Genomic DNA, 63,691 nt, shown 5'->3' with positions numbered 1-63,691 from the left:
GAACGAGACTGACCGCAGCGGTGGTGCTGGCGTCTACTACCACTTCGATTATGTCGGTGACCCGCGCGATTACAAGTGGATCAACACAATCCAGCTAGAGAAGACGGCGGAGCAAATGTCTTTGGCGTATGCCCGGAATGCACGCAGGATCTGGATTGTCAACGTCGGTGATCTGAAGCCGCTTGAGATTCCCATCAGCCACTTCTTCGACCTCGCCTACGACACCGAGAAGTGGGGTGTTGACGGTACTGGCGAGTGGCTCGAGGCTTGGGCAACCAGAGAGTTTGGCAGCAACCACGCAGAAAACATTACGGATATCTTGATGCGGTATGGCATGTATGCAGCTCGTAGAAAATATGAGCTGGTCGAGCCCAACACCTACTCAGTCATCAACTACAACGAAGCAGACGCTGTTTTGGGGCAGTGGGCTACTCTCCGCGAAGACGCCCAGGCTGTGTACGATGCCCTCTCGGAGGAGCACCAGGCGGCTTTCTTCGAGATGATCCTGCATCCCATTTCAGCTGGCGAGATCCTTCACAAAATCCAGATCAACGGTGCAAAGAACCAGCTGTTTGCAGGACAGAAGCGCAACCTGGCCAACGATATCATCGATGAGTCCAGAACATTGCTCGATGCGGACGCTGAGTTGACTATTCGATGGGATGAATTGCTCGACGGAAAATGGCAGCATATGCTTGATCGTAAGTACAGAAAACCAAGGCTCCATCTAACAGGCACTGACATGACGCGTAACAGAAACACATCTCGGATATGATGGTTATTGGCAGCAGCCCATGCGCAATACCCTTCCAGATATGCGCTATGTACAGACAGCTTTCCCATCACTGGGTGGTCAGATCGGTGTCGGCGTCGAGGGGTCCAATGCCAGTGTTCAGGGTGACGACAAGTGGCACACCAACTCTGCCAACGACCTCGCCGTGCCCCCGCTGGACCCCTACGGGGCTATCTCGCGCTACTTTGAGGTCTTCACGCGTGGCAACACTGCATGCCCTTGGACGGCCAGTCCTTGGCAGCCTTGGGTCAAGCTCTCCCAGTACAACGGCACGGTTGGCGGCAACAACGGTACAGACAGCCGTGTCTGGATCTCCATCGACTGGGAGAATGCGCCAGCAGCTCCCAACACCACCCAAGTCTACATCAACGTCACTACGCCGTGTCGGGGCAAAGAAAAGTACGCCGGACAAGGACAGAGAGTCATCGTACCGGTTGTCAGCCGTGCCGTGCCATCCAACTTCACCAAGGGTTTCGTAGAATCCGATGGCCATGTGTCTATCGAGGGACCGCACTACCAGAGCATCGTTGAGCCCAGCAACTCTACCAGGTCAAGCAACAGCAGCAGCAAACTCGAATATCATTTGTTTGAGAATTACGGCCGCACACTAGGTGGCGTTGGATTGTATCCGTCAGAGTCGGAGAAGGTCAAGCTCGGCGAGGGCCCGGCGCTGGAGTATCAGATGTACCTCTTCACCAACACCAGCAAAGCCAACGTCACGCTGTACATCTCGCCTACTTCCAACTACCTCGGCGATGGAAACCCCCTCGAGTACGGGATATCGCTGTACCCGACTGGCGGAAGTGCGCCGCAGCCCAAGACAGTGCAGCCTGTTGGCAAGACGCAAGGGCAGAACATGCCCGATGGATGGGGATATGCCGTGGGGGACGCCGTCTGGGGACTCACTGGCAACTACACGACTACAGCTTTCAACGTGACTCAGGAGGGCGCGTATACGCTTCGTGTGTGGGCGCTTCTGCCAAATATTATTGTGCAAAAGGTTGTGGTAGATCTGGGCGGTGTGAGAAAGTCGTACTTGGGACCTCCCGAGAGTTTCTTGCTTGGACGTGATGAGCAGGGCACCGTAAAGCGTACTGCGTTTACGGAGACGCCTGGTATTGTTGGAGGGAGCATGAACTAAATCACATGCTTGAGATGTTGGAATAGTGGAAAGTGAGAATCAAAGTTAGCATTAATACATAATGAAACCAAAAAAAACAACAACAATGGTCTAGTCTCTAAAGAATTTCTCTAGTATAAAGAGGGTAAATGTGTCTTTTCCTATCTTCGTCAAGTGCTCACTCCTGATTCGTTTCAGTGTGTACCCGTAGTTTTGGTTCTTAGAGTGTTTCTTTGCCTTTCTTTGTCCTCCCACAACGTTGATGTTTTTCTCCTTGTTTGTGGCTGGTGAGGTGTTACCAGCCTCACCCCACTTAAGCCACTCAAGTCCCGCTATAATCAGATGTGGCTCAGCAGGCGGCATCCTTCCTCATTCGTTTGTGCACTGATGATGATGGGTCTCTACGGAGAATTAGGATTAGCGGCTCCACTACTGCCTCGCTAAAAAGGCTCCCGGTCGTCGGGGGCAACGCGGCACCTGGGCGGGTGGGAAAACAACAAACGTCAGTCACACAGCAAACGGCACCCGCACATCAGCCCAAAGTGCACACCACCGTCCATCAGCTCCAAGCTCAGACAAGACAGGCAGACAGACAGACAGAAACGGGGACTCTTCGAACCAAGACCTTTCACGCCCATCCACCGTCACTCCTCATCTCCTAATCTCTTATCCAACTGCAGCTGCTGCTTGCTTCACTTCCTTACTCTCCTTCCTCCCATTCCATCACCACCTTTACCTTCACCACCACTCTCACTAACCCCCTCCCCCCTCCCCCACAGCAGCTCGTGCTTCATCTCTTTTCCTGTTCCATACTCTTCCTTGCTGCACATGCTCGGTCCGCGCTGCAAAGCGGCTTTGTTTATTTCTTGATTTACACCCCCGTTTGCTGCACCACTTGTTTTGGACTTGAACTCGAAGAGCTCTCGACTTAGCTCGCTAAACTGTTCCCCTTCGGAGTCAGCAAACGGGACGAATCCGAGTCGCTATTTTCCTTCTCATAATACCCACACGACACAGATAGCATCACGATAGCTAGCAATCATGGTCGCCGATCCGAACGCCGCCTCCATCACGGTCGCAGGTTCGCATCCCCTCTGTCTCTCTCTTCACCTACTCGTCAAGCGCAAGCACTAACCCGGGCGGTTCAACAGTTCGAGTGCGACCATTCACGATCCGAGAAGCAGCGCAACTGTACGTCTAGACACTATACACAGGAGAGCAGAAGAGCGGAGGCTAGGAGCAATAATACTGACTGGAGTGCGTGCAGAACTCGCAATGAAGAAGGCACCGTCTTTCTGGGCGACGGCTCACTTGCTGCCGCACCACCCAAGCTCCAAAGGGGTGGTATCAGGCCAGTCATCAAAGTTGTCGACGACAGATGCTTGTGAGTATCAGTATCCTACCTCCCACTGCTGTCTTGTCTTATCCTAATACCCTCCATAGAGTCTTCGACCCTCCCGAGGACAACCCCGTTCACAGGTTTGGAAGATCTGTGGTTCCCAACGGCAAGAAGGTCAAGGATCAGACCTTCATGTTCGACAGAATCTTCGACGACAATGCCACACAGAACGACGTCTACGAAGGCACAACGAAGCAGCTCATCGATAGCGTCCTCGACGGCTACAATGCCACCGTCTTCGCCTACGGCGCAACCGGCTGCGGCAAAACACACACCATTACCGGAACATCACAACACCCCGGAATCATCTTTATGACGATGCAAGAACTCTTCGAAAAGATTACCGAGCGAAGCCAAGAGAAGACCACCGAGATCACCCTCTCATACCTCGAGATTTACAACGAGACCATTCGCGACCTGTTGATCCCCGGAGGCAGCAAGCAGGGATTGATGCTCCGCGAGGATTCGAATCAGGCCGTGTCGGTTGCTGGTCTGACAAGCCATCACCCCAAGAACGTGCAAGAGGTCATGGACATGATTGTGCAGGGTAATGCTTGGCGTACAGTCTCCCCAACGGAAGCCAACGCCACCTCGTCTCGATCTCACGCTGTTTTGCAAATCAACGTCTCGCAGAAGGACCGCAATGCGTCTGTCAACGAACCCCACACCATGGCAACTCTCAGCATCATTGATCTTGCTGGCAGCGAGCGTGCCAGCGCCACCAAGAATCGCGGCGAGCGTCTGCTTGAAGGCGCAAACATCAACAAGTCTCTTTTGGCCCTAGGAAGCTGCATCAATGCCTTGTGTGACCCTCGCAAGCGCAACCACGTACCATATCGCAACAGCAAACTTACACGACTTCTAAAATTCTCCCTCGGCGGCAACTGCAAGACAGTCATGATTGTCTGCGTCAGTCCTTCAAGTGTCCACTTCGACGAGACACAAAACACCCTTCGATACGCAAATCGAGCCAAGAATATCCAGACAAAGGTGACTCGTAATGTCTTCAATGTCAACAGACACGTCAAGGACTTTTTGGTAAAGATTGATGAGCAAATTGCTCTCATCAACGAGCTCAAGGCCCAGCAGAAGGATGCAGAGAAGACGTTTTACGCAAAATTCCGCAAACAGCTGGAGAAGCGCGACTCTATTGCTCGTGAGGGCGTGCAGCGTCTCCGTGTCGCGTACGAGAACTCGGCCAACGAGAGACGGGATAGAATCAACAACATGAAGAAGCTGAAGGCTTTCGAGCGACGCATCAGCCTGCTCTCTGCCTGGATAGCTTCTTTTGACACTATCTGTGACCAAAGAGGTGACGAGGATGCGATGCCCGCGACACTTGTCGCCATTCGCAAAACTGCGCAAGGAATCATGGTAGAGCTGGAGCACAGTCGTCATCACATCCATCAAAAGCTGGAGAATACCAACTGGGAGCGTGCTATTGACACGGCTCTTCACCACAGCATCAAGCAATTGCCCGGAGGCGAATCCGATGCCGCTGAGATTGATACTTTGACCCGAGAGGCTGAGCTTCTGAAGGCCAACTTTGGCAGAGAAGCCAGCCATGAGGTTCTCGAGATGGACAAGGTTGGCGATGCTGCCATGATGCAAGTTCTTCTGACGGCGCAATTCGATATCCTGGCATCCCTCGAGGATACGCTAACGATGAATGAAGAGGATGCCGTCGCTCACGCCAAGCAAATCATCAACCGACTACTAGAAGCCGGCTTCTCGGCCGCATCTCATGTTGTCAAGCCTGATGGTGCCATGATCCCCGTCGAGAAGTTCTCACCCAGAAAACAGGGCACGCCTAAGCGTAAGAAGGCAGTCGTCAACAACACATCTCCCATACGCCAGCCGGCCTTTGTTCCTCCGTCTGAGCCTGCACCTCAGCCTCATGCGTCTCCCATAAAGTTGTCTCCCCGCCGTAGGAAGGCGGCGGCCCCAAGAAGTCCCCGCAAGGGAGTCTCATTTACGCCAGTAAAGAGAAAGTCGGAAGCTAAGCGAGGTGTTCGCTGGAGGGACGACGAGACAGAGTCGGGACTGGCAGACTTTGAGAAGACGCCCAAGAAATTCGAGGGAACGCCAGATCACATGTCACCAGAAAAGGGACTGCGAATGCCTGCTCTTCCTTCGTACCTGAGAACAGCATCGTCCAACTCGGCCAACTTGGGCTCAGACGACAGCCCGACTCTGGAACTCCCCGAGTCTTCATCCATCCCTCCCGCGAAGCCCAACAGATTCCAGGCTGGCTTCCTGACCAAGGGTCGCATCTCGTCGATTGGCTCCGGATCACCAACTGTACCAATTCCGACAATGACGTTGCCCCTCGGCTCTTCTCCGTCCTCAGACAACGGAGATCGAGTGGCTCCCCTGCGCGCACTGGACGTGCATCGTTCCTCAAACTTGTCGCCTCCGGCTTTCCGCTCTAGAATCGCGAGAGCCAGCCCTCCTCCGAGAACATTCTCCGGCAATCTGTCTGCCGATGAGAACAACCCCCCCTCACCGCAGGGCCCGTCCGGATCAGAGTCAGAGTCGCCTAGCATTGATCCTAGAAAGATTCGATCGGCCCTGCACTCGATGAAGAAGGTCCGCGGCGAGCACCGACGCGTGTCATCCATAGGAGGGACGGCGGCATCCAATGCCAGACGCATCTCGTCAGTGAACTCTATCGGCTCTAACCACCGCGCGTCGGCAAGCTTTTCCGGCCCTATGGCGAGCAGCACAAACGGAATCTCTCGATCACGACGTGCCAGTGCGGAGCGAAGGCTCTCACCGCCCATGGTCTGCTCACCTCCCGACTTTAGGAATGACCGAGCATTCACGGCGGGACAAGCAAGGCGCATGCACTTGGGAGGCAGCTTGAGGCTGGAGGGAGGTAGCCCACAAGCGCCTCAGCACAGAATGGCTAGCGCCGACTTCAAGAACCGTCGCATCACAATCGGAAGCCTGGCAGCGACCGGTAAGATCGAAAAGGCACATGCACCTAGGCCCAGCGTGGCAGGTTGGCGTTGATTTTCGTTCTTTGGTTCCAATCATACCCACTTAGCTTAGTAGTTGTCGCATAGAGGCGATGGGGGAGTTATTGGTTCACCTTCCCTGTTAGATCCTTGAGGTTTTTTTTTCTTTTTCTCTCTCATTGACGGGCGTTGGGCACACTTCGGATCTTAATCCCACAAAGTTCTTTTGGTTTGTTTCCAGCCGAATGGCAGGCCTCGTCGAAGGCCCTTGTATGGTTGTTGTATCAATAGGTCGGGGTAGGGCATAATTCACAGTTCATCTGATAAGAATTCTTCAGCTCAGCAACCCACCCCGCGCTGTACGAGTGAGTGATGGTGACAGGTGCTGAGAAACAAATCGCCGGGCTCACAGTATCATTTTGCCAAGCAGCCAAGACACGCCGCTCCGAAGATTCCAGGGCATGCCAGGAAATCGGGGATGTATACATGCAGTGAGGACCGAGGTCACGCCCACCCCCGGATCTGTGCCAAGACTGACGCACGTCGGTATGCAATTACAGTCCAATAATGCGAACATGTCGTGTGAGGCTCGAGTGAGTTGCGAGAGTTGAGACTGTGAGACTTTGGAGTCTGTGAGATCTGTGAGATGAATTGTCGCTTTGGACCTTTCGTCGGTGCGATGTCATGCTGCTAAAAACAGCACACTTTGTACCAGCAGAACCTCAGAGTTTGGAGCCTCATGATGAGACAGAACTCAACGGCCGAGGTCTGCCGAATGATCCGCCCACCTGTGGTCCATGAGGCAAGGCATGGTCAGTTTATGGGCAGCGCGCCATGAGAATGAAAGGGCCCTCATTCGAAACAAAAACGCTCGCTGTTTCAAATAGTTTTCGGTAATTGATGAGGGGATTTTTTCTTCCCATCGCCGATGAGCCATGAGCCGGAAGCCGGGGGGAAGGGATTTGAATGGGAAATGTGAGGAAAGGCAAACGAGATTTGAATGCAGACTTGCAGGAGTTCTTCTCTCGGGATGAGGGGGTACCGGCCAAGGTTCGCCGACGGGCTCGCGATCAGCTTTGGAAACCCCGAAGGGCTAGAACCTTCAGCTATATGCGCGCGCCGAGGCTCTCTCATTCAGCAGGTCAGGACAGATCAGATGGCAGATGCATGCGGCCAACAATTGAGAGAGAATACTAGGGTTCACGATATCATTAGCAGCACCATCTCTCTGTCTCTCGCTCTCTCCCTCTCTCAAACACGCACATACATACATAATACAACAGACACCATGAAGGGCAATGAGACGTTGAACTAAGCACCATCTCCGTTGAAGGGGTGGAATGACGGAGTGGGCCAGCGATAAAGGCAAAATAAGTGATGGCATTACCTAAGTTCCCCTGGCATGGCCCTGGCGGTAACGTAATGAGATTTCCCCTTTACCTAACAGGACCGTTGGGCCATAGGATGGCCCCCTTCGCCAGTCTGCCACTCGTGCCACTCAAAGCCACTCCAGGGGAGACCCAGGTCGGGGTAGCTGAGAGTTCTGCGACGGCGCAATCTTATTCCAATCATGCTTATTCGGCTGATTTTCACCAACCGATGCTTATCGCGTCGTCGGCAGAAGGGGCGGGTAGATTTGCGATATGTGATGAGCACGAGGTGAGTGGCTGGCCGTTGTCGAGCACTCGAGAGCTTGTTCACAATGCCTGAAATTTGAATCACTGATTGATGATCTCTCTTCTCTCATTTGCCTTCTTTTTCTATTCTTTTTCTGCGGTGGCGTGTACCCTATTTCTGCTACCTCACAAATCTTTCATTCCTTATCTCTCATAGCAAGGAGACCGGCTCAGACGGCATCGCTTTTGGACCGTAGTTGAAGCGACTCTCGGGGCTATCTTCAGCTCATTGCACCCCTCTCTCGCCTCATCGATGGCTATGGCGACAAAGTGCTCGGTATCTTGATCGAATGAGGAATGTGAGAAGAGGTACTGTCGAAAGTTTCACGCGCGCAATTAAGAATCAAGCTGGAGAATGGATAGTTCAGTCGACCAGAAAAGAATACGCGCGAACTTTTGCAAAGGCAACCCCAGTCGCCTGCTGAGTCGCCAAATCCGCGAGCTTTCAGTCTCTATCGAGAAGTTGAATGCAACGGGAACAGGGTCCAGGCCGGAATAGCCGCAGCACGTCATGACAGGTCAGCACCTCTCAGTCTCACTCACTCGCGGAGTCGCGAGTCGGGTCACCTCACTCACAAGTCACAAAACTCACTTTCATTCACTCACACATGCATCACTCATCGTTTGGTCGGCAACGTAGCAGGGGGCCGCAGGGCAGCATCGCCAAAAACATCGCCAAGATGGCAGCAAACAGCCGAAACCCGCTCAGCTGGATCCCGCGTTGACACAGAGACTATGCAAAGACAATGAGTTACGGCGGCATGCGGCGTGATCCCCCCTCTAACCCCTGTCCTGCCTGTCCCCTTCGCTTCAGCCTTCATGTCCACCTCCCCCCTTGGGATTCTTCCCCCCAGAAACCTAGAAAACTCTCTTGTCTTCCTTCCCGTCTTGGCCTCGATCTCGTACCTGCTGCGGCCCCAGACTGGGCATTTTCTGGGCAGACATGGAACGAAGCAATGCCCCAGGGGATCAGAGCATCGAGGGTCGCAAGGTCGCAATCGCCAACCTCTGGGCTCGCATGCGGGATTGCGGGTGGAGACTTGGCGGTAAAGCTTGTTTCCATGTGCCGAGGCGCATCAAGAGCCAAGAAGACCAATGGAAGAGATGGGATGGTTGCAAGTTCGCCGTCAGAACACCACCACAACGGGTGACCACTTTGCGAAGCAGCATGGGTTCGCCTGCTTAGCTGTCTCGACGTATGGTCTAATCCTCGACTTTCTCGGAGCCCCAGCGGACTTGGACCGTAATGTGGCCTGGCTGAGTCCCGGAGCCATGTCCCGGAAAGGTAGGTGCTTTCAACGTCGATTCGAGAACGAGGGCCACTGTACCACACGGCACCACTCAAGACCGGCACCGGGGCTATCGCGAGGGGTGATGGGTCATGGAGTGACGGACCAGAATCAGATCGCTTCAGAGGAGCATGCCTCGTTTCGCCTCTGGATTGGTTGGTCCCGCCCTCCGCCGGTGCTCCTCTCCCCGCCGCGGACCCCCCTCCATCAGCCCGGCTCCATTCATATCATCTGCTTTTGGTGCCTTGCTGCTTGCTTTTGGCCCTGTTCCCCCTTTCACTCATCTCAACTTCCGGCCTTGGATCCAAGAGCGGAGGACGGGCGGTGCGTGTCAACACTTGACAAACAAGTGTCGACTCGTTCGACCCTTTTCGACCTGCTCCTTTCCATCTAGTCTACCGCTGCTGGGAACTTTGTGCCAGTGACAAGCTTTGGTCAAAAGTTCCCATAACCCTTCCACCCTGGCCGGGAATACGCTGGTCATTGGGATGGGTTCCATCTTCCACCATTTCATGAGCTCCATGGCGGAGAGACAGATGGAGCTACGACCTTAGTTGAGGTGCTTTAGAGACTAGAGTCTATCAGTCCCCTGTTCGAGACTAGCCTGCCCGTTGATGGCTGCCGCAAGTAGTCAACTGCTTGTTGTTCCTCCTTGTTGATCTACACACTACCGATTAACGTCCCTTCTCATCAAATCTAGCCCCTCTGTTCTCTCGAATCATGATGCGCAGTACCATCGTCCTCGTCGGCGCGATATGGAGTCGCGACAGGCAGCCTTGCTATTGCACGATGCTCCCTCTTGGAAGGTGGTATTCCCCCACGGCTAGCTTGTGCCGCACACCATGATGGCCCTCCTTCACGAACCTCCCCCCTGGATGTTATTGTTGGCCGTGACATATCCAAAGCCCGTGATGTTGGCAAGGACTGCGAGTAATGTCGCCATGATCCATCCTATCGCCCCGACTTGCCGTCCCCCGGTTCCAGAGTCCAAGAGTCCAGACACCATCTTCATAGACTGGACGATGACGATATAAACCATCCCATCTCCCCGTTGATCATCCCATCTCTCTTCCTCATCCTCATCGGTCATCTCCCAGTCCTCTCTCGTCCTCATATCCTCTTCTCTTGCTCCCTTCCAGGCTTCACTAGCTTTCAGTCATCTCACAATGACTGGCTCTTCTTTCGTCTCGGCCCTCACGGCCGGCCTCGCCCTGGCCTCCTCCGTTGCCGCCCTCCCCGCCGGTGCCCAGCAGGAGAGAGGCTTCACCGTCGAGCAGATCAAGAACCCCCGCTACGTCCGCTCCGGTCCCCTCGCCCTCGCCAAGGCCTACCGCAAGTACAAGGCTGCTCTCCCCGCCGACCTCGCTGCCGTTGTCGCCAACATCAGCTCTGCCGGCCTTGTCGAGCGTGCCACTGGCAGTGTCGCCGCCAACCCCCAGGAGTACGACGTTGAGTACCTGAGCCCCGTTCAGATCGGCACCCCAGCCCAGACCCTCAACCTCGACTTCGATACCGGCTCCTCCGACTTGTGGGTCTTCTCGACCTCCACCCCGACCAGCCAGCGCAACGGCCAGACCGTCTACGACCCCTCCAAGTCCACCACCGCCTCCCGCCTCTCCGGCGCCACCTGGTCCATCTCCTACGGTGATGGCTCCAGCTCCAGCGGTATTGTCTACAAGGACACCGTCACCGTCGGTGGTCTGACCGTCACCGGCCAGGCGGTCGAGGCTGCCTCCACCGTCTCGGACTCCTTCACCTCCGAGAGCGACCTGGACGGTCTCCTTGGTCTTGGCTTCAGCAACATCAACACCGTTGAGCCCACCCAGCAGACCACCTTCTTCGACACTGCCAAGTCTAAGTTGGACTCTTTCCTCTTCACTGCTGACCTGAAGCACGGCAAGGGTAAGCATAAGCACTCACTCATTCTCACATCACTAGACATGATGTAATAAGAACAGGAAAGTTTGATACTAACACATTGAACTTATAGCCGGCAAGTACAACTTCGGTTACATTGACAGCACCGCCTACACCGGTGCCATCACCTACACCTCCGTCAACTCCGCCAACGGATGGTGGCAGTTCACCTCCTCCGGCTACCAGGTCGGCTCCGCCAGCTTCGTCTCCAGCTCCGTCACCGGTATTGCTGACACCGGCACCACCCTTCTCCTCCTTCCCCAGGCCATCGTCACCGCCTACTACGCCAAGATCACCGGTGCCAAGTACGACTCTTCCCAGGGTGGCTACACCTTCCCCTGCTCCGCTACCGTCCCTGCCTTCACCTTCGGCGTCGGCACCGCTCGCATCACCATCCCCGCCACCTACATGAACTACGCTCCCATCAGCACCAGCACCTGCTTCGGTGGCCTTCAGAGCAACGCCGGCATTGGCATCTCCATCTACGGTGACATTGCCCTCAAGGCTGCCTTCGTTGTCTTCAACGGCAGCACCAAGCAGCTCGGCTGGGCTGCCAAGACCCTCTAAATGCTTAGAGAGCGCAGCTTAGAGCAGAAATAGAAGAGAGAGATGGACGATTCAACAAACATGAAGCCCCGGGTAATCTGGATTTGAGGACAGGACAAGGGAAAGAGAACTGAGGGTTGTTTGGAAAATCGTCCATCGGGACAACTCATGTGGCGATTTGGTCACTACTTCTTATACATAATTCTTATCCGTAGCATATTGGTGGACATTTATGAGCGATGATGACGAGAATATAGTTGCATTGTCTATATTGAATAACAAGACTCAGAGTTTAAAAGGAGATTAAATCAGCTCCTTGGTTTTTTCCGCGTGTGTGTTTGACAGTGGTCTTTTCCGTGTAAGTGCTTTCTTTATGGGTTAGCATCGCTTCTTATTGAGCCTTTTTCCGAAGTGCCAAGAGTTGAATCTTCCCCTGGACGCGTCGTGTTTGGACCGCTAAAATGCATTTGGAGTCGCCCTCCACATTTCCAGCTCAACTCATCGCTCACTCGCACCCATTACCGCCCGCCTTCTCCTCCCATCTCAAATTTTCATTCCTCCAATACAAACCATGTTTACATATGAAGGGTTCCTTGGCATGCGGCACAAGCCATCTGGTGTATGCCAAGGTCCTCGCATCTCTCCCGCCCAGGCCCTAGAATCTGCCCAGAGCGGCGCGGCCGTCCGGCGCGCTTCGTGGCTCTGGGCACTGGGCAGAAGACCAAGGAATGTGGGAGTGAAGGAACAAAATGAGAGCGTCTCTCCTCGGGCTCAAGTTACCGAGGTGCAGAGGGTGGCTGATGAGAAGGAGGTGAGATGGCCGGCATCGTTGGGTCGTTTGGGAGCAAGACTGCTATGCCAAGAGAAACAAACAAGGGTAGATCTGTAGGGGAGCTTGGTGAGGAGGAGTGAGTCCGCAGCGGCATGATTCTGCGGAGGACCATTTCTCCTTCATTCCCTTGCTCATTACAATGGATCAACTTCACCACAACGGTGGGCAATCTATGGCGGCACTTGCTACGAAGTACATGGTGGTGATGACGGATACCTGAGAGGAAAGACTTTCACGAAGCCATGTGTCTCATCTTTCTGAGGATCAAAGTCCTCTAATGAGATGGGAGATTTGGGGGCGAAATACGACACAGTGAGTTTTTGTGGTGGCTCTTGGCGCAACCTTGGAATGAGGGTCGAATATCCACTGTATGATGATTGCTGGAGAGCTCTATCTCATCTACAGTGTCCGTATCTAACGTTATTTTGGACGCCGGAAATGGGACTTCGGCACTTTGAAATTGAATTCGCTGAGACCATGGGCCCTTACAGTCCCCCGCTGTCTACACCGTACATAGAACCTTTCAATGCCAGGGACTAGGGGCACCATCTCGCCACTTCATCGATGGGGTGGTGTCCGTCGCGGACTTATCGGGGAGATGATGGGCGGTAACGTGTCGCTCACCAACTACAACCCGCCAATCACATTTCTTTGATGCGCATCTCTTGTCATCCCCTCGATGGAACTGGTTCATCTGACTCCCTCCCCGCGCATTTGCGCCATGTACGGAAGTCGAGGACGACAACTTGGCGGTCTTCGGATGAGGTCGCCGACTTGGCGATGGCAAAGATGGACATGATATCTTCCTCCTCAAGCCTTTTGATGTCCACAAGCGGCTCTCCTATGAAGCCAACGCCACTCCAGATCTCTACTGCGTCAGCGTAGGCTTTTGCTTTTGATGATTTGAGGATACGGATGGATGAGTCGGTCGGGTCGGGAAGGATCAGAAAGAGATCACCAGTTTTGCCGATGGCTAGACGGCCGCGTCGAGGACTAGGTACCGGCCCGATGATATGCTGCGTCCATGTTCCTCCTCAAAACGCATCATCAGCTGAGGTATCTTGGTTTCTATGGGAAATTACAAGCAAGGCTGACTGTCGTAATCTCACCATGGGGAAATCAATAGTAATACTTCCATAGGCTCTCTCCGTTCATCGTGTTGCGGTTGAGAACATGCACCCCGCCCTCCTGATCGACTGCCTGTGCCTCTTGGTTTGTCAAACCTCGCCCCTTGGGGATCTCAAAAGCAACAAGGCCGGGGCAATAAGGTGTAATTGAGCCTCCCTCGTTCAACGGAGCGATCGTTTCGTCTTGCCCGTTCTTCCATGTGTACCCTCTATCATTGCTATAAGCGTAGCATATGTTATGGTTGTTTTCGGCGCCATTGGGTCCAGCTTGTTGCTTGTTTTTCGTATCCAGAGGATCATCCCAACTGTCGTAGTGAACGAAGCCGCGATATGCCCATTTGATATGTAGCTTACCATCATGGTAGTCCATGCCATGAACGTATGGGTTGTTCTAGATGCCTTTCAGGTGCTTTCCAGCATACTCGTGCAAACCTGTTGCGGCATGATATATGTACAACAGGTCGTCCTCGAGGCCAGCTTTGCCATTTCTGATGGAGAAGAACATATCGTCTCCCAAGGTACCAAAAAGTGGGTAGGTAACGTAGCCGAAGTTCTCGTGAGGTTCGTCAATTCCGGGAACATGGTTGAGAGTCGAAGTGAACACGTCTTTGCTCCATCGGAATCGTTCTGGATCACTGGCAATGCCTTCTATGGAATATCGGTATCTCAAGCTTAAGAGTCTGTTAGTGACGGTGGGGCTTCTCAAGATTGAAACAACTTGAAGCTACAATAACGAGATGAACAAAAGTAATCTTACACGTCACAGTGATGGTCGTAAGATGGATGAATGATACCATCACCCGGACAGATGCCCATCTGTACGGTATTGTGGCCATCGTCAGTAGTTTGGCGATAATCGTCGAAAACTATCGTTTGCCACTCAGTGTCAGGCAATCTACGCCGAGCCAAGCAGACGAAGAGAGGTTCAAGCTGAGTATCGTTCTCCGTACCTGGGAGAGAACAGCTACTGTAGAACACGGCATATTGCCAACCCTTGAAGGAGATGATGGCGTCTTGCTGGAACGCGTTCCCATTGAGAGTGAAGTTGCGGTGAGCCGGGTCCTGACCCAACAGAGTGACCACGAGGGTATGAAGACGATGCACCTCGTTGAGTGGCATCTCGGCTCGTCAGCGCAGGCAGGTCAGGGACAAGCAAAAGCGGGGGGCTGGTTCTAGCTGGGTATCTTGGCATTGGCTGTTAGAGGTGGCACTGGAATGCGCGGGCTTGGTGTGGCACGATCGAGGGCACGGGAGTGAGAGGGGAAACATAGAGGCTCTTGAAGTGGCCTGCATGTATTTTCAACGTCGAGCCTTGGAGGACGAAATCTTCCGTCCTGTCTCTATACGAGAATAATTCGCGATGACAATATAGCGACGCGCTGACTTTGTGTCGAGATCGTAAGACTAGACTAAAAGCCTCCCAATAGTCCAAGAACTAACATAACTTGACGTTATAATTGGGTAACTCTATTCAAGTCTGAAGACCACGAGACAACCGTGGCGGGTGTGCATCCGAGTTCCATAGTCCTGGGCTGCGAGTGTACGGCACATGCCGGACTATTGGTTCGTGGATGGCTACAGATGCAAATGAGACGCCAGTGCAAGCAGTGAGTGCAGGGCGTGACAGGTCTGGCAGGCCCAAGGACTCGGATCCGGAACCAAACAGACATGACGGGGATGGAGTGGTATGTGGTATCGCATGATATTGGTCGAAGTCGACCGGAGTGGTTCATTTAGCGCCTGGTGTCTCGAACATATTTGGACTATCTACATGCAGACTTGTTGACGAATAAGTTGAACCAACCGCCACAATACGAGTGTGAATCAACGTACGTACCAGAAGAAGATTGGAAAGCTTCGAAAATAGAGTATTGGCAGAATCAGACTAGATAGATCCGGCCGTTCAGGTCAGAAACGCGGATTAATTTTTCCGTCAAATGAACGAGCTTCAAGTCTTGGTGCCAAGCCTTAGGATCCAGCGCCACAGACTCGAGGTGGTGTCGCGATAGATGGGAATGGCCGTTGGAACCCCAGACTCGAACCGTGTTTGACGGGGGTTGGTCGAATCACGATCTATCTTACCCTACCTAGAATAGTCATCAAGGTCATCAAAGATATGCTAGATCGAGTTTCAAATGGGACGACAAACGAGACAAAAGTCCAACAAGAGCTTAGACTGTGGTTTCGGTGGTTGAAGACATTTACGAACGAGCCTTGTCTAGCTATGGTCAAGCGTCAACTGAGAGGCGCGGTCTACTCTGGAAGAATCGGTCTTCGTCCATTGACAAAGTCAGTAGACTGACCGTCAACTTGCTCACGGTCTATTCGCCCATAGTTCGTGTCTCTCTGTGCCACTTCACCCACCTCCTCTCCGATGACCCCCGCGATCTCCAACACATCTCCACCTCTCCATCCCCATTTCTCCCACCCGCACCCTTACTCCGCGGAATCCACCCGTACGGGGATGGTTCGACAAATGGGCTACCGGTTGGAGCAGAAACCAGTCCGGGACGTGGGACGAAAGGTGTGGGAGGCGCCGGAACCACGTTGGTTCGATTCACCGAAAGACTACGGGGTGCCACTCTCGTCTGTATCACTGACTGGTTGTCAGAGACTCTTTGGCTCTTTGGCTCTTTGGTGTTTGTGTGTTCTTGTAACCCTGTACGGATACCTACATCGTCCCATGCGCGGACTTCCCTGTCAGCGCATACGCAGTGCAGAATGGACTAAACCAAGTCCAGCGCACTAAACATCTGCTCCCTTGTCTACACTCTATTCGTAGCTTCGTACAGCCAGTCATTGCAGTCAAACTCTACGGCCCACGCAGAGTACATCCCCACGCTCTTATTCTCTTTGCCTTTTTGCCTCGTCCCTCTTTCTCCACCTTCGCAAGTAGCCTAAATTCTGTGATGGGGGAGACAACCATAGACGCATCTCCCAGCAAATCATACGCCATGTTCGTTGCAAGGAGCGGTCCACATTTCGGCGATGGAAACCGCAACGAGGATAGCCACAGCTCGGAGAGCCGTTCGTCCTAGCAAGCATACGGATACTTTATTCTTGCTCCACTCTGCTTTCCCTGGGGCACCTGGGGAACAACGGGAGTCTTCTCTGGGGCCCCAGAGAGCCACGTCTATCGCTATTAAGGTTGAACTGCTAGCACATGTACCGGCGGGCGTCGTGTTTCTGTTGTTGCCATCATGAAGAATCCAATACATCTTGGAGGCAACCCCGGCGGACAGGGCCATCTATCCCTCGATTTTATTATCTTCGCACCAAAATGAAGCCCGACCCCTTGTCAAGTTGATGGTCTGTATGGATGAACAGTCCGTGAGAGCCAGACTAGCAAGCCAGGCGAGGTTGAGGCCACTGAGATACAGGCTGCGCACGTGTATGCTTCGATCTCCCACCAAAGTCCTTCCATGGCCGCGATGTTGATTTGCCCTTGGCTCGCACACTCGTACCCGAGCATCGTTCCTGTCGTCTGTCGTCCATCTGACTACTACGTAGAGTGCCATCCGTTCTGCCTTTAGCCTGCCAAGCCTAGTCTCTGAGACTAGCCCAGCCATGCCATGCTTGTTGCTGCATCCCATCCGGCCACCTCGACACCACCACAGCTACCACACACCCCCAATATGCTTGCCGTATCCCACACTTTGCCGGAAGCCTCCAATTGCACGACCTGGTCGGCTGATCGCAAAACCGAATAGATTCCCCCTCCCCCCAGGCCAAGCCGTTCCTCTGCCGCCCCCGTCGGTCCAGCACCGTCGGGCTGCCCTCTCCGTCCCCTCTGAATGGCGGAAAAATCTCATGGACAATTCACCGTCCGTCTTGGTACTCGTTGAGGCTCGATTTTCCTGGGGTTCAGAGGCACAGATGAGCGGACGAACGAGCTACGGATTGCAGCAGGGGTTCTTTCGTTCTGAACGGGCTGGAAGACGCACAGGAGCGCATTGCGACCATGGCTCCGGCCAGTTACTCCTCATCAGCACTCCAATCCCCTTTTCCCCAGGTTACTTTTCGCTACGGATACATGTGAGATGGCAAATTGCTGACTATTCTGGCAGTGAGGGGTCCCTGGGTTTCCATCCATCTGGGGAAAGACGAGGGTCCTGATCAGCAAAGAAGGGGAAAACACCATTAGAGATTTTCGATATATCAGGGCCGCCATCCCGCACCCTCTAGTCCATATTTTCTTTCTCTTCGTCGCTCCGTCTCCTCATCCAGTCTCCAGCCCATCACCACCCCCTCACCACCCCCTCACCTCTTGAGCTGACTTACCTTGGCTTGAGACTCAACCATCACAGGGTGTCGTGTTACGTCACATCGGCTACCACTATTCAACTGCGATAGCAACACCAAACCCGCCAAAGCCTGGCCGTATCGTAGAGAAGTCAACCGCCCAACATGACGACCATGCAAAAGGTCCTCAAGAAGATCGTCCACAATGAGTCTATGGAAACGGACCCCCCAGAGATCTACGGATGGAGAGTCTTCGCACTCGCCGCCTCCGCCTGCTTTGGTGCCATGTCATTCGGTTGGGATAGTTCCGTCATTGGCGGTGTCGTTGTGATGGAGCCCTTTAAGAAGTAAGTGACCCTCAATGCCGTACCCGCTCAAAGAGTAAGATCCTAGCCATAGAGTACGATGAGACTGACTTGTCCACCAACAGCAACTATGGACTCAAGGATGCCAAGCCCGTCGAAACCGCCAACTTGACCGGTAACATTGTGTCTACTCTCCAAGCCGGATGCTTGGTCGGTGCTCTTATCGCCTCCCCCATGACGGACAGATTTGGCCGCAAGTGGTGTCTCGTTACTGTCGCTGCCATTATCCTCATCGGTGTCATCCTTCAAGCTGTCTCTTCCGGTAGAATCGCTGCCATCTTCGTCGGTCGCTTTATCGCTGGTCTCGGTGTCGGTGGTGCCTCTTCTATCAACCCTCTCTACGTCTCTGAAAACGCGCCTCGTGCCATTCGCGGTCTCCTCACTGGCATGTACCAGCTCTTCATCGTCACAGGAGGTATGATTGCCTTCTGGATCAACTACGGCGCCGAGGTCAACTTGACGGGCAAGACAATGTATATCTTCCCTCTCGCCATCCAGGGCCTGCCCAGTCTTATGCTTCTCATCTGCATGCTTTTCTGCAACGAGTCTCCCAGATGGCTGGCCCGTCAGGACAAGTGGGAAGAGGCCAAGAAGATTCTCTCCACCCTTCGCAACCTGCCCGAGAACCACCCCTACCTCGAGGACGAATTCCAGGAGATTGTTGACCAGCTCAACCACGAGAGACAGCTCATCGGCAACGCCACCTTCAAGAACCTGCAAAAGGAGATGTGGACCATCAAGGGCAACCGCAACCGTGCTCTCATCTCCATCTTCCTCATGATCTGCCAGCAAATGACGGGAACCAACGCTATCAACACCTACGCCCCTACCATTTTCAAGAACCTCGGTGTTACCGGTCGCTCCACGCCTCTTCTGTCTACTGGTGTCTACGGAATCGTCAAGGTGCTTGCCTGCATCTGCTTCTTGCTTTTCATGGCTGACTCTCTTGGCCGTCGTCGCTCGCTTCTCTGGACTTCCATCGCTCAGGGCTGCTGCATGTTCTACATCGGTCTCTACGTCCGCATCTCCCCGCCTATCCAGGGAGAGCCTGTCCCGGGTGCTGGCTATATGGCTCTGGTTGCCATCTTCTTGTTTGCCGCATTCTTCCAATTTGGCTGGGGCCCGGCATGCTGGATTTACGCCTCTGAAATCCCGGCAGCTCGTCTTCGTTCCCAGAATGTCGCCCTCGCTGCTGCCACCCAGTGGCTCTTCAACCTCATCGTTGCCCGTACTGTCCCTAACATGCTGGCCACCGTCGGTGCTCACGGCTACGGGTAAGTGACTCGCTCGTAATATCTCAGACCACATGGACTTTTAGCTAATATTGCGATAGAACCTACCTCATCTTTGGAAGCTTCTGTTTCTCCATGTTCTTCTTCGTCTGGTTCTTCGTCCCCGAGACCAAGGGTATCTCACTCGAGCACATGGATGCCCTCTTCGGTGTCACCGACTACGACTCGGACAAGAACTTGGCCCACGACAACGCCAGCGAGACCAAGGCCTCCCCCGAGATTCAGGTCGAGTCTACCAACCCCGCCCACGCCCACGTCCGCAAGGAGTCGGCCTAAAAGGCTCTTTTTGGGGACATGATGGGAGTGATTGTAAGGTGATGCCATAATGTCAAATGACGGGAAGTTGCAAGCGGTTTTGATCTTAGATGAGATTTAGAAAGGGGTTGAAATGCGTAGTGTGAGATGGTCACTACGCACCCAGTTGCGCCATTTGATACCAATCTTTTGAGTCCAAAGCCATGCACGGCAGAGGCCTATGATCATTAATTCAATCGAAATTTGAATTCACCATGACGCTTACTTGACAAGTGAGACCAACTGCGTCATAGCTTTTTGCGACCGAATGTCCTCGGAGTCTATGAGATGGGAACGCAATTGTCATTTTCTGCCTTACTTCCCCTTTATCGCATATGGCCTTCATGTCATATGGAGGCGATTAGGCATGGAATCAGGTAGATTTCTTCGCCGTAAAGAAGCTCTGAGCAGCAACGCTTACAAAGGACTCTATGGTTTGTAGGACGGCACTGTATCACAGAGCAGTTTTGAAAGATATATGAGAGAGATATGAGAGAAATAGCACCATTGGGATTACGCCTATAAAACGCTGCACATTGCCTGCTTGCAGCCGGGTATTGCTGGGGCGACATCATGCCACGATCGCTGACGATCGCTGACAGAGTTGCCCATGAAACGCCAAAACCTATGGGATCATTTGGAGTACACCCGAAATACCAAGTCGAACCATCCGACTTGTGTCCATAGCCCCGTATCCTTTTGCCCCTGTTGCTGTGCCGCAGCATGTTTTCCAGAAGGAGACCCTAAGCAGACGCCTCAAGTAGCTCCATGACCACATATGAATTGAGAGAAATAGATCAAAACACGCTTGCAAGTATAAAAATGCACACGGAAACAAGACTTGTGTCTACTGTCCTCCAGGAGCTCCCGCACCATCGAAGATGATGAGCGGCCATTGACCGACGGGAGCTGTGACAGAAGCCATATCGGCCACGGTCGCGGCCTCAGTCACAGCATTGGGATCCCTTGACGCACCACCCAGGGTCAACAGGGCATTGGCGCTGTACCTATCTTGACTGTCTGCCATTGCCGCTGTCCAGTCGTGCCAGGTATTTCCTTGCGAGGCTGATTGTCTCCAGAGGAGCTCTGCCGCAGCCGCAGAGCCAGCCGGATCTGCGACGTGCTGAGTGGCTTGGGATGCGAAGGCAATTAGTGGGTTGGTCTCAGCCGTATTTTCATCCCCGTTTGTGGGCTGCGTCGTCGCAGGCGTATACGAGTATCCGTTATTTACCTCGAAATTAGTTGTCGATGCCATAGCGTTAGCATTTGATGGCTGCTCTGTGTAAGCTAGCGAAGGATATGGGGTTGTCCCATTCTGATTCTCTCCGCCCGGAAGCCCGTCGGGGTAAAACGCCTTGGTAGCCGCATCGTCGGCACTGGCAGCGATGGCTTGCGCTGCTTGAGGCTGAGACGTGAGCTGAAAGGGGGACGCCTCTGCCGTCGACGGTTCGGGCTTGATCGTCGGGGGAAGTGATGAATCTTTCTGTTTTTGATCGTGTTCAATCCAACTGATTGTCCTCTCAATGATGACACTGATTTCGTTGCTGATACGAGCGCCAGTTCCTAGATGTGAGAGTTTAGTGCCAGAGTCAGCAAGGCGATATTTGGGATCTTGCTCACCTAGTAGCGAGACAGTCGCATTGATGATCTCCATCCAATCCTTCATCTCCTCTCGAAGGGTTGCAATCTGGTTAGGCGTTGCCTCAAACCTTCGTTCCCAATGAGCGACCAATGTGGTGAAAATCGCGGCACCGTATACTGCCATTTGATACCACGTCGTATCGAGAGACTTCAACTTCACGAGGCTCTTGACGGCATTGAGCATGTGCGCAGCAGTCTCTTCGCATATGCGAGCATTTTCGAGGAGGAATTTACGATCGCTGGTCATGGCCACGGATGGATGGCGTAGACACAGTCGAAGCTCAAGGGCGTACATCTGGATGTATAAGGCATACATACGGCCTTCATGTTCAGTTTGCCCGGGGTTGATCTGAAGCGGCTCGGGGAGATTTTCCTTCCATAGACGAAGCTGCTCTTCGAGAGAGTTGACAACATCAACGTAGTTCTTGGGGTCGCGCTTGACACTGTAGATGTTGGAGTACATCTCCATGAACAAGGGCAAAATCTTGAAGCCTGCCAGCCCAACGTGATACGTGCAGGGCGTCGTCACTGACGGGTCTACGCCGTCGGGTGTCAACGCCTCATCGGCGATCGGCTCGGGAAATTCGACGTCGTACTCTTCAACCGTGATAGGCATAGGCCGTCCAAGACGGCCATTTAGGGTGACATAGACGAGGAGGATAGTCCACCAAGTGCGCTTCCGGATCTCGTTTTCGAGATTGGTTGTCTCACCGGGCGCCTTCATGGCGCGGTGCATATTGAGGTCGATGGCACGGTGGAAGGCAAAATTGGTGACCATAGAGCCGCAGCCTGGCTTGGGGAAGCTACGGCTATGAGCGCAAATCATTGCCATAGCCTGAACGGCCTCGACAGATTGCGAGGATGCCAAGTCAAACATCTTACTCAAAGCATAGTGATAGTGCTTGTTAGACAGCTCGTTGAGTTGAGATCGTGTCTCCTGCTGCTCCCAATTTCGCACGCCGTACTGGAAGTAAATGGTCGCAAAAACCATGTGCACCATGACCTGATCAGGCACACTTGCTTCGAAGCCAGGTTCGTCGTACATACGAGTGAGCTGTATATGGTTAGAGCTGACAGAACTGTGCCGAGATCGGTCAACTTACGATATTCATGAAGCTAGGCTTGTGTAGGACTGGCAGGAAAGGCCATATCATGAGAAAGTACCATTCAGAGTATGTAAAGGCGTCGCTCCTCGAAGGGAGCTCGATGTTGACCGTAGGGTTGATGTTCATGCTGGATTGGAGGAAAGATTGTAGAGACTTGTTGTACAGGGGCTGTGCTTCCTTGGCGTCTGGTATCGGCTCGTCGATATCGGGAGCATCGAAAGAGGTGACGTCTATCGTCGTTCCTAGAATGGACAGCTGAGTGCCTTTGATGGAGCTGAGAGGCGCGCTATCGGAACCAACGCCCAAGTGATTATGGACAGGACGGGATTCGAGCGTCGATCGAGGGAATGAGCGACCGACAGAGGGCTTGTAGTTGTAGTTCTTAACCCAGACAGAACCGACCTTGGTCCAAGCATCCTTCTCGTTGGGGTCTTCGATGGCGTTGCCCATGTGGTCATAGGTTGCACCAGGAGTCGGATAGTTGATGGCATAAGGGGACCACTGGTATGGTTTGACCTCGGTGCCATTGTTCTCGAGCAACTTCTCAAGCTCGCGGATGTGGCTCATCATGTCTGTCTTTTCCCTTTCGAGCTCCTGGAGGTAGCCTCTCCTTTCGGTTCGGCCGGTGACGCGATCGGTGACGAAGCAGTCGAGATTTTGGCTGATACAGTGGGAGCATCCTTCGGGGAGGGCATCGCATCGGATCTTCCTGACCTACGATTATTATCACGAGGGTTAGTACGGGGAGGCAAGCTTCAAGAGGTAATGGGACGATCCAGCGTCGTGACAGGGCCAGGATAGCGTCAAGGAGAGTAGCAAAGACGTACCTTGCATCTATCGCAGGCCTGGCCGGTCCTTGTGTAGGACGACAGGCGATTCTTGACAACAGACGAGAAGTCCTCCTGGCCGCCCTTGTCGAGTCTCGGTAGCTTCACCTTAGCCGCAGGTATCGAAGCAACATCGTCGGAGGGCGTAGCAGCATCGCCAGCTTCTGCCGGTCGCTTGGGTGGGCGACCCGGCATGGTCTGTCGTTTTCTCTCCCTCTTCTTCCTCCTCTCTTGGTGAGAAAACGTAATTCGTGAACGGCGCAAAAGTGTAGCGAAGAATAAAGTGTCCCTAGCGACGCGCGGGACGGGAAGAGAGTCGCGACGGGGATTGCCGTGGATGATGGAGGTTGCCGTGGATGATGGAGGTTGCCGCGTTTTTAGGTGAGCTGTGCGCTGCGCTGCTGAGGTACCGGAAGGACAGCCGGGGGGGGAAGCGTCGACTCCAGTGGCTCCCTCCAGGCTTCAGGGGGTAGAGAGACTGGGGGCGCGGGAGCTGGTCGCAAACGCACTGGGGGTGGGCTCCCAACCTGTCGGGATGCGGGAGGGCGGCAGGGCGGATTCCAGGCCAAACTATCCGTAAATTGAACCTGTAAGGAACCTTGCCTCACTGAGCTTTGAATTTTTGAAGACAACTAAACTCACTCACTGTATGTACTGTATCCGCACGCTACGTGCCAATTCGAAGGACGCTTGCCACTTAGTTTGACGCTTGACACGCGGGGCCAGTCTAGAATCAATGCTCTAGACCTACTGATGAGACCTGATTCCCAAAGTCAGACTGGCTGATAACGGATTCCAGTTGACGTTGAAGGCGTAAAGTTGAGTGAGAGCTGTGATGTCTGTGGATATGGAGGCTGCGAAAGAGACTGGCTGAAGTGAGACTTGGTAAAATTGGACGAGCGATAGTGCTGATTGCTCGTGAAAGGTAACGGCCGGATGTAAATAGGTAGGTAGGCATTCGCGGGTCAAGTGGAAGGGGCATGTGAACCAGTGAACCAGATAGCAGGGCAATTGCTGTGAATAGTGAGAGAGATGTAGTTTGTGTGATGAGATGTGAGATGTGATATGCCAGACAGTTCGACTTACAACACCATACCCCCGAGATATTTCTGGCGAGTGAAACGGACGAACCAGAAAGGAAAATGCGCATCTCTCAGCATGCTAAGCCTAGCATACGAAATCAACCTCGTTTGGGTTCGAGATTGGGTCCAAAAGGAAATCGAGGCGATGAGATTCGATGAGCGATGAGGTGGCGCACGGAGGCGTCAGCCGACAATGGACGGGAACGAAAAGATCCCAGGGTTCCAAGGTTCTAGTGTCAGGGCCAAGGCCGTAGACTAATACGAAAATGACTGTAAATGTATTACAATTCAAAGTCTAGCCCTCAAAACTATCTGTCCAGAGCCAGCCTGTCCGTTGTTGTCCTACCATCAGCTCGATACGCTTGCAATCGACCCGTCCTTCGTAGGTAAGAAACCCATGTGCTCATGAACCCATTGGCTTAGGTAGGTATTCGCTCCCCCATGATGCCCTGCCATGTCTCACTAGACTTCTAAGCGTCGTCCGGCCTGCCGTGGTCGGGTCCTTCAAAGGGAGCCCACGAGCCTCCTTTGTGTCCTTGCCGCGAACGTACCGGCCCAAGTGCCATCCCAGCGTTCTCAACTTGCGGCAAGTCTTTCCCCGTCCGGCGACGACTAACGCGGCAACGCCGCCGAGGAAAGTCAACGAGGTTGAGCAACGGGGCAAGGCACGCGGGTATGGCTGGAGTATGTGATTCTCTATTCTGTACTGACCCGGATTCGGACAACCTCTATTCGAGATGAGACGCCTTAATTAGCGAGGCGCCCTACGGCAAGTCATCCCAAGACCATGGAATCGTGGCCAACACATCTTCTTCGAGTAAGTTGACTACCCTGACTCTCTTCATGAAAGCATGCACAGTCCAGGGCTCATGTGCCAAGTCTTGTTCTTCCCCCTCTAAACGGTTACGAATAACACGCCCAAATGTCTGTGTGTATGACAGTCTCGCCCAAGCTCAGATGTCACCGTCTCTCATGGCGCGTACGCATCGCCATTGTGGACCTCTAATTGGAGGCTGAATCGCGGAGACGAGCAGCCCAATCAACATCGGAAACACGGCTTCACCTAGCCCACGGTTGCCGCGTCACAGCAGGGCTGCCGGGTATGATGAGACCCATGCCAGAGGATGATGCGTCTGAAGAGTTGGGCCAACTGACATGCCCTTTTCACATCGTCCATGGACGACAAGTTGGGTCGAAGATGAGGATGTTGTCAAGTGAGGCATTTCTGCTTCATCAAATGCCGAACTTGTTTAGATTCAGAACGGTGTTGGAACTCTCGCGTGGCTCACCAACGCAAAGTGACTCAAATTCAACATCATTCACTCTGTCTAGATACAATCATGTCAATGGTTTGGCCCTGATTGGATCTTGAACGGATACAGCTGTTCGGAGCCCCTTCCGGTCTCCAAAGCATACCAGTAACTGGATAGTATTACTCCTTACTCATTTGTGCAATTGTGCCAGGGCCTGGGATAACATAACGAAAACGAAAATGACCACCGAGTAAGTCAATAATCTTAATTCTAAACATGAACCAAAATCTGAATATAAAGGAAGCGCAAAAGCTATACCTCAGGTGACGTGGTCTCGCGGAAACTCTGACTTGTAAGGCTGCCAGGACGCGGGGATTCTTACCAGAACGAATCATCAACAGACCACAGACGACAGATAGGGAATAACTTAATCTCCACAGAACAAGATGTGATAGGGCTTCAATAAGGTTCTTAGCCTCGGGGAAGGAGATGGTTTTAGTCTCTTACACGTGCAATGCATGCTAGGAGGAAACAGGCACACTAAGCTACAGCCCGAGCGGGGAGGGAAGATTTAATTTCAGGGAGGAATGAAAAACAGACCTAGTCAGGGGTTCAGTGAATTGCAACTCACTGACTAAGTGAGTCAAACGAATATTCGTGAATGAATGACTAAGTCATCGGTTGAGTGAGTGAATTGATGAGTGAGTGATGGGATGAGAAGGAAGTTCTTGAATCGCGCTGTGAGATGAGATGTCCTGAATTGCAGCGAAGAATTTACAGCACCGCAGAACACCAAGACGAAACAGCAGGGCAGGCAGGTGGGCCTACGGAGTATATGGATTAGCTGAGTCTGAGGTGTCTGTAATTCTGACGTGGTCGTGCCAGGGAACCCCGCCATTGCGGTGCCCCTCCAAGTTTATCGTCGCTCGATAACAAACTTCAACACACTGGACGGCGGCACTGAAATTCAGTCCTCCCAAGTTTTACCCCGCGAAACTCTTCGACCAGACCACCCACACCTCCCATCCGTCTTCCCATTCTTCTGATATTTGCGTCTCCATCTAGCATTCAACATGTCGTCCTCCATCATTGAAACCATACCCATCGATCACGTGCCTGCCGATCACGTTGTTCACGTCGCTTTCTTCAAGGATATTCAGAATGCAGCCTTTCTGCACCAACAGCTCCTCGCCCGCAACGCAGACTTTGAGTATGCATTGATCGATGCCTCTGTGGTATGATAAACAATTCGTTTGCACAAAAAAACAGCCTCCAGGATTCACTAACAATTGCAAACTTCGACAGGCCGTTTCTCGAACCCATATCCTCGCTGCTGCTTTCAAGGCCGTAACCGCAAAGGTCGACGGCAGCCTCAAAACCCCAAACGTGCATTCCGAGCTCGTCGCATCCCTCAGCTCTGCGAATAACGTACAATGATTCGCCTTCGATATCGAGCATCTGATTCAAGGTACTAACCGGTCATCAGATCGCAGAAGCCTACCGTCGCTATGGCATCAGTCCGTCGACCAAGGACGTGATCGTCGTCAAGATCACTTCCCCGAACGGCCCTCCCTCCGCAGAAGACGTCGAGAAACACCTCAAGGACAACTTCCAGGGTACTCCTACCCCGTTCACGGATGAATCCATCTCGACATCAACAGATTGGGCCAAGGTGCGCAAGTACTACAAGTTGAACGGTCTCGCGTGGCTCGACGCCATCAAGGACGAAGGAGAGCGCAGAGAACAGCTCGAGACTCTGGTTTTGGGCGCAATGGCATTGCGCACGGCATAAGGTGCCAAATTCTGCAGACGCATTCCCTTAATCTATAGGAGATCCGCCTCTGTTATCCTTAAATGGATATGTCGTAAGTCGTAAAATCATAATTGCTATACTACAAGTCTAGGGTTATATCTAACCCCACTCGTAGGATCCAGCTCTTTGCAACCTCAGCGATTTGATTTCCAAAAAGCGCGCCAGTTTAGATGGATACCCCAATAATACCCTTCACTCTCCTCACCAATTCGTTGAACATCGCATTGCGTCCACTCCGCGTCCGCTGCACCGCGTCACGATTTTCATGCGCCCTCCTCAGGAGATATTTCATGCACTCTCCGGTCGACCCCCAGACGAGATACTTGTACGCTTCAACGGCCTGCGACTTTGCTCGTTGCTGTTTTTGCACATTTTTCGAATTAGTCGGATAGACCAGCTCGCAGCTAACTTCGTCTGCCATGCCTTGCAATTGTGCAAAGGCAACCTGGGTCTTGGCATCCCCGTCATTGCAAATCTCGCGGGCCCGCCTGACGGACTCGGCATTGTGGGAAGCGATGACCAAGCTAACTTGGGGCATTTGGAGGTCGCCCTGCAAAACGTCTCCCCATTGTTTCTTGAGGAGACTTTTGGCTATGCCATCGTAGCAGGCATCCGTGCCTTCTTTCGTGTCGTGGATGAGATGTCTCGGGTCGGATCCAATGTAAGCGCCACGTACCAGCTTAACGCCCATCGTGAAGCCTTCTTCTTTTGCGACTCGGAGATGTCTATACAGAGTCTTGGGGGTTGACTTGAGATACGCCTGATACGTCCCGTAAACGAGGGCTTGCCCAGGAACGGTATTATACTTTCGCATATACTCCATAGTCCAGTCGTCGATGCCAGATTGCAGAGAAGCCTGCTCAGCGTCGAACAAGAGGCGAACACCACGCTCGGCAGCGAGAGAGCAGATGGAGTTCATGGCGTCGGCTAAGGCGGGAGAGGGTGGCAAACGCTCTGCGAGAGAATGTAGTGCTTGACGGCCGGCACCAGTGAATCTACAAAAGCGTTTAGTAGCCATGGTTCAAGGATCAGGATGGAGATTTAAATGAAAAGAAGGGTCTTACTTGAGAGCAACAAAGTCTCCCGATTCTGCCAATTGCACCGTCTCCAAGGTACCCTTGGCCCAAGGAGTAATCTCGTTGCGAATGCACTCTTCTGCCATTTTGCCTTTGCTGCATACGCCCAATTCCTTCTTCTGGGCGTCGGTCAAGACAACCTCCTTTGCGTATCCCAATATGACACCTGAGAAGCCGATATCTTTGAGACCCTTGATGGTTCTGCCGATTTCGACTGAGTTTTCTCCGGCGCAGAATTGCGCGTAAAAGGTATTCTTCAGGAAGAATCGTAGGAGTGGGTTCTTGTCTGGATTAAGCAGCGGGTCGGTGGTGTACGCGAGGACGGACATTAACCATAGCGAGGGCAGAAGAAGGATAGGCGAGGAGGATATTGTTGTTGTAAGTAAGGAGCGGATGATCATATGAAGAGGAAGGACTGATAGGGGTGCCGAGGGGCCCATCGGTGGTGGTGATGATGATGATGATGATGATGATGATATTGTTGCTGGTGATGGCGTCTTAGATTCGAGTGAGTGTGTAGGTGTTGCGTCTGCTGCGTCCAAGAGCTGGTCATTGGAGGAAGACCGTCTTGTAGACGAGTGGATAGACCTATCCGTCGCCATTGTGGAAGGGAAGCTGCCATGCTGTCGACTTCTAGCGCGCGAAACAAACGTCAGGAAGGCGGCATCCAGTGATCTTCTCTTGAGAGCCATGCTTTGTTGTTGAGTAGGCGCAAACATGACGGTAGCCCTAGAGCCGCAGAATAAGCGAGCCCTGTGTAGAGGCCGGGTCATCTGGCGAAGTAGAAGCAATTTCAAAAGGCAATAAAAAATGCAGCACGGATGGAACCGAGCTTGTTAATTGTGGCAGCAAGAGTGTTGATTGCTTAGTTCAAGGTAAGTTCGAGTGATGAATGACTATTTACTCTATAACACAGAATATCGGCGCAGGAGGGCTTTATAGGTGATGTACTCGACGATCCTACGAAAAACATAGCCTTCATTTAGTCCGTCTTTGCATGGCGCCCGTACCCACGGACGGTTCCAAGGCCGTCTCACGGACTGGGCCGTTATCTCAGGTAGGCCAATGTCTGGCCAAAATGATGATGTATTCCTGCTCGCCGAGGCCAGCTAAATAGCCAACGATCGCTTTGGTCAGGTCTAACCAAGCTCGTTATCTCTTCTCACAGACCTGTCACGTGGGCATCTTGTGTCATTGAGAGGCAGCCAATTGTAGCCGGATGCGGATGCGGATGCGGAGCGTTCAGACGGACCCTGGCGTTGATGCAGTGCAATCTGCAATGCCCCCATTGGCGAACAACCTTGACCTGCGACGGTGATGGGATTGGAGTCCATATCGATAGCTTCGATGCAACCAGGCTATTCTGCGACTCGAACATTCCAGTGCTTGTGACCTTTGGTCTGCGATCAGCTACCAGGCAGACTGGCGGGGTTCTAGGTACTTGGCCTCGCCTAGGTGCAGAGGCAGTATCCTGCGGTAGCTTGTCTCGATATTGCGCAGCGTAAGGCCAGTCGGGCCATGCTGAACCGGGAGGCGCAATGACATGCGGACAGAGGTCAGGCGCCAGCTTCGTGGCACTCTGCTTTATCCAGGCTTGGCGATCCTCGGCGCAATCAACAACCTATGGTTACACAGCTCCTGGAGGTTGGCTTGTGGCAATGTGATGCCGTTCTCGGGAGAGATCCCTAGCTCAGCCACTCTGAGGCTGATCGGCTTTCGGTGCCTTGCCAGACCCAAATCGCCGGCGCAGAGATTCGACGTAGCCAATAGGACGACCTCGAGCAAGGCCAACGGCGTCTTGTAATCCACCATATACCAGTCCAAACAGGAGACCGTATTTTGCTGTGCGTGCTGCCGTCGGAAGAGAGAAGCGGTCTGTATTGAAAAAGCATCAGTACACATAAGATATTCAGCGTGAGGTTGGGTCAACTTACTCCATAGACTGAAAGTACCGGCCACTGTCAAACTGGCCGATACAGTACTGATGAGATCGCTCTGGCCACGATACCGGTCGATTGTGCTCTCTAAACCAAAGGCCATGAGGGTCCAGAAGCTTAGTCTAAGTCCCATAGTCATGCCTTCCCTGAAGCCGCCATACATGGTATGGTAGTTCTTGCTCTTGTGATATAGGTACCATCCGGTCGTGGTCGTGGGCATCTTGTGGGCGTGTTCGGCGCGGAAGCGCAGCTGAGCTATGCGGCCTCCATGGGCGAGACCGAGGGTGGTCCCGATACCGAATCCAATGAGTCCTGCGAGCGGAATACGCGCTGGTGTTGAGATGGAGAGGCGAGCGTCTGAAGGCTTTTGGCCGAAACTGAGGCTTTCGGCCAACGTCATGTGTGGGCGGTCGGCCATGGTGGTGCTGGTGTAGGAGCGAGAATCAGCCTGGGATCGAAGTGTAGAGGGTTCGTTCGCGTATTCAGGCAATCCAAACGAGCCTGCGATGGGTGGCTGTTGACAATTGAAGACTTTGGCAACGGAGACCGGGATGCACCGCCAATTTGCTCGTTTAGAAGTCTGTGATGATCCGTCAGCTCCAAGGAAACTGTTCGCCTGAGGTGGAGGAGCTTGGGCCACCACTCATAGAACACGAAATCATGTGACTTCGTATTGGGGAAAGTGCCCCGCGGACTCGAGCTCCGTCGCGACTCCCCGCTGCCCTGCTTGCAGCTCACCTTACCCTGCTCTAATTCTACCCACCGACGATCCAAACAACTTGGTTTGCGCCATCCCACCTTTGCCTCCAACCCTGCGTCCTGCCTTCCATTCTGCCTAGTACCACGGCATCGCCACTTCGAGAAGATGGTATTACTATTCCTCTATAAATCTCTGCCTGCTCAGAGCTCACGGTGCTAATTCTCCATAACAGCAGATCGACGAGACCTTCTTCTCGGTGCGCTTCAAGCACGGTGCGCACACCATCTTGATGTTTGTCGATGGCCAACAGAAATTCTCCGAAATAACCACGTCTCTGCTCGAGGTGCTCCGTGATCGCTTTCCCGACGGCCTCACAATCAACCACACCTCCCCCGAGACCACCGCCGTTCCCGAAGGCGACGTACAACTGGCGTTTGCCCTACCTGTCAATGCTGCCGATTTGACGCAAGGATGGAAGAACATCAAGGTTTCGGATAACGATACTCCAGTTGCAAAGGGTTTCAAGGACAATTGCATTGTGGCATTCTCATTCGACATGGATGAGCCCGAGTTCTTGGTCGATATTCCAACTCTGGATGAGGAAATGGAGGATGAAGAGGGCATGGGATCTGATGCATGATGATATTTTGGGATTTCAAGAACGATGCATGCATGGCGTTGGGCGACGGGGTCACAAGATTATGAATCATATCTCTCAATTGGAACGGTCTTTGACAGTCATACGGCAACGTCTTGCACAGATGCACATCAAGTGACAAAGCAATGACCTTGGTTACTTCACGCTTGGCAATAGAAGATTGAGGCTCTAAATTTCATGGGTATGGAAACAAGCTTCTTTTCAAATTCCAGGCCTTGGTTAGCCACTTAAGACTGTCTATGATGGCTTTCTTGTCTAGAAAGTTATGCAAATACCGGTAGACAGTCTGGCCTCTAGTACTGCGGGCTGATGTGAGTCTGGAGGCTGATTGTGGCTTTTCGATATTCAAAGAACTACCTCACATTTAATCAGCAATTGCTGCAAGTGGTATGAAGATGCATTCGTCACATCGCATCGCATCGCATCGTACCTTATCGAGGTAAGAGACCACAGTAAGGGTAGTGTCCAGAACAAATGACGTCGGTGGCCTGGACCGGGCCATAGCTTACAGGTAGCTAAAGAAACAGGGGCTTTTGTGAACTCCATCACACCTTGGGGGGCCTACGGGGTAGGTACATTACCTTGAGGCTTGGGGGCAGTGCCTTGCCAGGGTTACAGTCGCTGTACCCATTTGGACCCCTTTTCCACACATGTTCCGTCCCATGTCACCCTCCGAATGCAAATTGCGACGGAAAGCTGGACGAAATAGGAGAGGGCTGTTTATTTCTTCCTATCTCAACTGTATCCGTACAATTCCTAGCTTTTCCTTTTCTTCTTTTGGGCTTCACTCCTCTCTTCACAATAAGGAGGCCCGACACCAACCACAGCTGCAGAGTCGTCGACTTCTGCTTCATGCTGCCGTCTACATGTCCCTCGTGGCCCTCCTCCGCCATGGCCTTCGCCTCCTGCTGCCGCTGGCGGTAATCTCGACCTTTTACCTCTATCTTTATCCCGTCTTTCTGGGATGCGCTTTTCCCGTCCCTCCAACCCGCAGCGCATCGACCTCAAATAGTTCGAGCAACGTCGCCGACAGCAGTGCTGCTGCCGCTTTCCTCGAAGCCGCGCGACAACATATCCCTCTACCAATTCCCCTCCGATCAAGCGAAGCTCGTCCCGCGCCTTTCCGCCTTCTCGCGCTCGGTGACCCCCAGCTCGAGGGCGACACGTCCATTCGAAAGCACGATGGCCCAATCTTCCCTCACGCGAGAAGCTTATGGTCCCATGTGACCTTCCAGTCGAGCAATTCGTTGCGCCAGCGCATTCGTCACTCTCTGCACGACGTTATCGATATCTTCCTGGAGGATGTCTTTGAAGAGCTCGAATCGATTCGCAAGCGGATAGACCTCTTTGGCAACGACTTTTACCTGGCACACATCTTCCGAACGGTACACTGGTGGACTCGCCCTACCCATGTTACCGTACTTGGCGACCTCTTGGGCAGTCAGTGGATTGGCATTGAAGAGTTCCGGCGCCGCGGCCGTCGGTACTGGGATCGCGTGGTGCGAGGGGCCGGAAAGGTTCCAGACGAAACCGCAGTGTTCCCGGCCATGGAGTATGACCTCACCGACTACCTTTCTGCTTCTGGTGAGCCCTCCGCCGTGTGGCCGCGCCGTGTCATCAACGTGGCCGGCAATCACGACATTGGTTACGCTGGCGACATCAACCAGGACCGATTCGGCCGATTCGAGCGCCTCTTTGGCAAGGCAAACTACGAGTTGCGTTTCGAGCTACCCATCCAAGACCCAAAGCTCAACGCCACTATTGTGGATGACGAGCAAAATCCCGAGTCCGATCGCCTGCCCCCTGAGATTCGCGTCATCGTCCTGAACGACATGAATCTAGATACTCCGGCCAAAGACACGTCTCTGCAAGACGACACATACGCCTTCATCAACGCCGTCATTGAGACTTCAGCCGCCGTAGAATACAGCGGTCATTTCACCGTCGTGCTGACTCATATCCCGTTGTACAAGCCTGAAGGTGTTTGCGTCGATGCGCCCTTTTTCGACTTCCACGGCGACCACGACGGTGGCGGAGTCAAGGAGCAGAACCTACTTTCGGCCGACGCGAGCAAAGGCTTCCTCGAGGGCATTTTCGGTATGAGCGGTAACACGGAGGCGCCCGGGAACGGCAGAGGTCGCCGCGGCGTCATCTTGAACGGTCACGATCACGAGGGCTGTGACACGTACCACTACATCAACCAAACGAAACCAGACCAACAAGATCGGTCATGGGAGGTCGAAACTTGGCCGACAGCAAAGGGCCGCGGCGCAGTCGGGGCTGCTGGTGCTCCGGGGCTGAGGGAGATCACCGTCAGGAGCATGATGGGCGATTTTGGCGGCAACGCAGGTCTGCTCAGCGCTTGGTTTGACGAGACCACGTGGACTTGGCAATTTGAATATGCAACCTGCGCCTTGGGCACCCAGCACTTTTGGTGGTTCGTTCACATCATCGACCTGATTGCCGTCGTGGCACTTGTTGCTTACGGCGTCCTATCTGTGATAGCGACAAGCAGCGCCACCGTCACAGCACCGCCAGTCCAGGTGGAAAAGAAGGCAGTTCAAAATGGGGAGGCCAAATCATAATAATGTTGCTCAAATACCCGGCAGGGAAAACCCTTGTCTCAGTTCTAGTATACAATATTCATTTTGTAGCATTACTCGCATCCTCTTGCAATTTCCATTGGGCATGCCGTAATTTCATCTACGTCTTTTTGCGTTGCGATAGCAACATCGGCCGATGTCCATCACCTCAATGCTGCTGCACACAAGTATAACGGCGACAGTGCTGTTGACAGAATCTCGGACTGTTTCCAGGCTGTCACGGACATCTCTCATCAATGACCGAGCTGCCCTTTGTTCCACGATTACATTTCGCAAGGCAACATCTCCGGACAGCTCCGCAATAGAGCAGTTTTTAGGGCGTTCATCTCACATGTGCAGTCTGCGATATTAGAATAGATCATGCTGTGTTCTCTGTCACTTGCCAACATCGAACTAAGGGGGGACAATGCAGTGCAGGCAGGGCTGCCAGATTGCCCTGCGTGCCTGATTAACTACGAAATGTCTCACCGCCATCTGGTTTCGTATAACGTCTGCGAGATCCGTCAACACCTGTACAGCTGAAGACTTGCCATGTATCAATGAGTCGTAGTATGAGAAAACAGGAAAGGGGATGCAATGTCGACACGTTCCAGACAACACCTGCTGCGAGGGTCGAATAGCTCTAGTGCCGCGAAGACGCGACCTTGTCGCGTTACACAAGTGCCATAGAAGCAAGTTCAATTCTATCATAACGGTGAAAGTACCTCCCGTCGCACATACTCTGTCTTATTCTCTACCCCTCGGCATCCCTTGTTGGAGGCCGGTTGCCCTGCTTACCGGGAAGAGCAAGGCGAAAGATCTCATGATGGATTGTATAAGTGTTGCTCTGTTGCTGTCTCGATGACAACTGCGGTTATACCAGTACCACCTTTCGCACGGCATACGACAGGAAGCAAAGAACGTCTTGATCACATGAACTCACTCGGACATTGTCGATCCAAGAATACCTAATGTTGAGGTGAATTTCCAACTCGTGAAGCATTTGAGGCTTATCGAGAAGCACAGAAACCGCCACGAGACCAGGAATCATCGTCACCTTGATAAAGTTGTTGCTGTGCCAGCCAGCGTGTACTTCATCGCGCAGCTTCATGCTGAGTGAACCACAAACATTGACACAGATGATCTTGTGACGATTCTGGTTGAAAATCGAAGCTAGGAAAGAAAATAGGCTCTTGTTAGAGATCAAGAGAGTATATAAGCCGGGGCTACAACGACGTCGAAAACATGGATTGAGAGCATCAGCATCAACCAACATTGCAGTTCAGGCCTGAGTCTTTTCAACGGCAACATTTGACTATCTACTTTTATCTCCAGAATTCAACATCACTTCCAAGCAACAAATCCTCAGCGCCAGTCTCTCGATACCATCACAAAATGCGCTTCTTCCAACTCACACTCTTCACTCTCCTGACGGCACGCGGCCTGGCCCTGCCAACCACACAAAAGCCGGGCACCAACTCACTCGCGGAAGAAGACCCAGTCATCGTCGCAGGAAAGACACCGCCATTCAACCCATTGTGGCACTACTGCCAGTTGGCGTGCCGCTGCGACGAATTAAAGGGGAAGGTCGGAGACGGGTATGTGAGATCCTCACGCTCTGCCATTTCCATATTTTCCACAAAAGACCGTTTCGTTCCAGTGAACTAATCTTTTGGCAGGTGGTTTCAATGCATCACAAATCCCCAATGCGAGCAGTGTGAAAGAGTGGGAATGAAGAAGCCCCCGCCACCTGCTTGAGCAAGAAGCTCGGCTGAGAAGAAGCTCGTCTCAATCTGCGTAGGTCATGACAGCTGCCTCGGAGTTGATCAGTGGGGAGAACTTGAATCGAAGGTTTATCAGGACACCGGCCACTTTGAGATACCAAGCACTTGAAGAGTGCAATTAGCAACACTGCTTGCGATGATTGATGATGAGAGACGGATAATGCAATGGGCCGGAAACCAGTGGGCTTGTAGTAGGTAACGAATAATGGATATCAATCAAACAATATGGAACTTGAATGGGTGAACTCTAGGTTCTAATCTGATTTCACCCCTTGACTTGATTGCAGCAAAACTTGATATCGCACAAATGTACGTCAAATTGATTGAGCCACTCCATCATAGAGTTGGTCTAGCAGTGTAGTAGTATACAGAGATTCGTACATATGCAGACCCACGTCGTCAAGTCTATATGCAAGTTGGAACGCCTCCTCGCCGTCCAAGCTTGCCTGATAATACAAATACAGATAGTTTTGGTAAGAGGAGAGAAGAAATGGGTCGTGGTGGAATGCACAAGATGTGCTGATTAGCCGGGGTTTGCTTGGTTTTGCGTGGCAGCCCCCTCTTTACTGCTTCTTGGCCTCGTCACCCTTGACGAACCATCCGCTGAAGGAGCCCATCATGCTCTGCATGGCTTCCTGCTGGGCCTTCTCCTGCATAGCAGCCTCCTCCTTGAGCCACTTCTCACCGTTTTCGCGAATCTCCTTCTCGAGCATCTCGTAGTTGCGCTGGCCGCGCTCACGGGCAATATCCTGGAGCATCTTGCCCTGGGCGAGAGCCTCGTGGGGGTTCTGTTCTCCATCCGGGGAAACCATCAAGGCCATGTTGGAGGGCTTGAGGCCGAGCATGCCACCCAGCAAGCCCATGCCTGAAGGCGCCTTCTTCTTCTTGGCCTCCACCTGCTTGTTGAATTCGGCACGTGCAATGGCCTCGCGACGCGCGAACTCAGTAGGAATGTGCTTGCCCTCGAAGGACTTGAGGACCTTGCGAACATCGCCGTATTGCATCGTGTGGATGTACTCGAGGAAGGGAATAAGGCTGACAAGCTCCGTGTCCTTTGACTCGCCCTTCCACTTGGGAAGAACAATGGCGTTTTCCGGCTGGTTCTGGACATGCTTGTCACTGCTGTCGATAATGATCACCTTGGACAGGTCGCGGTTGAGGTAGGACAGATCCTGCGTCAGAGTTAGAGGTAGGACTGGAAGTGGTTGAGGGGTAGTTTACGAACCTTGACAACTTCACCATCCTTGTACTTGGTCGCCTCGCGGTAGAGGGGCCACATGATGAAGCGGTAGGGGTCAAGTTTGCGAACGAGCGGCTCGCCAATGGCGAAAGGAACGCTGGTGAAGAGAACCAACTCATAGTACTGGCTCAGGTAACGCAGGAAATAGTCGACGCCGGGGCGCTTGGCCACTCTCCAACCGTGCTCGCGGGTCCATTCGCTGTGAACAAGCATATCTTCCAAGCTGATACACAGGGTGTAGGGACGCTCAAAGGACGGATCGGGATCGGGCAGCAGCTTCTCAAAAGCAGGCTCCTGGTAGTAGTTCAGGAAATCGCCAGTGCGGGCAGTGACTCTGTTCCACCAAGCGGCGAATCCCCAGCCGTTCGGAGCATCCTCGGCGTGCCGAACTTCGTCTGCCTTGTCTTCCCAGTTGCGGCCGAGATAGATGGCACCTGCAGCGCCGAAGCCGACGAATGCGAGGAACATGCGACTGGCAAACTGCTGTCTTTTCCGGTCTGTGGATGAGACGTATGCCGAGTCGGGAAGCTCTCCACGTCCGCGACCGCCACCCTGGGCCACAGCCTCCTCCTCAGCGAGGGCAGCCAGTGCGGCCTTGTTTGTCGCACCAGACATCTCGTATGCTAGGGTAGACGGGATTCCTTGGGTGAGGTCGGGCAGCGGTCCGGTAGGTGCGGCGGGCTCAGGGGCTTCGGTGTTATCGGCGGCATTCTCGGCGTCGGATTTGGGAGTTTGTGTTGACGATGTCTTGGATGAAGCTTCGGCAGCCTCCTCGTAAGCTGCTTTGTATTCAGGACTTGAAGACGCTGAAGTTTCCTCCGGCGTTGACTCGGAAGACTTTTGCTGGCCAATCGGCTTATCTGAAGGAAAGTCTCTCGGCTTGTTGTCCTGGGCGAAACCCCTGGTCCACGATGAAGCTAGGAATTGCTGTCTCCTCGCAGCTGGTATTGCGACAGAGCGGTAGAGCTGCGCCGCAGTCGGCTGCAGACGCGCGATGCGAGCTGCCCTTGACAGCATGGCGTTTCACGGGCCAATGAGGACGTATAAATATGTTGAAGGCTCCGAGCCTGGACAGTCGCCTTTGATCCGAAGATTGATGGATGATGGGGGTGTGTTGCGCCAGCTGACGAAAAGGATGCTGGTGCTGGCGGGTGAGGTCGAGGTGGAGTGAGTTTGCAGATATTCGTGACGAAGGCACTAGAAATTTTCGAGGAGGAAGCACTGGACCACCTTGAACTTTGGGACTAGGGGAACGAATGACAGCACGCGGTGGACGCTGCCTTTACGCAGTAGGAGCTCTCCACTGGCTGCTCGGAATCTGTGGCTGCCCTGGGGCCTGCAGCTGGCAGGCGGGAAGCTGGTGCCACCGTGGCCGGGGTGAAAACTGCAAAAAAAGCATTTGATCCACTATGACCTGGTACCGAGTATTTTCCGGATAGGGTGTATCATATCGGCGATAACCAGGTATCTCCTTCAAATGAGGTCATTCCTGGTGGAGATATTGCCCCTTCTAAGGTACTTGTGCTGAAGTACCTTAGTCAGTAACGATCGGCCACACTTCCGAGTGCTTAGTTAATCAAGCGCACGTCCGCTAGGAAGCGGCTCACGTGCGAACCTTGTCCGAGTGGTGGACGCGCGACCGATGTCCTTCGTCCCCTCCGGCAGTGACCTTCATGCATGAGTTGCATCCACCGAGAGAGTCCGTCCATCCTGAGTGCCGCCCCCCTCTCATAACTGCGCCCGACCCCCAATACTCCCATTCGCAACACTTCTCACCTCCACTTGCATCTCCCTCCTGTTGCAATTCTCAAAGAGCACCCTCGGATTACCTTTCACCTGGCCAAATACCTGAGAGATACAGACAAACTAACACAGCCGTCCAACTCAACCTAGCACAATCACAATTCGTCTATCGTCACCATGGCTGTCGCGCGTGGTGAATTCTAGAGGGTGGTCCCCAAGCTCGCATCAACGATCACAATGGGACCACTCTCTGTGATTTTCTACCCTCTGCGAGACTCTCCGTCGACCTGCAACAACTTCACCTACCAACCAAACTAAACACAATACTATTGAAATCTCTGCACATAACCACAGATACTCTTCATTGCGGAAAAAACCATCCCGCCACCCCGCCACTTCCGAAGTTCCCACCGATCAACAAGCATTGTTGGCGCTGTACGAAAGCTTCAACACCTTGAGTACAAATTGAATACCTGGAAAGGATTCAATAACCCAAGAAGGAAACCATAACATTACGCACATCAGCTGGAGCCACTGACCGCCACAATGGTTCGTCGTGGCAAGATCTCGAGAGCCGCCGGCTCGTCGCTCGACCCGACCCCGATTGCGTCTACTCTTACGACACCACTAAGCTCCGCCTACCCCTCGACGTATGCTTCCGAAGCTGAAATAGATGCACTCGGAGACAGTATCGGCTCTCTCACTCTGAGCGAGAGAAGAGCAGCCAGGAGGAAAGCCAAACCCTTTGCGTTCATGGCCTTGCCATCAGAACTTCGCCTCAAGATTTACGACTACTACTTTGAAGGCTGCGGTGGTGTTATAGACCTCGACCCAGACAACTACAAGACCTATCACAAGAAGCTTGGAATTCAAAGAACTTGTCGTACTGTCTATCAGGAAGTCTCTCATTACTTCTACAGTAGCCGCTCGTTCCGCATCTTCCCAACACACCCAGGCAAATATTTCAAAAGCAAGAAACCGCTCCTGGCTCGTATGAAGCCAAGCTCAAGATCGTACATCACATCATTGGAGCTCCGCCTCGGCCCCGGCTGGAGCAAGCCGCCGCGAGGATGGGTCGTCACACCAGCCTTGGGCCTCCACGAATGCGTCAACGTTCGTCGCTTGACGGTGTTAGTTGAATGCGACCCTAGCGACGGCATCTTCAACGGGTTTCGCCGGTCAGATGGCTTCTATGAAGCTTTCAGCCAGTCCCTCTTGACAGAAGTTTTCAGCCAGATGCCCTGGATCGACACTGTGTACTTCGATGCCTGGCCTGGAGTCAAGAAGTCGGGCGGGATGATGCGTGCCCTTTTGGAGGTGACTGCGGCAAACGACCGAAAGATCAGGTGGGGTCCTGAGAGAGGATGGACTGATGAACCCGAAAAAGACGAGGTCAAGCCCACCAACTCCCTGGTTCTGGTGCCTCCAGCGTCGGAGTTCAACACGTCCACTATGGGCGTACTGGTCATGGCTTGAATGGGAACTACTTGAATCACACGGCGTGGACTATCAACTTTCTTTTAACTTCCGACAAGCTCGCGAATGGGACTGAGCTATTTTTTTTTTCCTTTTGGGAGAGGATGGCATGAGCACGAAGGCCAGCATGGATTTCTCAGTTGAGCATTGTGCTGCTCCAAGTAACCGACAACACCATCCCTCTTGTGACGAGATTGTAATACTAGCATAACGAGGAATGAGAACGAAGACATTGGCCACCATTGCCACTGAGCATGTGAACCTTGATATGACCGATTCGTCACAGTAATGACTGAGACTCGAATGCCCTCATGGAGTTGAACTTGAACAACAATGAAACGTTTTGTAGAGCAACTATTAGAGCAACCATTGCTCGTCACTTACTACACCAAATCGCTCTGCAACGGTCCACTCGACCTCATGCATCAAACCTGCAGCACTGAATGAGAATATGGCATTGACTGTTGCTACGCCGCGTTTTCGATTCCTACCAGTACCTAACATTCGGCCGTGTGATGGTGGCAGCTGGCCGTTTACAAGGCAACTTGCATCATACATGCTGAGTCTGATGTGACTTGCTCAGTTTCGATACTCCCTCCTCTCTACCTGGTCTTCACACCACCAAGATGGGAGAGCTTCCCCGCGATTTCGGGAGGGACAGTGCGGTGGTGGCCCAGGGTTCCAGGGGTTCAACATGGAAAGGTCCGAGCTTTGGAAGACCGGGGCCCGGACGCCGACTCACCGACCACCCGGCCCCACCATCCCACCTTTCCCAGGCCCAGGGCGGCCAAGGGCAAGGCGGTGGATTGACGCTTCTCAAAAATTCGGTTTTGTCACTTTTGTCGCAGTCGCAGTCACAGTCGCAACAGCCTCCCATCACAACTTTTGTCATAATTCGCACACAGAAATCAGCGGTCGCAGTCCTTTCATACGTAGCACTGCTTACATTCCCCGAGTTCAGCACAAACACAAAACAAGAGCGACCGTGGTCCAATCATGCCTCTCGATACCTCAACCTACTCCATGGCGCTCCTGCGCGTCGATGGCCGCCGCTGGAACGAGCTCCGACGCCTGCACGCCCAGATCCGCACCCAAGAAGCCGCCGATGGCTCGAGCTACCTCGAGATGGGCCACACCAAGGTCATGTGCGTCGTTACGGGACCTGCCGAACCTCAGCGTCGCGGAGGCGCTGGCGGTCAGTCCAAGGAGGCTGCTGTCACCGTTAACCTCGTCGTCGCTGGCTTTAGCTCTGTCGACCGCATGAAGCGTGGCCGCAACGACAAGTGAGTGCATCAAGCGTGTGATCTTTCATATTGCCTCAGCTGACCCAATGATTCTCGCAGGCGGTCACAAGAACTCGAGGCTACCATTGCCAAAGCTGTCTCGGCGAACCTTCACACACATCTCTTCCCTCACAGCAGCATCACCATCTCTCTGCACGTCTTGTCGCAGGACGGTTCCCTTCTGGCAGCTCTTCTGAACGCTTCGACGCTAGCACTAATCGACGCTGGTATTCCCATGACCGACTACATTGCTGCGTGCACCGCGGGTTCGACGTCCACATACGCTGCCGCCGATGACGGCGCAGACCCTCTCCTCGATCTCAACACACAAGAAGAGCAGGAGCTGCCATACATGACGGTAGGAACGCTGGGTCTCACAGACCGTGTTGCCGTATTGGTATGTGAGAGCCGTGTTCAGGTCAGCCGGCTGGAGGGTATGCTTGCTGTTGGTGTAGATGGGTGCAAACAGGTGCGACAGTTCATGGACCGCGTTGTCAAGGAGAAGGGCCGTCAAATGGTGCAAGAGGGCACAGTAGAGAAAGGTACCGGCTTGGATCTGGAGATGGAATCATGAGTGGAAACGCGGAGGACAGCATCGACCACAGAAGCGGGTCAGCGGGCATTGACAATGGTCAGATTTCTCCCATCACATTGACTAACTAATGTACACGCGGTCCAAGCTAACCATCCAGGCAGAACTCAGAAATCAAGTGGATGTTTACAACTCATCATGCGGCGCGGGGGCTTCAGATGGTGTCTCCTTGGGCGCTTCTGTCTCGGGCTCGGCGGTAGGATCTGTGGCTGCGGTAGAGGCGGTCGAGCTGCTCTCCGAAGACTCGGGCTCAATCTCCTGAGCTACCAAACCATCAGGCAGCTTCTTCTTCGCACCCTCACCAAGACGGATAGCATCAATCCAGCTCTCGACGCTCGCCGCATCGAAATCGCCCTCGTAGTGTCTCCACCAGTTCCGGCGCGCGTTGACAGCGACAATCTCAACCTCGCTCGTAAGGCCAAGGCTCTTGATGACAGCGGCCGCGGCCGGGTTCTCCTCGGGGATAGAGAAGAAAGGAAAGAGCTTGCGCTTGGCCTGGCCGTGCTTGTGGGCGATCTCTGACAGGCTGGTAAGGGCTTTCTCGGCTTTTTCGTTATTCTTGGAAGACACGAAAGCCAGGACGCAGGTGTGGGACTTGGTGTTGAGGCACTCCGACAGTAGTCTGCCGGGGTTGTCGAGAACGGGCAAGGGGGGAATTACGTTGAGGACAGGGGCGGCCTGCTCGGCAGGCGGGGTCTCGGCGGCGGCTTCTGGCTCGGGGGTGGCCTCCTGCTCGGTAGCGGTGCTGGTGCTCGACTTTTCGGACGCGGACTTGCTCTTCTTCTCAGGCTTCTTCTCGGCCTTCTTGTCGGCCTTCTTCTTGTCTGCGGCCTTGGGCGCAGGGTCGGGGTTGGGCGAAGCGACCTGAGAAATGAACTTCAACAAGCCATCCTTCTTTAGTTCTCCATCGTAGACAATAGGTTCCTTGTCTCCGCCGGGCAGTAGCACCAGGGCGGGAAAGGACTTGACTCCGAATTTCTCGACGGCCTTTGCCTCCTTACTGCGAACCTGACCAATCGTGACAGCGTCGAGGAAGTCGATGGCGACACTGCGGAGCAGGGCGCTCGTGGTGCCCTTCTCGGTGAAGAGGATTGCCTTGGGCTTGTCACCCTCGAGGAAGGATTCGAGATCCTTGTCGGTGACGCGCTTGACATGGTTGGTGATCTTGTCGACTACGGCCTCGACGATGCCGGTGGCGGTGCGGGGCCCCTGGTAATCCTCGACAACAGGCTTTCCAGGCTTCTTGCCGGGCCTCACAATCTTCAGCGTAGGGAAGCCTTGCACACCCATTTGACCGCAGAGGGGCTTGTTGGCATCCTCGTCGCAATCAATGGCGGCAACCTTGGCCAATCCATTGAGGTTCTTGGCAGCCTTTTCGTAAGCGGGCTTGAGGTTCTGGCAGTGACCACACCAGGGAGCATAAAACTCAACAATCTAGCAATCTTATGTTGGCATGAAGAAGCAAATGTAAACGACAAGAAAGAAAAAAAAGAAAAGAAAAAAAAAGTCCATAATACCGAGGTGTAGTTCGACTTGGCAATCAAGCTGTCGTAGTTTTTGGCATCAACCTGGAGCACAGCAGAGCTCTTTGGGTACATGCCAGCGTGGGCGCCGGGCAAAGCCGACAGAACGGCAGCGCCAGCCGCAAGGAGAGTGGGGTGATGCATCGTGGTGGATAGAGTTTAGCAGCAGCACACCTTATCTTTTGTGTGTGAGTGTGGGTGGGCAAGGTCAGTATAGAAGTATGCTGGACGGCAGCAAGTGATGTGACGCCAGAGACAACAAGATGTGGTCGGGTAGAGAGGAGGAAAAGAGGAAGGGAGGTGGAAGATGGGAGATAAGAGAAAAGATGTGTGAATAAGAAGTCAGAGCATGGAACTAGGAACTAAGTTCGAGCAGGCGAGGGAGCTCTGTCCTCGTCTGCATTTATGGAATTGGGAAAACAAGCAAATGGGAAGCATAAAAGTCTCGTTGGCTTCTTCCCGGCGCAAAGAGGCCAGCGTGGAACTGTGAGACGCGAACCCCTCACCGTTGTGCTTAATTCGGTCTGGGAATGGAACCATGGAAATTTCCAGTCAATTGAATCGAAGCATTTGGTCTGGGCACCAGCCACCTTCTCCACACCAGCTTTGTAGAGCTTGAGCCACACCTGTTGGACAGCATCAGCCACAGTACACAGGTACCAGCCCAGGGCACCTTGATAGGTACATATCTGAAGGTAGGTGCAGGTACGTACCTGGTGACCTTCTCACCCCGCTGTGATGTGCGCCGTGTGGGGAACTTCTCGGTGCGGTGCTGCTGCTGTGGCCTGCGGTAAGGCTTCCAAGATACGGAATACATGTCTCCAACCTCTTGGTGTAGCACCGCTCGTCGCAAGTTTGTTACCCCTTTGCGACCGTGACCTGTCACCGAGCAAAGACTTTTTTCTTCTCTCGTCCAGGCCCCGACACTGACCACAAGAGTCCTTACCCGATCTTATCCACGACGCCCTTCGAATTGTCTTCGTTTCCGTTGTCGCAGCCATGGCCGAACCGATCCCCGACAGCCTGCGACAGGCAGATATCACCAGATTCATCAATCGCGCAAATCAGCTGCGGCAGCACAAACCTGTGGTTACCTACTGGTGTATGTCCGGGCATTTTCACCAGTTCTGCATGGCCGGAGGACGCCCTAGATGCTGACCGAACACACACAGGCGAATACTGGGTGGTCAACCAAATCCTAGCCAAGGGTCTGCACAATGTCGACGATGAAAGTCTTTCGTACACGACAAATCTTATGGATAGGCTCGAACAGGTCAGAATGGCAACGATACTGTCATTGGTGGTGCTGTGCATCAGAGACTAATACTTGCCGTGCCAGACCAAAACCGAAAACGCCCAGGAGGAAGCCATCACCGACGACACAGTTGGCCAAGCATATGTTGAGCAGTTTGCCCAAGATACTCTCGACAGAGCAGAGAAGGTTATGCGCGCGAATCGCGTTACCAGGTGCGTCTTTTCCTGACGACGGCACCGCCTTCTTCGCCTGCTAATGTGCTTCGAACCTAGGCAAACCGCCGACACCTTCGATGCCGCTGCAACCTTTCTCCTTCTGGGCAACATCTGGGGCGCTGTAGACGAGGAGACACTCAAGAAGGTCAAATATGCAAAGTGGAACGCTGCTCGGATACTTAAGGCTTTGAAGGAGGGCAAGGACCCCAACGAGTCGAACCCTAAACAGGAAGAGCCAGCCGAGGAAGTTCTTCCTGCGCTGGATCCCAACGACCCAGACGTTCAAGGCTTAACGTCTCCCAAGCCCGCTTCCGTAGAGGACGACCCGGAGACCGAGTTCTACAAAAAGGTTTCAGCGCCGACAGAGACCGCCCCGACAGCCGAGCCCAGCACACCTGAGCCTGCCCAGTCCAGTGTGCTCGATCTCCCGTCAGTGCCGTCAGCAAACGACCTCAACGCGCCGGTACCACAGACCCAGGGCTACTTTGACCCTCCCGAGCAATTCCCGCCGTCTCCCTTGAGCCAACCCGGCGTAAATGACACATCCGCGGCAGTCAATGCTCTGTCGGCCTCTTCTCCTTATGCTGCATCCTCGACCGGCCCATCATTCAGTCAGGCCAACGCTGCGTCGCCGTGGCAGCCGCCTCAGATACCCCCTTCCAATGTTGCCAAATCACCTCCACCTCCGGCGCCTCAGCAATTCAAGCCGCCACCGGCTGTACCTCAGCCCAAAGCTCCGATGGTTCCCGGCTCGCACAACTCGTGGACGCCAAGCAGTGCACCGTCAGATGACATGGACTTGCCAAAGGCGCAGAAGCACGCCAAGTGGGCTATTTCTGCGCTCAATTTTGAAGACGTGCCGACGGCAGTAAAGGAGCTACGTAATGCACTAGCTGCCCTGGGGGCCCAGTAGAATCTCCCGTGGCACCATGAGTCGGAATCTAGATTTTTAGGACATTGAAGAGCATTGTAGATCGCGTATCAAGTGGTTGCCTCGAGGAGGCGAGGCTCAGGCGTTGGACATGGATATTTTATATTAACGACTAGCACTCAATGCGCAAGTCTTTGTCTATTTATGCGTTTCTTATGCGGCTCCTCCATTTACCCGGACCACCTGCCCCGTCACCCAAGATGACTCCTGTCCGGACAAGAAAACCGCCACAGAGGCGATCTCCTCTGGCGTGCCAATTCTGTTGTAGGGGCTGCTGGCAGTTATGTTCTTGAGCATCTCTTCCGTCTTGCCCTTGTAGAACAGATCCGTCCCGGTTGGGCCAGGCGCAATAGCATTGACGTTGATGCCCTTTTTAGCAAGGTCTTTGGCCATGTATTTGGTCATCTGCTCAATGCTGCCCTTTGTCGATGCATACAGCAGGTATGGCGGGGGAAGGCTACTTGAAGCGAGGACTGTCGTTGAGAGAAAGATGATGCGGCCGCCTTCAGACATGTGAGGGAGAGCTTTCTATTCTAAATGTGAGTTACATTGACCGAGGGAAGTGTAAGTGGGGTGGATTGCATACCTGCACCAAGAAGTAGGGCCCCTTGACGTTGGTGTTGAACATTTGGTCAAAGTCCTCCTCTGTCGTATTCTCGACAGTGCGCATGTGCATGATGGCGGCGTTGGGGATCAGCACGTCGATTTTGCCAAACTTGTCGATGGTGAGGTCTACGAGCTTCTGCAACTCGGCCGTCTTCGAAACATCGGCGCGCACGGCAATAGCCCGGTCACTGCCAGTGGCCTTGACCACTTCATCGGCGGCGGATGAGTCGTTGCTGTAGTTGACGACGATCTTGGCACCTTGCGCGGCAGCATCAAGTGCAATGGCCTTGCCGATGCCCTTGGAACCTCCGGTGATGAGAATGACCTTGTCTTGGAGAGACATTTCGAGGGTAGTGTCTTCTGTGACTGCTTGTATGTGAAGCTTTGGTGATACGTTGTGCGATTGGGGATTGCTTGGTTGAGCCTTTTGGAGCTTCCAGTAATGTACCTTACCTTTCTTCAGTTCACAAGGCCAAATACAGGATGTGGGCAGCTTTGACATTTATATATCGGTGGGAGCTCTCAGCTGCTGCGACAAAAGATCCAACTCCATCAATTAGCACACCTATGGAGCCTCGCGAACCCTGATGTGCAGCCCAAAAGGCGTGGCTCCAAGGCTAAGCCTTCAACGCTTCGCTACTCAAGAGCATAGTTTACGCGCGAAGGCCGAGGCTGTGGGGAGACATCGGAGGGGAAGATCAGATAGAGCTCTGATATCTCCGCAATTGTGCAGTATCCTCCATCATTTGTACGTGTTTGGCGCGAAGCGCGAGCACTTCAGTGTTCAGCTTAGCTTACCGGCTATATCGGAGCTGTCAAGGATAGATGCGCCTGCCATCTCATTGAAACTTGTGCTGTGGAAGCTCGACGACTTAGCTCTTGGTCCCTCGCATGGTTCCGAATCATTGCTGACTCCGGTAGGGCTGACTTGACCGAACTCAGTGACGCATGTCGAGGATCCGGCTCCAGGTACCAGGGCTCCATTATGCTGCCGTATCCGTAGTTGTGAACGGATTGGAGGATGTGGCCGTCCGTATCTGTCGGCTTTGGAGAAAATGGCCCCTGCAAAACCGACGAGGAAGAATCTCTTATTGGCTGACGGAACAGCGCAGGACATAAGCCTGCGTCCGGCACGCCGATTGCCGAAGTCTCCCATCAGATCTCTCCCGAGCCGCAGTTTATCAACAAGCCACAACTTGGCGGGGTTGTTCCTGTCATCAGGGCCATTTGTAGGTATTTCAGATGTACTTTGTAGAGATATTTCCGACAAGCAAAGCCTGCATGGATTCCATGGCCTCCGCGGAGTTTGGGACGGTGTCATGGCCGTACATATCTTGGCAGCAACGGGCGGCCGATTAACCCTCTAAGCCTAGGTAGAATGGCTTTGCCACCTAAGTTCTTCTCACAACCAGCTCTATCCTGGAGCTGTGGGAGGGGTTCACATCCATGAGGGTCGAATTGAGTCTTGTTGATGTCATCGTAGCCATGGTACCAGCGCCACCACACATCAACCCCTCTTCCACATCCGTCCTAGTCCTACAGAAAGCCCAAGCTGCTCTGCAGGCGTCCTATGAGACATGCGAAGCCTACAGGAGATGACTGCAGCCAGCAGTGCTTATCGGCGGTGCAGACGTCTACTGGGCCTCTTGAGCTCTCCTGTTCGCTGGTACCGTAAACAAGTGAGGGGCCTAAAAGTCCAGACTTCACTTTGTCCGACCCGTTCGGAAAGCGTGGGTTCCAGTCAAATTTATGTATGTGAACTACAGATCGAACCATTCTTTCAGTCCTGCATGCGTATAAGTAGTCGGCCATCGCGCTGCCCCAAATTGAGACTTGTGCAAAAACAACCCCTCTCAAAGCACACCTCTTCTCTCTTCCTCAATCCCAACTTCCAAGTTCGCAAGATCAGCATTCACAATGTCGGGACTTCCGAAAACCTTCAAGGCGGCCGTGATCGAGTCCAAGAGCGCGCCCCTCAAGATTGTCGACCAGGAACTGAAGCAACCAGGTGCCGGCCATATTCTTGTCAAGGTTCTAGCATGCGGTGTATGCCACTCTGACGTGGGTATGGCAGAGGGTGGGTTCGGAGACGTCTTTCCGAGGATTCCAGGCCACGAGATCATTGGTGATGTGGTGGCAGTCGGCGAAGGCGTGAGCCGGTTCTCAGGCGGAGAACGTGTTGGAGGTGCCTGGCATGGAGGTATGTCTGTTGCTTGGTCCTCATGTGTTTGAAGTGAGCCCTAATGGTGAAATGCAGGGCATGACGGAACGTGTCGACAGTGCCAAAAGGGGTTCTTCCAAGCCTGTGACAACGAGACGATCAACGGCGTATTCCGGGACGGTGGGTACGCCGAATACGTGCTGCTCCGTGCCGAGTCGGCGGTCCGGGTGCCGAAGGACGTTGACCCCGCTGAAGCAGCACCACTTCTTTGTGCCGGTGTCACCGTCTTCAACAGTATTCGCAAGATGCAAATTGAGCAAGGCAATCTTGTTGCTATCCAGGGTCTCGGCGGTCTGGGCCATCTTGGCGTGCAGTACGCTAGTCGCATGGGCTACAAGGTCGTGGTCCTGAGTTCAGGGTCTACGAAGAAGGACTTTGCGATGAAGCTGGGCGCGCATGAGTACATCGACTCTAGTGCAACAGACCCTGTGAAGGAGCTCAAGAAGCTTGGGGGTGCGGCCTTGATCCTTGCGACGGCGCCCAACCCCAAGATCATCTCGCCGCTTACTGGTGGTTTACAGCCTGGCGGAAAACTGTGCGTTTTGGCACCAGTCGGAGGATTGGAAGTTGATACAATCGACCTCATCGTCGGAGGCAAGTCGGTTTGTGGGTGGCCCAGCGGACATCAGATGGACTCGGAGGAGGCCATTGACTTTGCAGCAACACACGGCATCAAGTGCATGGTTGAGCGATTCTCACTGGATGACGCGAAGAAGGCATCGGAACACATGATTTCTAACAAGGTGCGCTTTCGGAGTGTGCTGGTTATGGGTTAAGCATTTTGAATTGGGGGACGTGCTGGTGGACAATGGGATTGCAGACTTGGAATGGGCCGGTTGGCGTTGATGAGTGGCAGATGCCGATGATGTTGATGATGGGGGGAGGGGGGTTGATGATGTAGAAAGTGAGACTGAAGTAGGAGGTACTGTTGAATTATATCACTCACCGACTTGATGAAATGATCAAGTTCCAGAACAGTGAGAGTGTGACTGAGAGTGAGACTGAGAGTAAGACCGAAACCCCTGGGCAGCACCCTTAGGTTCGTAACTTTGTACCCCTGGGACCGTCATGCGAGGCGGCGCCGGCATCTCCCAGGTTCCGCGTTCTCGGTTTCAATTCTGCGCGGGGCCCCTCCCATCCTTGCCTCCCGTCCCTTTCGCGTTACGTACCTACGAACGCGGATTTCTCGACGTCCGACATCAGAACACCTCTCTCATGCCTATGTTCTTCCTCGATATCCTCATCCCAAATCGGAGTCTGGTCGGGCGGTACCTCTGTCGACTTTGAAATACTCAACTCACACTATGGGGAAAGGGGATACCGACATATTCTGGATCACAGCCGTATCACTGTCGATTCCCCCTTGGCCGAAAAATGTGGTCCAGTCCAAGGCGGTTCTTCTTCACCCTGCCAATGCAAGAAAGTTTGACAAATTTGTCGTGTTGAGGAATTTGATCGACCGCCAGGGGCGCATACATCTTAACCTCGTTGTTCTTTTCCGGCTTCTCTTACGATGTCAACATCTTGCCTTTGATCACACCCACTTCTGGGCCTTCATTCGCGACCACTGCGGTATGGAAACTCTCAACTCTCGAATGGCCGAGGAACTTGCAGAAATCTACTCGGATCGTCGCCGCGTATACATGGAAACCAAAAAGATTTTCCCTAAGCGACATAACTTCTTAAGTAGTCTCATCGACGCATGGAACTCCCGAGATCCTGACCCGCCAGCCCACGCCCGGCCGACAGACCAGGAACTTGAAGTAGAATGGAACTACGTTGAGAAGTCATGGCTATGGCTAATGGAGCACGACCGGATGTCAATCATTGACCCGAAAATCCCGCCCGCGCATGGGACTTTCCCCATGAAGAAGGGTACATCTTCAAGCTTTCAAATAAGAGGTGGAAGCATACGCAACACCGGCAAGGATCTCGCCTCGCACATCTCGGCACCATCACCCCAGCGTCAACGTAGAGAGTCTTCCGCTAGCCTCCACGGGGAGAAGGTGCCTCCCGGCAAGGTCTTCTCACGTGTCTCGATGCCATCATCTGACAGGCAACGTAGAGCTTCTTACGGCCACGATTCCATCAGGCCGTCTACCCCGGGTGCTTCAGAAAGAGCTATCGATGACCTCATTCAGAGCGAAGGGCGGAAAAGGAAGCTTAGTCCCGAAGCACCTGACTCTTTGAAAAGGCAATGCGTTCCGGTATCATCGCCATGCTCCCCGCGACTAGACTCGCAGCTCACTCCTTGTCACAAGAAGCCCTCGAGCCAAGTGTTGAGCAGCCAAGATCATCAGCAGACATCCACGCACCACAGGGCAATAGACGTCATGCTTGATACAAGTCAGAATCTAGCCAAAGAACAACACGAGACATGTGACACGTCCCTGGACAATCTAGCCACTATTGGACACCAGAAAGAGGCACCCCATGGCGATGAGTTACTCCAATTGCTCGAAATCAGAGTTGGGCAGAACGACGAGGCTATGCAGCTCTTGAAAGAACAAATATGCCTCGTTATGGAATCTGGGCAGCTTTCAAGGGAGATTCAAAAAGCACACGACCAGCTCAACCTGTTCACTGCCTCAAAGTGCCAAGATGCGCTGCAAAAGTTGGACGTGCTCAGTAGCCAGAAAAACGACCTTGTTGCGGAGATAATGGCATGTCGCAAGTCGGATCAAGAGATTCAGCAACGACAGCAAGACCAACAGGACCTTATCAAAAGCTTCGAAGGCGATATGCAGACGTTGAACCAAGAGATGAAGGAAGTCAAAAATGGTCTTCTTTCGAACACGGATTCGCCTCTAGCCCGCGAGACAAGCAACCAAGCAGCTAGAATAAGACTAGAAGATCGGGACGAGGTGGATGATCAACAGAGCATTCGGACGGAGACACGGCTAGCCGCTTTGGAAGAGCGGATGGGCACGCAACTTGACTCGGCCCTGTCGTCCTCCAGGACCTTTGAAGAGCGCCTTGAGAGGATAGAAAGGGCCACTGCCGATCAAGTACCGAATACCGAATACATGCCTCGGATTTTAAAGATGGAGGAGGCCATCGCCATCAGCACAACCCTGATTCATAACTGCAGAACACTCGTCGACGTTAGCAAAGCCTCTTTAGATCAACACCTAGGCAGCCTCCATAATCGCATCGCAATAATGGAGGCCCGCCTTACGAACCAGGTTGGTGAACAGGCCGAAGCAAAGAAAGAACAAACCAGGAGAATGGATCGAATCGAGGCCGAGCTTCAACGCCAAAAGGAGAAAGCATCTACACCACAGCATCCTAACGTCGGCTGTCAGGATGCATCCGAAGCTAGCGGCTTCCAGGCCCAATTGAACGCGCTCAAGAACTCATTAGCTTTTATAGCGCGACGTCAGGGCATGGAAAATGCCGATACGACCTCGACAACACCATTAACGCCAATAACACCATTATCGCAGGCCGGACGTAGCTCTCTGAACCGTCTTCCGAGGCTGGTACAGAATGGAGCGTCAGCTGGCTTGACGAGGCCCCAACTCAATGTAGCACCCGTCAAAGACGAGACTTGAATCGGGTACTGTATGACAGTGACCAAGTTTCAACACTTTCAACACTTTCGAGAATGATTCTCGTCATTGAATGGAACGAATGGAGCATGCTATGTTACAGTCGACCAGAACCAGGCTGTGCTCTCGACCTTGAGACCCATTGACGAGTCATTATAAGAAATAAGGAGATGGTAGAGAATGCCCAAGAAGTACTTTTGAACGGATTATCTACCCTAGAGCCTCCTCAGGGCAGTCTATTCCCAGCTCAATCCTGGACGAGGACAAAGGTTACGCTTGCGTTCTTTCGTGATATCAAGGCGAAATTGGGAGGCGCCCCTGCATCAAGAGTGTACTCACCATCAGCGGGTGTTTTCCACACTAAATTCAGCACTATCTAGCAATGCTGACAGCGTAGCCGACGGCTCTTTGGTGTGCTAACTAAGTCAACTTGTTGAGTCGGGCTGCCAAACTCTTCAAGATTAGCGAACTGCTATAGTCAAAGGAGCCAGTCTTTAGGTACCACCAGCACTCAGATTATCTTGAGTACAGTGTTGGTCTGATGGTGTGCGAATTACGATACCTTGCAAGGCATTTCGGACCACTGATAGCAGGGAACCGCGGCTTGTCTTGCATGGGATCTCCCGTGGCAAAGCCAAATTTGTCTCTTCTTGACACGACCGCAGAAACTGCCACTTATATCGTAACCGTGGTTGTAAAGCGGCGGTTATTGGTCTGGTGTCGAGACGTAAGATGAACATCAACGTGTTGGCTCCTAATGGCGCGGGAAATTTTGGGGGAAGACCTCAGAGATCGTGTGTAGCTAGCTCTATGACTAGAACCTGAAGGTCTGCCTTCAGGGTTTGTTCATGCGTATGCAGCTTGGATGGCTGCCCTCAAAGTTCTCGACGGAGTGGCTTGAGATTGAGAACACTGTGTTTCCACGTGCATTCAGAAGAACCTCAAATCAAGCCTCTCTTATGATTTACTCCGACACATGCATGCCATTTATGTGCCCGATTTAGGGCGGTGGTTCATCCGATGCATCTCCTGTCAAGTAACTCCAATTTGTCGGATGCACATGTCTGATGTGTACACGTACGATGGCAGTTGGGTCGCGTGTGTAGGGCGTCTTCGTATGCATCCTGCTCAATTAATTTTCTATATATCCCGTTTTGCATTTCCCATTCGTGAGGCGTTCAATATTAGGTGCACCCTTTATAGCTTGTATGATACAACATTTACAATCGATCTTCCCGCAAAGAGAAGGTTTGAACAACGACTATGTTGTCGCGGTCACTCCCCACCGACTCCTTTGAAGCTTCGAAAGTTAGTTCAGTCTCGCTTTCATTGTCTCGCCTCCCCGTCGACTCCCAGCCGCGAGCACGCTTACTTGAAGACATCTTCTGCTGCTGGGTTCGATCTGGCTCGCTGCCGCTGCCCAACTCATGACTCTCGGTTTCATCCTTGGTCATGAAGGTGGTAAGACTGAAAGGGCCGCGCCGTTGGCCCCGGCTTGAGCTACTGTTGCTGACGTTCTTGATGTTGCCGCCCATGGCAGATGGGGCGCCGCGTTCGGAATCGTGGAGTTGCGATGGTCCCATGGACGTAAAGCCAAGTCTGTATCCTACGAGTCGGAAGAGTGGGCGGAGGGTTGCAAGGCTACCTGCGGTGATCGCCAGACCCTGTTCAGTGGTGGACCAGATTGCAATATCGACGGTTGCATCTGGTAGTGCGCGAGTCAGCCACCAACAACCTTAAATCAATCACGATGGGATACAGTGGGACTTTGACTTACAAAGGAAGTCTGGATTCTTGAAGTCCTTGACAAAAGGCATGCGCACAACGACGGCAGCGCTGGCACTAAGGAGAGGTTTAGTTAGTCATTTGATCGCAAGCAGAGGAATGTAGAGCACGAACATGCAGGCCATAGCCATGATTGGTACAAGAGCCAGCTTGGTCTTGTGGTCCATCTTCAATTTCCAGATGAGAACCATGGGTAGGATAGCAAAAGTGAAGTCGCAGATGACACTGAAGGCGCTGTAGAGGTAGGTGAGAGCAATGATGACATCCACGGGGATGCAGTGGCCGCTCTGGGTTGTGGTATTCCAGAAATAGGATATCGGTTGGCATTGCAGTAGAGTGACAAAGAAGAACACGACGCCGGTGCAAACTGTCATCATCATAACGCTATAGATGATCCAAACATCGATCCTGCGAACCGTGATTCGAAGAAGGAAGTAGCCGATAGAAATTTTGGAGGCGATCATCGATAAACAGTACCACAGGTAGCAGTACCACCAAAACTGCGGCTTGTCAGTGTCTGTCCTCCCATGATTTCACTATTTCGAAAGCATTGGCAGGTCTGTCGGAAGCTTACCATCATGGCGGTTGACCACTCATCGTCGGTGAGATTCACCTTGTGACGACCCGTTCCGTAATGCACACCCGTGATCGCACATGACACGAAAAGGATGAAGAATGTCTGCAAGATGGTGTTTTTATTAGCTGGAGCTCTCCGAGATTGCCTGTGCTAGCATGAATCGGTGCGAGAAGGAAAAGATTGGGTTCCGTACGATCGCAGCAAGCATGCACCAGTCGTCGACTCCGAAGTTCTTGACGAGGAAGATTCGGACATAGCATCGGAGAGTCGTTGCCACGATGGCCGTTGTGACGAGCGTTATGCCGACGGCCACCAGCTGCGGGCCGCGGTTCTCGATTTCCGCCATTGCGATCGGAACAAGACGATTCAATGTCCTCGATATCCGTACTCAGGCAAAGGAAAAAGGGATCGAACGACGGGTCGTGTTTGTCAAGGGAGGGGCCGTGAGAGGAGCCGCAGATTCGGGACGTCGTTCTACGGCTTCTCCATCCTGACAGGAACGAAGAGGGATGGGAGGGACCTTGTTGAAGATATGCGTTCCTGGACAATGTGGGAAAAGAAACATGGAATTGCGCTACCGCGGGTGTGTGAGTGCGGCCTGGCCCTGTTGCTGCCATGCGGCGTGAATGGAAGAAGAGAGGAGAGAGACAGCAGCACCCCTGATCGTCACACCTACACCTGCACAGAACCTTGCAGAATGCAACATGAGCAGGCCACCCCAGAAGACTCCAATTGCAGCTCCTGGAGAACCTATCCCGTATTGGAGTGAGATCTTCGCATGTTGGGCTATGTTGAAAGCGGGCAAGAGGTGTCAACCCTGGTGTGAGCAAATGTCGGCAGATGGGGCGAACCACATCTCGGGTAATCCAGCCTCACACGCTATGGCCCACGTTGGTGTTAGTTGGGAGGTTAGTGGCCGGTGAAATGGCCGTATCCAGCTACCGGCCGAAGAGTCCAGTGTCTGGAATCCTTCCCCCGCATTAGTCCTGAAGAGATTGAAGACTCTTGAACCTCGGGGGGTTTCCTTCGCCAAGAGTCGCGAGATGGTGAAAGAGATTCAGGGGTCCTGTCGTGGTAGGGTGACAATGGGCCGCTCCCCAAACACAACTCCGATGCCTTGCTGTCCCTGACCAGCTTCCCACGAGGTGTGGCAGGGAACCAAATCCACCACAATGGAGGATTGGGAAGAGTTGGGGGCCATCTCGATGATAATCGCCTGCTTTCGGAAAAGTTACGATGGCGCTGGCACGCGTGCATGGACGCAATGCTGAACCTTGACCTGCCAATTTGTTTCCAGAGGGCTGAATTGATGGATTCGGGCAAGAGGAAACTTTCCTGTGATTCTAACCGTAAATCCATCTCATCGGCAAATGTCTTTCCGGGTTGGGACTTGACCATACAATACTACAGTTCCCAGTCCTTCCGAACCGGAGTAGGTAGGTGATTCAAGGTTGATGGTGCCGGGGAGGATAACGGGAAATTTAGTATGAGTGTTTCGCTTGCATAATTGCGACTGTGTTGTGCTGGTGCTCTGCAGCCCATGCAGAAGCGAGCCCAATTCAGAATCTCACCAACATGGCACCACTTTTTTCTCACTTGATCCTGCTTTGAACCACCCCTCAATTATCTGACAGCGATGCTCCGCCCATCTCACGCCAAAAGTGTTAACTATCGACAAAAGCAGTAAGCAGAACGGCTGGCGGCCGAAGGCGGACATTGCCGGAATAATGCAAGTCGGGCGTTGAGCCTTTGGGTTTGAAAGTAATAAGGAGTCGTCGCCATCTGCTACGCCACCCAGAAACTGTGGAGGTGGAATTTCACTGGCACCTTCGCACAGACAGCATTGGGTGACTGTGCGAACATGATGGCATGGGAACACGAAAGAGCACAAGGCCACAATTGAACTGGCGGGAATTATGGGAGATGTCACACTAGAAGCAGGAAGAAAAGTGTCACCCCCCAACGATGCGGACTGAGGCCGATGCTATTCTCCAATAGGGAACTGATTGTCTCAGACTATCCCCACTCATATTGCCGTGTCATCGGCGTTTCGTTTAGGGGAGGCCACCCGGACCAAGCCGGCCGGCCATTTGCGCCCCTCTTCTAACAGCTGTTTACGCGCGTAGTCAACCATATGATCGGGCTTCCTCTAAGGCGGTTCTTGTGGTGGCTGTTGCTTCTGCCGCTTCTTCTGATGCTTCTTCTTCACCTACCGTGTGGGATCGTGGCTTGCAATCGGCGTGTTTCTGAGACATTCATGACAGGTCGTTACTGACTCTTTGATGTCTTTCGGTACATACACTAGAGGTGATACAGGGTCCCCAAGGTGGCTTGATGAATGACTTTGCGATCTGGGCAAGATTGCAACTTTATTTCTTCATCTTACTCTTCAAAGCCACAAGCATGTCCAGCCGTGCCATACACACTATTGTCTTCAATTCCCCATTTACCAACGACCTGGTGGTTTCATTTACCAGCCTCAAAGTGCCCGAAGGACTAACAGTTCATGAGGGACCCGCAGTTCTTGATCGGATAAAAGACCATGAATTGCGTCAGATTTTGATCCTTGTTCTGACAGAGGAGCCCGGGTATCACGGGTGAATGTCCGCTGGTCCCAATTAAAATCCACGCCGCCCCAGCGCACAGATATTTGGCCACCACAGACGCGTAGGAACGCTCTCCTGGTGGGGGCCGCGAAGACCTGATCAAGCAGACGATCTGCTTCTATCATTGCGACCTTATATCCCATAAGGCAAAGGCGCTGCCCAACGAGCTCCTCCGAGCAGAGAATCAGCTCGCAAATCTGGAGTCCAGCCTCTTGTTACCCATGCGCTTTGTCGTATTCAAGTGTCGCTGGCGCTCTTTTGGTAACATGGCTCCCCAAATTCGGTCTCGCTACCACAGTTAGTCTTGACAAACACAGTTGAACTTAGCGCACAAGCGAGGTGGACTATGGTATTGAAGCTGGCATTTCATGCCAATACACGACTGCCGCGGCAGTACCCCGGGCGATCGTCTCGTCGGTAAATGCTGGTGTTCTAATAGCGCATTTATCAAGACTTGCTATAAGGTGCGGCACATAACGTTCTGGCGTTCTGATCCTGAATGAGTTGGATTTGCGACCCAGCCAACAGAAGTTACCTAAAAGGGACGGAGCAGCGGCAGGGTCTTCTGCAAAGAGCAGGTGAGTCAAGGAAGAGTTACATCGGGAGGGGGGACGGATAAGACAACAGGACGATCATAACTTATCAGTACACATGAAACTCATCGATGTCCGATGGAAGATACCGTTGCCAGAATAACACCATGGGCTCTTAGGGTCAGAGTGGCGGTCAATCATCCACGTAGTACATGCGGTTCTGATCTGACCTGACTACCTTTTTTTCTTCACTGTTGACATTATTCGAGGGGCATTAAGACCAGAGTAACATCACATGACTGCCAAGTCACATTTTCGTCTATTGGCGATCGTCGGTGCGGAATAGAAACACCGAGCAATTTCTCATCGGATGCGTCTGGGCCATAACGCCTCAGCGCTGAAATGAGGCACTGACCTGATCATCCAGCCATCCACGTGCCATGTTACGGAAGTAGGTAGTCAGGCATCTGGCAAGGATAAACCCCGAAACCCTGAACGTCTGGGTATGACGGGTTTCCAGGTCGTTTAGTGAAATGCCCTCTCGTTCGCTATGGTCCTTTATCCTCTCTTGTGGACACGATTGGCCGAAATACCTAGGCTACTAAGGTGCCAAGGCATCCCGATCAGAATTGCGCGGGGGCAAAAGGCTTCGTCTACTAGCCTACTTGCTTTGTTGTAGACGCTGCAAGTTCTGTAAGGGAATCACAAGTCCCGTTAAGCGGTTGTGACACTGAATTTCAGTCAAAATATAACTTTCGAAGAGAATATTTACTTCAGGCCTGTCTTGTAAAGCACAAGAGACTGTTCCAGTTGAGTGTGCGCTCAATATCAAGTTCCATGGCCAAAAGTACCAACACGATGATGTATCGAGCTGGGCTTGTCATGTGTGGGGTTTCAAATTTCGTGCCGCGAGGTTTGTCTTTACGTTAGGACTAGCTACGCTACCGAATCTTCTCCCAGCCACATGTGTAAGGACGGGACATCTGAGGCGGAAAACCTGGCTGAGGCGACGGACATACTGGGGTTTAAATAACAAAGTCAACCAATCCTCATGCAAAGACAATGTCAGTTCTAGCCCACCTATGAATCAGTTGAAGGAGACTATGCTATTGCCTCAGATATGATGAGTGTTGCCAAATCCTCTGGGCAAGTGTAGAGTCGTGGCTTGCGTGACAACATGGAGCTCTGAGGGACCGCCGGGTAGGGCCTTCCCACGGCGGCAAGGTTGCGAAATCCTTCGACAAGATAAGTTAAGCTTCAGAGAAGAGCCCAGTACCGTTATTCATATTGTCATAACAAAAGAAAGTGACACTGGCCAGATTCGGACTTAAAAGCTATGATCACAATTAACAGCTGCCATAGTGTATGGCAGTGCGTCGTCTAGCCAGAATTGCCCGTCGTAGTACTTAAACTACACGCCAATGCAACTCACGACATAATCATACTACCTAAGGAGTAAAGGCAACATGTATTCTGAGTGACCGAAAAGCCTATCCGATAGCCTGAAACAAGAAGAAAGATTATAAGGTGAATTCTGATAGACAGCCTTACGCGTCAGGGCATACACTTACAAATCGCATAGAGTTTACCTTAGCAGATTCAAGTATCGAGATGAGCTGAGGATGCGCTGAACAAAAAAATTTAATTGGGAAGACTTCGATATTCACGAACCTTCAATATCACTCAAACTTCCTTTATGAGATAGCAGGGACAACAAATATTTTTGGACTGTCACATTTTGCCGCCCAACTCACTATTTATTTTGAGCGATATATACCCATGAAAAAAAAGTCAAACAAGCCTTAGATAGTAGATGTCCGCGTTCCTTCCCCGTAAGAGATGTTCTCAAGCAAAGCAAAATATAAAGGCATTGATTCTTTCCAAACACGACGAACCCCAGCAGGACTTCAGAAAGCAGAGGTATCATATTCGTAAGGATATAAGATGACCTTGTCTGGGCACCTTGCACATGTGCGGCAGCCGAAAGCGAGGCTATGGCAAGTCGGGGAACATCATTCGCGCCGTAACCTAGGATGCCTGAGGTGGCTCGAGTTGACTGGCATTTTGAGGCTGTACGCAAGGCAAGACTTTGTCTATCCTTTCCTACAAACGACTTAAGACGTTGCGCGAATGAGTCTGTACGAAGGTATCAAGTAGAAGGAAGCAGATGGGCGCAATATAATAGAGACGGCATCTGCGCTCTACCACGAAGAGTTTATCATAGCAACGCAGGACGACTTCGGTACGCTAACTGCGCCTTTAACAACATCAAGAACATCAAAAACGTCAATAAGTCTACAATTCCTAACTCCGAATTGCAGTCGCCATCTTCTATTCACTTGATCATATATCGTGAACATGGATATCCCTTATCTTGAGGCAGTGGAAAGTTATGATTTCGATGCTCCATCAAAGAGAACATGCCAGTGTGTTGCGGTAATCTTATTAACTACATCAGGTAGATTTCCAAGGGCAGGCGGGAGAAACGTGATGAATCTGATGAAACTCCTCGTCTTATTCCTATGTAGCATACGTTTCAAAAAGAAAACCCGAAGTATAGCCCGGCTGCCAAGGAGGAATTTGGATGTACGTCAGATTTTGAAGCTTGCCAAATCCCTTAGGATTTCTTTTAGCGCATGCTCAGGCAGTATTGAACTCGTACGCCTGATTGGGAGAACGTTAGTGGGAAGCTTATGTGGTTGCCAACGATTGAAACCTTACCAAATCGTGCCACGCCACTCCAGCATACTCGGATTGGCTCTTGCCATAGTGTGTAAATCCCAGCTTCTCATAGTACAAAACCAGCCTGTCATAGGTGAGAATAGAGATTCTCTCTGTCTGTGCCGCCTGTATCATGTGCTTGATGTAGTATGCCATAAGCGTTTTGCCGTAACCTGATTTCTGCGAATTGGGAGAGACAGCTAGTGAATGCAAAGTGATAGTTTTGCCTTCTGGTTGGTGCCCAACGTCGTATGTGGCGGTCGGGTCTGTCTTCCATGAATGTGGGACGGCCATGTCCGCGTCTGTCACAACACAAGAGACCGACTTGGTGGAAATCGTGTGCGCGATGAGGTCATCACCGCTCGAGGTGTCGGACGGATTGTAGGCCAGCGTGGTCCCTTGTCGAATAACCCTGCCTTGGCTGCCTTTGCCCTCACGAGCAAATAATCCTAAGCAGAGTTCGGGGCATACCGTCAGTCGATATTCGATCTGAAAGCAAGATGAGATTAGAAAGGCTCAGCAACGTCATCGCAAATGCACCACTGCCCATGAAACACTGTGGCATTATATGTACTAGTGGCTTAAACGCAGCGATAGAGATGTAGAGCATTATAAGCCCCCAAGTCCAAGACACGAAACAAACTCGATAGTAAACAAGGTTCAAAATATCAAGGAAGGCTGATTTGAATGCGACTTGCCTTTTCGCGGGTCGCTGCTTCGGCGGGGGGAAAGGCTGCGGCCTCCACTGTTACGCACCGATCAAGATCATCGATTGTCAATGGACGGATGTACAAGCCCATATCTGGAGCAATGAATTTGACACTTCGGCGGTTTGTTTCAAGGTATGATTGAACACAGCGACGCACAAATATAGGCTGGAGACGTGAAGCCGTGACAGTGCGACGGAATATTCAGCCAATGCGGGATCGTTGCCTTTGAAAATGATACGAGGGGCTATGAGTCATTGTGACGAAGCCGGAGGTCGGATTACGGTACCCGGCGGCTCTGAAGGTCACTCATACAAAAACCTTGTCTTGTTCGCAGAAATGTGTATTACGGCTTTCAAGGGAGCGGAATTTCGGTTCGGTTTGCATGGAACTTCAGGAACAGAAACAATGATCACGATACTCAAGGGACCATATTACCAGTCTGGCAGAGGAGTCTTAGTAACCGCGCCCAAGTATGTCATTGGTCAGAACCCTGGAATCTAGCAATCTTTGTCAGACTTTGATTGGCGTTGGTAGCATGGTAATATCCCTAATTGAACCGTGCTAAACCCTCCCTAAAGAGTTTCCTAAGGCTGTTAAATACGTCCCCGCACATTCCTTGGGCTGCAGCCCTGATAGCTGGCTCGTTAAGCCTAACCCTTCCCGACGAGGTTCCCACCATCGGTCCCTGATTTCTGTCTAACTTGAAACAACGGCTTCCGTGATAATCCAAAACTCCGTGGCCGCGTCCCCATCTACGCCTGAATGTCTCATCGATGATATTATTCACGACTAGATGCCAAGATGGACACCGTATAATTAAGTACTAATGCACTTGGTGTGTCCCCGACTATGAGGCTCACTGCGTGTTGATATCAGTCTCGTCGTGTCAGGTCGCTACTTCTGCCTTCATACTTAAGCATTTCTGAGCCACTTATTCCTTCGTATATCCAGACGACTGTAATCGTTAAACCGGAGTCAAGTGTGGCTTGGACTTGAGCTGTCAACAGTGACGTGCTTGCAGCCTTAGCGAGACGGCTAATCATCCATTACCTCACTTGCTGGTAAAACTCCTAATTGACTCGCGCGCACTTGCCAAGCTGTCGCAACTACTACCGGGCCTCTACGGAATCCGTCTTCTGTACCTTTGTGGAGCCGCGGAGGGAGTATTCAGAAAGCTTATTTATTCATTCCTACTCAAGTTTATTAGCATAGCCAATCAACAGAGGCTCTTAGAAATGCCGGTGGTGAATATCTAGGCCTTGCCGATCGCATAGGTCAACAAGCAAGTGCCGCACCGGAGCTCCAGACGGCATTCACAATCCGACCCGTATTCGTATCGGGCTTCCTAAGGTGCCCGCAGGGTGTTCTAGTCCATCTCGACGGATAAAAGCGTTGGTAGATGATCGGACTGCTCCGTCAATGATGAGAAAGAGTCTTGTTCGCTTTTAGGAGGACTTTATTTAAAGATGAATGCCACAGCTGAACTGATAGGACGAACACACCATACACAATCGCATCCAACAACTCGCCACCCTTCTTCAAATCGCTAGCATCCATTAACATGGACGTCGAGACTAGCCCAGATGCCTCAATGGCTGCAAGCTATGCTACTGTCAAAGCATCCGGTCTCGAGGCATTGTCTATGAGGCCTCTCTTTATGTTCTTGTTCCTTACTGTCCTCTGCGTCACCCTTATCGTCCTGACTAGATCTAAACTTGCGAAGTTTCCGGATGTCACCGTCTCTACATCTATTTTCGACATCGGCAATTCAAAGGCCAGAAGGCAGTTCGTGTTTGACTCAGTCAAGCTTAT

General features: G+C 52.6%; 21 protein-coding genes across 21 annotated transcripts in view; 12 read left to right on the top strand and 9 right to left on the bottom strand.

The window, feature by feature from the left end:
* Window positions 1-2,310, top strand: part of BDP55DRAFT_754108 (immunoglobulin I-set domain-containing protein) — a 3,965-nt gene extending 1,655 nt beyond the window's left edge. The window contains exons 3-4 of the mRNA XM_060580709.1: window positions 1-701; window positions 757-2,310. The exon at window positions 1-701 is cut by the window's left edge and continues 606 nt beyond it. Coding sequence (XP_060425081.1) covers window positions 1-701; window positions 757-1,934 — 1,879 coding nt within the window. The 3' untranslated portion in view covers window positions 1,935-2,310. The remainder of the gene's footprint in view (window positions 702-756) is intronic.
* A 644-nt stretch (window positions 2,311-2,954) lies between these two features.
* Window positions 2,955-6,327, top strand: BDP55DRAFT_732511 (kinesin motor domain-containing protein; the record flags this gene model as incomplete). Its single annotated transcript, XM_060579950.1, has 4 exons — window positions 2,955-2,994; window positions 3,065-3,104; window positions 3,181-3,297; window positions 3,357-6,327. 4 exons carry the CDS (start codon window positions 2,955-2,957, stop codon window positions 6,325-6,327), a joined length of 3,168 nt encoding a protein of 1,055 aa, XP_060425080.1.
* A 3,629-nt stretch (window positions 6,328-9,956) lies between these two features.
* BDP55DRAFT_676883 (aspartic peptidase domain-containing protein) lies at window positions 9,957-11,961 on the top strand. The gene is made up of 2 exons (XM_060575854.1): window positions 9,957-11,139; window positions 11,228-11,961. The coding sequence occupies exons 1-2, from the start codon at window positions 10,404-10,406 to the stop codon at window positions 11,719-11,721; spliced, it is 1,230 nt and encodes a 409-aa protein (XP_060425079.1). The 5' UTR covers window positions 9,957-10,403; the 3' UTR covers window positions 11,722-11,961.
* Window positions 11,962-12,701: 740 nt separating this feature from the next.
* Window positions 12,702-14,778, bottom strand: BDP55DRAFT_754098 (uncharacterized protein; the record flags this gene model as incomplete). The annotated part of the gene is made up of 4 exons (XM_060580708.1): window positions 12,702-13,548; window positions 13,712-13,964; window positions 14,082-14,330; window positions 14,417-14,778. 4 exons carry the CDS (start codon window positions 14,776-14,778, stop codon window positions 13,201-13,203), a joined length of 1,212 nt encoding a protein of 403 aa, XP_060425078.1. The 3' UTR covers window positions 12,702-13,200.
* Window positions 14,779-17,921: 3,143 nt separating this feature from the next.
* BDP55DRAFT_318608 (general substrate transporter) lies at window positions 17,922-19,940 on the top strand. Its single transcript, XM_060566751.1, has 3 exons — window positions 17,922-18,248; window positions 18,332-19,540; window positions 19,600-19,940. The coding sequence occupies exons 1-3, from the start codon at window positions 18,067-18,069 to the stop codon at window positions 19,832-19,834; spliced, it is 1,626 nt and encodes a 541-aa protein (XP_060425077.1). The 5' UTR covers window positions 17,922-18,066; the 3' UTR covers window positions 19,835-19,940.
* A 398-nt stretch (window positions 19,941-20,338) lies between these two features.
* On the bottom strand, window positions 20,339-23,798 carry BDP55DRAFT_771934 (uncharacterized protein). The gene is made up of 4 exons (XM_060581126.1): window positions 23,427-23,798; window positions 22,597-23,313; window positions 21,473-22,547; window positions 20,339-21,415 (listed from the first exon to the last, which is right to left on the bottom strand). The coding sequence occupies exons 1-4, from the start codon at window positions 23,619-23,621 to the stop codon at window positions 20,700-20,702; spliced, it is 2,703 nt and encodes a 900-aa protein (XP_060425076.1). The 5' UTR covers window positions 23,622-23,798; the 3' UTR covers window positions 20,339-20,699.
* A 3,036-nt stretch (window positions 23,799-26,834) lies between these two features.
* On the top strand, window positions 26,835-27,553 carry BDP55DRAFT_697044 (kinase binding protein CGI-121-domain-containing protein; the record flags this gene model as incomplete). Its single annotated transcript, XM_060577636.1, has 3 exons — window positions 26,835-26,996; window positions 27,067-27,189; window positions 27,248-27,553. 3 exons carry the CDS (start codon window positions 26,835-26,837, stop codon window positions 27,551-27,553), a joined length of 591 nt encoding a protein of 196 aa, XP_060425075.1.
* A 187-nt stretch (window positions 27,554-27,740) lies between these two features.
* On the bottom strand, window positions 27,741-29,090 carry BDP55DRAFT_561125 (proline dehydrogenase; the record flags this gene model as incomplete). The annotated part of the gene is made up of 2 exons (XM_060570053.1): window positions 27,741-28,569; window positions 28,639-29,090. 2 exons carry the CDS (start codon window positions 29,088-29,090, stop codon window positions 27,741-27,743), a joined length of 1,281 nt encoding a protein of 426 aa, XP_060425074.1.
* A 1,250-nt stretch (window positions 29,091-30,340) lies between these two features.
* Window positions 30,341-31,005, bottom strand: BDP55DRAFT_697042 (uncharacterized protein; the record flags this gene model as incomplete). The annotated part of the gene is made up of 2 exons (XM_060577635.1): window positions 30,341-30,525; window positions 30,585-31,005. The coding sequence occupies 2 exons, from the start codon at window positions 31,003-31,005 to the stop codon at window positions 30,341-30,343; spliced, it is 606 nt and encodes a 201-aa protein (XP_060425073.1).
* Window positions 31,006-31,138: 133 nt separating this feature from the next.
* On the top strand, window positions 31,139-31,927 carry BDP55DRAFT_732503 (uncharacterized protein; the record flags this gene model as incomplete). Its single annotated transcript, XM_060579949.1, has 2 exons — window positions 31,139-31,165; window positions 31,520-31,927. 2 exons carry the CDS (start codon window positions 31,139-31,141, stop codon window positions 31,925-31,927), a joined length of 435 nt encoding a protein of 144 aa, XP_060425072.1.
* Window positions 31,928-32,554: 627 nt separating this feature from the next.
* Window positions 32,555-35,002, top strand: BDP55DRAFT_676858 (uncharacterized protein). Its single transcript, XM_060575853.1, has one exon. It carries the CDS (start codon window positions 32,596-32,598, stop codon window positions 34,528-34,530), a length of 1,935 nt encoding a protein of 644 aa, XP_060425071.1. The 5' UTR covers window positions 32,555-32,595; the 3' UTR covers window positions 34,531-35,002.
* Window positions 35,003-36,874: 1,872 nt separating this feature from the next.
* Window positions 36,875-38,568, bottom strand: BDP55DRAFT_636098 (NLI interacting factor-like phosphatase; the record flags this gene model as incomplete). Its single annotated transcript, XM_060572852.1, has 2 exons — window positions 36,875-37,483; window positions 37,537-38,568. 2 exons carry the CDS (start codon window positions 38,566-38,568, stop codon window positions 36,875-36,877), a joined length of 1,641 nt encoding a protein of 546 aa, XP_060425070.1.
* Window positions 38,569-39,840: 1,272 nt separating this feature from the next.
* BDP55DRAFT_732500 (uncharacterized protein) lies at window positions 39,841-40,770 on the top strand (the record flags this gene model as incomplete). The annotated part of the gene is made up of 1 exon (XM_060579948.1): window positions 39,841-40,770. The coding sequence occupies one exon, from the start codon at window positions 39,841-39,843 to the stop codon at window positions 40,768-40,770; it is 930 nt and encodes a 309-aa protein (XP_060425069.1).
* A 996-nt stretch (window positions 40,771-41,766) lies between these two features.
* On the top strand, window positions 41,767-42,627 carry BDP55DRAFT_561186 (exoribonuclease; the record flags this gene model as incomplete). Its single annotated transcript, XM_060570060.1, has 2 exons — window positions 41,767-42,053; window positions 42,114-42,627. 2 exons carry the CDS (start codon window positions 41,767-41,769, stop codon window positions 42,625-42,627), a joined length of 801 nt encoding a protein of 266 aa, XP_060425068.1.
* A 72-nt stretch (window positions 42,628-42,699) lies between these two features.
* Window positions 42,700-44,421, bottom strand: BDP55DRAFT_318462 (uncharacterized protein). Its single transcript, XM_060566750.1, has 2 exons — window positions 44,163-44,421; window positions 42,700-44,079 (listed from the first exon to the last, which is right to left on the bottom strand). Exons 1-2 carry the CDS (start codon window positions 44,310-44,312, stop codon window positions 42,772-42,774), a joined length of 1,458 nt encoding a protein of 485 aa, XP_060425067.1. The 5' UTR covers window positions 44,313-44,421; the 3' UTR covers window positions 42,700-42,771.
* Window positions 44,422-44,934: 513 nt separating this feature from the next.
* Window positions 44,935-46,698, top strand: BDP55DRAFT_676847 (Vta1 like-domain-containing protein). The gene is made up of 4 exons (XM_060575852.1): window positions 44,935-45,270; window positions 45,341-45,441; window positions 45,508-45,635; window positions 45,696-46,698. The coding sequence occupies exons 1-4, from the start codon at window positions 45,168-45,170 to the stop codon at window positions 46,549-46,551; spliced, it is 1,188 nt and encodes a 395-aa protein (XP_060425066.1). The 5' UTR covers window positions 44,935-45,167; the 3' UTR covers window positions 46,552-46,698.
* A 24-nt stretch (window positions 46,699-46,722) lies between these two features.
* BDP55DRAFT_561147 (short chain dehydrogenase) lies at window positions 46,723-47,518 on the bottom strand (the record flags this gene model as incomplete). Its single annotated transcript, XM_060570055.1, has 2 exons — window positions 46,723-47,097; window positions 47,156-47,518. 2 exons carry the CDS (start codon window positions 47,516-47,518, stop codon window positions 46,723-46,725), a joined length of 738 nt encoding a protein of 245 aa, XP_060425065.1.
* A 1,574-nt stretch (window positions 47,519-49,092) lies between these two features.
* Window positions 49,093-50,172, top strand: BDP55DRAFT_561192 (alcohol dehydrogenase GroES-like domain-containing protein; the record flags this gene model as incomplete). Its single annotated transcript, XM_060570062.1, has 2 exons — window positions 49,093-49,375; window positions 49,433-50,172. 2 exons carry the CDS (start codon window positions 49,093-49,095, stop codon window positions 50,170-50,172), a joined length of 1,023 nt encoding a protein of 340 aa, XP_060425064.1.
* Window positions 50,173-50,700: 528 nt separating this feature from the next.
* Window positions 50,701-52,950, top strand: BDP55DRAFT_732494 (uncharacterized protein; the record flags this gene model as incomplete). Its single annotated transcript, XM_060579947.1, has 1 exon — window positions 50,701-52,950. One exon carries the CDS (start codon window positions 50,701-50,703, stop codon window positions 52,948-52,950), a length of 2,250 nt encoding a protein of 749 aa, XP_060425063.1.
* Window positions 52,951-53,927: 977 nt separating this feature from the next.
* Window positions 53,928-55,748, bottom strand: BDP55DRAFT_318341 (uncharacterized protein). Its single transcript, XM_060566749.1, has 5 exons — window positions 55,503-55,748; window positions 55,307-55,411; window positions 54,847-55,232; window positions 54,725-54,789; window positions 53,928-54,652 (listed from the first exon to the last, which is right to left on the bottom strand). The coding sequence occupies exons 1-5, from the start codon at window positions 55,653-55,655 to the stop codon at window positions 54,168-54,170; spliced, it is 1,194 nt and encodes a 397-aa protein (XP_060425062.1). The 5' UTR covers window positions 55,656-55,748; the 3' UTR covers window positions 53,928-54,167.
* Window positions 55,749-60,772: 5,024 nt separating this feature from the next.
* BDP55DRAFT_676838 (acetyltransferase) lies at window positions 60,773-62,252 on the bottom strand. Its single transcript, XM_060575851.1, has 3 exons — window positions 61,868-62,252; window positions 61,170-61,658; window positions 60,773-61,112 (listed from the first exon to the last, which is right to left on the bottom strand). The coding sequence occupies exons 1-3, from the start codon at window positions 61,967-61,969 to the stop codon at window positions 61,089-61,091; spliced, it is 615 nt and encodes a 204-aa protein (XP_060425061.1). The 5' UTR covers window positions 61,970-62,252; the 3' UTR covers window positions 60,773-61,088.
* Between the last annotated feature and the right edge of the window lie 1,439 nt (window positions 62,253-63,691).

This window comes from Colletotrichum godetiae (assembly GCF_030913485.1).
Source record: "Colletotrichum godetiae strain CBS 193.32 chromosome Unknown BDP55scaffold_50, whole genome shotgun sequence".
NCBI lineage: Eukaryota > Fungi > Ascomycota > Sordariomycetes > Glomerellales > Glomerellaceae > Colletotrichum > Colletotrichum godetiae.
This window is presented reverse-complemented; position numbering and strand designations above follow the sequence as displayed.

What these genes read in the sequence shown, in the direction of transcription:
- BDP55DRAFT_676883 (XM_060575854.1), top strand. Translation starts at nt 10,404, where the DNA reads ATGACTGGCTCTTCTTTCGTCTCGGCCCTCACGGCCGGCCTCGCCCTG. An exon ending in TGACCTGAAGCACGGCAAGG is followed by an intron (nt 11,140 to 11,227) that starts GTAAGCATAAGC and finishes TTGAACTTATAG; the next exon opens with CCGGCAAGTACAACTTCGGT.
- BDP55DRAFT_318608 (XM_060566751.1), top strand. Translation starts at nt 18,067, where the DNA reads ATGACGACCATGCAAAAGGTCCTCAAGAAGATCGTCCACAATGAGTCT. An exon ending in GTGATGGAGCCCTTTAAGAA is followed by an intron (nt 18,249 to 18,331) that starts GTAAGTGACCCT and finishes GTCCACCAACAG; the next exon opens with CAACTATGGACTCAAGGATG. An exon ending in GTCGGTGCTCACGGCTACGG is followed by an intron (nt 19,541 to 19,599) that starts GTAAGTGACTCG and finishes ATATTGCGATAG; the next exon opens with AACCTACCTCATCTTTGGAA.
- BDP55DRAFT_771934 (XM_060581126.1), bottom strand. Translation starts at nt 23,621, where the DNA reads ATGCCGGGTCGCCCACCCAAGCGACCGGCAGAAGCTGGCGATGCTGCT. An exon ending in AGGCCTGCGATAGATGCAAG is followed by an intron (nt 23,314 to 23,426) that starts GTACGTCTTTGC and finishes TAATAATCGTAG; the next exon opens with GTCAGGAAGATCCGATGCGA. An exon ending in AGCCTAGCTTCATGAATATC is followed by an intron (nt 22,548 to 22,596) that starts GTAAGTTGACCG and finishes AACCATATACAG; the next exon opens with CTCACTCGTATGTACGACGA.
- BDP55DRAFT_676858 (XM_060575853.1), top strand. Translation starts at nt 32,596, where the DNA reads ATGTTCCGTCCCATGTCACCCTCCGAATGCAAATTGCGACGGAAAGCT.
- BDP55DRAFT_318462 (XM_060566750.1), bottom strand. Translation starts at nt 44,312, where the DNA reads ATGCATCACCCCACTCTCCTTGCGGCTGGCGCTGCCGTTCTGTCGGCT. An exon ending in CCAAGTCGAACTACACCTCG is followed by an intron (nt 44,080 to 44,162) that starts GTATTATGGACT and finishes TAAGATTGCTAG; the next exon opens with ATTGTTGAGTTTTATGCTCC.
- BDP55DRAFT_676847 (XM_060575852.1), top strand. Translation starts at nt 45,168, where the DNA reads ATGGCCGAACCGATCCCCGACAGCCTGCGACAGGCAGATATCACCAGA. An exon ending in ACCTGTGGTTACCTACTGGT is followed by an intron (nt 45,271 to 45,340) that starts GTATGTCCGGGC and finishes GAACACACACAG; the next exon opens with GCGAATACTGGGTGGTCAAC. An exon ending in CGCGCGAATCGCGTTACCAG is followed by an intron (nt 45,636 to 45,695) that starts GTGCGTCTTTTC and finishes CTTCGAACCTAG; the next exon opens with GCAAACCGCCGACACCTTCG.
- BDP55DRAFT_318341 (XM_060566749.1), bottom strand. Translation starts at nt 55,655, where the DNA reads ATGGCGGAAATCGAGAACCGCGGCCCGCAGCTGGTGGCCGTCGGCATA. An exon ending in ATCATGGCTATGGCCTGCAT is followed by an intron (nt 54,790 to 54,846) that starts GTTCGTGCTCTA and finishes ACCTCTCCTTAG; the next exon opens with TGCCAGCGCTGCCGTCGTTG. An exon ending in CAAGAATCCAGACTTCCTTT is followed by an intron (nt 54,653 to 54,724) that starts GTAAGTCAAAGT and finishes GCGCACTACCAG; the next exon opens with ATGCAACCGTCGATATTGCA.
- BDP55DRAFT_676838 (XM_060575851.1), bottom strand. Translation starts at nt 61,969, where the DNA reads ATGGGCTTGTACATCCGTCCATTGACAATCGATGATCTTGATCGGTGC. An exon ending in AAGCAGCGACCCGCGAAAAG is followed by an intron (nt 61,659 to 61,867) that starts GCAAGTCGCATT and finishes TCTTGCTTTCAG; the next exon opens with ATCGAATATCGACTGACGGT. An exon ending in GAGTGGCGTGGCACGATTTG is followed by an intron (nt 61,113 to 61,169) that starts GTAAGGTTTCAA and finishes TCTCCCAATCAG; the next exon opens with GCGTACGAGTTCAATACTGC.